Source organism: Akebia trifoliata, chromosome 8 (assembly GCF_017979445.1).
Source record: "Akebia trifoliata isolate Shusen 1 chromosome 8, ASM1797944v1, whole genome shotgun sequence".
In the NCBI taxonomy this organism is placed as follows: domain Eukaryota; kingdom Viridiplantae; phylum Streptophyta; class Magnoliopsida; order Ranunculales; family Lardizabalaceae; genus Akebia; species Akebia trifoliata.
In genome coordinates, this window is record NC_141382.1 from 51,998,026 (window position 1) to 52,050,144 (window position 52,119).

The window sequence follows — 52,119 nt, forward strand, 5'->3', positions numbered from 1 at the left end:
CATGAGCTGATGAAGATTGCTTTGGTAAACCAATCAAACCTCCCTTCTAACTAGAATTGTCCCACCTCACAATATTTTGGCCTAAAGTTGGGTTAAGCTTTAACTACCATTGGGTTTGAACTAAAGACTCTCATCATATGAAACGTGACTCTAATTGTTGAGTCAAGTAGGTCAAGTTGAGTAAAGTTAGAGAAAATAGACCTATAAGAGAAGAGAAAATGGCACAATCATAAAGAACATGACTACAACGCACCTGAATATTGAAATAAGACCTCCCCATTTTAAATTGATGAGTAATGAAAAATAATCTTAATTCCCTTCTGTCTTCAACCTCCAACCAAAAAATACCCCATCATCTTCAATTTATACAACCTTTATGTTATGGTACATTACTTATAATCTATTCAACCTTATCATCCATTGTTTTCAACCACTTCTTATTCCTTTTGTTTTCTACTCTCTACCAACAAGATGATGGCGTTGGTGACAGTGATGACGAATTTAGATTATGCTTAAGATAAAAACAAATGGGCCATTAGGGTTTGATACTCCTCAGTCCAGAGACAAATTCAGGGCTCTGTCAGTAGGCGGCCAAGTACAGTCATAAATAATTAAGAGGCTAACTAAAATTTCAAGCGCATGGGATAAACAGGATGGACCCAAACTTCTTCTCTGCCTGAGGGACACACAAACATGGATATTCCATGGAAGGTGGTTGAGAAAGAGCTAAATTCCACCCCCCGATTGACCACAAAAAGCTCAGTAGCTTGTCGCTATCCATGTGCCTGCTCAAATCTAGATTTTAGTTCAATCCACGTTGTTGGATGTTGTATCAAATCACAATAATAATAATAATCTGTAACAACGTGCCCACATGAGACTTTGGTCTAGTCCATAATTGAAGTAGGGCCCAAAAATCATATAAAAAAGAATGGGCTAATTCAGAAAAGCCCATATGCAGGCCCACAAAACTCAGACATTTTTTGAGTGAGGTCCCCCATAATACTTGGCTATGAATGAATGTATTTGAAGATTTGTTTACCAACAAAACCTAATAATCAATTCAAAGCAAGTCTGTCTCTCTTATCCTTTGTCCTTGCCCCTAAAGCCAAACTCACTCATTATACAAACATGATTGAATTAAAATTTAAAATTATTGAAGAAGAAGAATCTAAACTAAGGAAATTAAAATCAAACCTTCCTGCTTGCAACTGCACTAACAGTAGCTAGGCTCTGCCTGAAAATTTTAGAAACACTGGATCCTCTCTACAACCTCAAGAGGCCACTTTTTCTTTTTTTCTTTTTTGACTATCTTTCTGTCAATTATTTACCTTTCTAACCATTATATACGACAAGAAGCCTACACTTCAATAACTCCCAAATCAGCAAATTGTACCATAAATGATAAAATAAAACTCTGGTTCCTTTATGCGAAGTTTCAATATATAGATACTATTGAGGAAAGTATGGCAGAAGGCAGATATGAATGAGATAAGAACGTACCAGTCCATGAAAGGAGATTTTCTTCAACTTTCATTCATTTAATCATTTCTTTTTCGCTATACAAAGCAGCAGATTGGATTAAATTTGAACAAAAAAATAATAAAAAACCAGACCCAATTCTAGATTAAACTGATCTCTAATTAAGCTAAAAGACAGCTTTTGGCTGTGATTATTGGAATTTAATTTATTCTTTCTCCATCTCTGGTTTTCTCTTCTTTACCAAGTTGTTGCTTTGTTTTGATCTGATTTGTTCAACGAGCAAGAGTAGGGAAACAGCTTTCAGATCGAGAGAGCGAAGGACGACGAACATTGGATTCATTACTCAGAGGACTACTTGGAGTCGATCTATGTACTCTAGGAGAATCCAAGCTTCTTCTCAAGAGGTGTCTCATGGCGGAGATCAGATGTCCAGTTGGATTCGTTGGAGGACTCGAAGATCTGAAGTTCTTGCAGAAGTTGATGTGCTGATTTAAAGCTTCTTCGCTGCTGATTAGACTCTCAGATCTGAAAAGTTCGTCTTTGACAGCCTCAGCACAGAGGCCACAGATCCATTTTCCTTGATATCTCTCACGAATTCGTTCGATGTACGCTGGTGTGCACTCCTCAGTTAATCCACAGCAATCGCATTTTGCGAATTCGACTTCCATCTGCGCAGAAGTGATTTTAGTTGCTGTTGATTGAGATTCCGAATCAGAAATCACCATTGAATCGCTCATAACCGTAGACGACGTTGCTGAAGCGTTGGAAATCGAAAGAAATCCTAAACAAATTCGTTAAACTGGTCTTTAACAGAAAACCTAAACAAAATCTCCGTTTCTTATTTTAAACTAAAAATCTAAAACTTTTGATTTAGATGAAATAGCATGTTTTCAAAAAAAAAAAAAAACAAATTACCTCTTTTTACCGTATTTTTCGCAGAACGTCTCTAACGGTATCAAATTCCGAATCCCTAGAAGCACCCGAATCAATCAGATCTCTTTCCCCTTCTCTTTATCTCTCCTTCTCCCACTCTCCTTCAACTTTCTCCTCCTCAAGGAACTCAAGCTCGCAGATCAGAGACATTTCAGGTCCTCCGATTCAATCTTCTTTTCCTCTCTCTCTCTCTCTCTCTCTCTCTCTCTCTCTCTCTCTCTCTCTCTCTCTCTCTCTCTCTTGCTGCAAATCGATTCAATCAAATCCAACTGATAAAAATCCAAGAAATCTATATCTTCGGAGATGAACTCTCATCGATTTTTCTCATCTGAAACTCTGTAACTCTGTAAGAAAGATTTATTCCCTTTTTTTGTAACGTGGGGAGATGCCCCAATCATTGGCGGTTTGGAAGCATAGTAATTGAATCCACGTGGCCAGTCTGCGCTGGCATTCAGTGCTGGCAACGAACATGCCAGCTATTTCCATTATTATCATCTTTTGCGAGTCATCTAAGCCAACTACTTTGGGTATGATTCGCCGGTTATCACCCCGTTATGTTGCTCCCATTAACCAATAGATTCTCGCCACCTGTAATTCATTCAACGTGTACGGACCGTTTCTCCGTTTTTCCAGCGCCTCCATTAAATCAATTAAGGAAAGAACTAAACTTTTCTTACTAACTTAGTAAGATTTTAAGGATTACTAAGGGTGGTTTTGCTCAAATGAACTACGGCATTAGCAATCCAACAACACAGCCCTCTAGATTTCATGGAAAAACTCAGATTAAAAAAATATATTTTAACCTTGATCCAAGTTTTTTAAAATGATAGCCTCTGAAAATGGATGGCTATCGAACTTCCACTTTACTCCCAAATTTAAAATTGAAATTCAATGGTGAAATATATATATTTTTGGATTTTTTTTAAGATTCATAAAAAAAGAAAAAAAATTTCCTCTAAAACCTTTAAACAATAGATCATGACTTTGGATGCCACAAGTTGAGTCTAAGGACCCTTAGTAAGGGTGAAATCTTTACTAATAAGGCTAGTTAGACTCTCAAGATGATTTGGTGCATCTAGAAACACCTTAATATATTAAGTTTACTAATGTCTCAAGGAATTACATTGGATAAGCTTAAATGGGTGGAACCATGGTATTCTTGTAGTGGGGGAAAATTATACTTGCTCAATAAGGTTGAAGAACATGAAGATGAGTGGTTTTGTGGTGAAAATTATGATTTTTTTTATGTCATCGGTGGTGTGGGGGCAATTGCCAAATAAAAGAATTCTAATCAATCCAAAAACTTGAATGAGATAGGGGAAACTATCAAAAGTTTGTGGGGGCAAACTCAAAATATATTAACTTCTTAAGAGGATTGTAGATATGTAATTTTTAATTTAAAAGATCACCTCTACGTGGATTTAGAATCGTCACTATTCTTTTTGTAAAAAGATATGAATGGTCACCAAGAATGTATTTTTTAGAAAAAAGTTGTTGTTTTGGCAATGTATTGACTTTCATATTGATTAGGACATCAATCCACCTAAAATCTAAGAGTTCGTTTAGAGAGAGGGGAAGGTGTTAGACACCCCTTTCTCTCTATCAAAAGATGGTAATCTTTACAACATGGTCATTTAAAGAAAATTGGAAGAGCAACGATTTTATTTTCTTATAAGACTTTTGATGTCGGCTTGAATTAAAAAGGTCATCTCATTGAAAGAAAATATCCTATCATGTCTTGCCTTAAACTCACATAATTTTGAAAAAATATAGGCTTTGTGACATGGGCCCATTTTCATGGAATGAAAAGGGCCCAATTATCAATAACCTCGAAATGATTTTTTCATAGTGTGTGCAAATTATGGATGGAGATTAATAATGGTAAGATTTTATTTTTAAAAATGAATTTCAACCCCTACACTTTCGACCGAACCGAAGTCTAACCTACCAAAGATAAGGGAGGGTTGGCATTACATCTTAGAGGATTTTCTAAAAATGAAATTAAAGAAGTGATAGAGGGGGAGTAAAAAAGGGAAATGGAGATGAGAGATAATGAGAATTTACTTAAATTAAAATCCTATTATAAACCCACCTTAAGGTTTCAACTTTCTTTCTTCTTCTTCTCATTTTCCTTCTCCTTTCTTCTTTTTCTTAGGTTTTTATGTGCTTAATAAAATTATAAAAGTCTTTCTTAAAGGAAAAAAAAAAAGAGAGAGAGAATTAAGTAAAGCTTAAAGAGAGTTTTTTTTTTTTTAGAATTTCTTAGTCTTGAGAGTATTAGAAATCGAGATAAATGACTTAAGAAAGGAGATTCAAATATAGGTTTTTTGAGAAGGAGACAAGGTTTTATAGGTTTTGAGGAAAGCTTTAGGGGGTTAGAAATGTCAAAAATCAAAAATTAAAAATTAAAAGACAATAGCCTGAGGTGTAAGCATTGGAGGATCGTTATTTTAGGGTTGGGGAGGGGTATTTGTGGAAGGTGGTGGAAATGGTCATTCTTGACCTAAGGAGTTAGATCTTTCAACGGATATGAGTTGAGTGTTAGGTGAGGTTAAGGGGTATGATGTTTAGTTAAAAAAATGAGTTGTGTAAAATATTAGATGGTTCGATTTTGAAAGGGTTAAAGAGGTAGTGACAAGTATCCCAAGAGTGTGTGTTAGGTGAGTTGATCATGGAGAAGGGGTGTAGGTTGGTTACTTTTTTTATGGAATAATGGGGGTAAGTTATGATATGGGTGTAGGTTGAGGGGTGAATTTGTTAACTTTTTAAGGATGATGATGGGGTTGGTTAGAAGAATTTGAGAGGTGAAAAGTGGTGGTGACAAATGTCTCCCTTGATGATCAAGGGTTGCATGGATCTTGATTGGTATTGATTATAGGTATAGATATAGGTAAGGGTATGGACTGTAGGTTTGAGCTTGATTGGGTTGGATTTTTGACTTGATGAGGATTTAATTCTTAGGATTGGCTTAAGTTTAGGGTTTGGGTTAAAGTTGGGTTGCATGGGATTATGGTTAGGTTAATGCATTGTTTAAGGTTAGACTTATTTTAAAATGAGGTTAAAACGATTTTAAAGGGTTGAACATTGGCGGGCCTTAAGTGGGTTTAGGACGTTTTCGAGTTCGGGATTAGAAGGGTGAGAGGTGAAGAAGGTGAGGAAGGGCTTGTGAGGTTTTATTGTGAGTCCATGAGACCCTTAGGGTCTTAAGACCTTTTGATTTGATTGAAAAGTTGATTTTTGACAATATGGACATTTTAAGTCCGTTGGTGTATTTTATTAAAAAAATGATTTTTTTAGACCCTTTTGAGTGGAGGCCTGTTCAAATTGGGGTGCTTATAAGGATAATGTAACTTATTTAAAATTGTGGGGGCAAACTCATAACATATTAAATTCTCAAGAGGATAATGTAAATTTTTTTTTTTTTTTTTTTATGTGGAGGAAAGTGCCCCCACTATAAATCCTCTCATGCAGGCTTAAGACAATTTTGGTTGTTCTAAACTAGTAGTAAACAGGCGAGCTTTAACCAATCTTAAACCCTTACAAGGGGTTAAATCAAATAGTAGATTAAGCCCAAAGCCCTTCCCTGGCGGCTTCAAGATGATTTGACATTAAAAAAAATACATCTTTCAAAGTCATTTTGATATTCTTATATTTGAAAAAAGGTTTAGAATTTGATATTCTTTATTAAACTATACATTTAATATTAAATAATATATAGTAAATTTTATATAAGATGGAATTTGTTTTAGATCTTGGCCCTACACGTGGAAGTTTTCAAGCAAGATTGAAAAAGTAGAGGGAGTACATCCTAGCTTGACACAATATTGTGGTACCTGCGAAGATAGCCGACTCGGCACAACTACATCGACCTAGTAACCTGCTAGAATGTTGGATTAGATACTTAAGGAAAGTATTCTTCAAATTGAATTAGGAAAATATCCCAAGAATCTTGGAGTGATTGAGCATATCAAGCACGTTATAGCTTCCAACCTCACAAAAACTTTTCCTTATCAAACCCGAAGGTCCAAGAGAAGAAAAAGGAAAAGAAATAGAATCTCTTTCATTAAGCAAAGGAGTGACGTGTCCATATGCAGCGATTAAGAAAATGAGTTAGCCTATAAAAAAGGGGAAAAAAACCATGGAGAAAGGATTTTTGGGTGGTGGTTTGACTTTATAACCATGACTTCATGTTATTCTCGTACTAACTTAAGCATCGAAAGATATTTGACAAGCACCACATCGGTGCTTCAATTCGACAAAAAGAAGAGAATTCATCCTTGAAGTTAGTGTTGACGTGTTCAAGGTACATTAAAGAAAATACCTTTACAAATCTAAATAAGTTGGATGTTCTTAAGCCTTAGTCCGACCTGGATATAATGCACTAGAAAATTTTGAGTTTTATGATACCTTCATGGGCTCAAGATCAAGGCCTTAAACCTTAATTTTTCGGATGGATTGGACCAGAGTAGTTGGCCTTGAAGCATAATTGACTTTCTCAATGTTGTAGATCCATGAAAAGTTGAAAAACACTTTTCTTACTAAGATAGTAATGAATGTCTTCAGTCCGCACCACCTTATGGCATCAAAAAACATGATCGGTGTCACTCATTTATAAATTATATAAAAACTTTCAAAAAATATATTTTTTTAAAGATAACTCTCACTTTTAAATTTAAATCTGAGAGCTTGGTAGCCGTCCATTTTCAAGTAGGATCAGGTAAAAAAACTACTACTACTTTTCATTAAAATGAGTTTTTTCATGAAATCCAGAGGGATGTGATAATCCATATGGGACAAACGACTGAAATTTACTAAGTTAGTCAGAATAGCCTTACTCAATGAAATCCATGTTATTAATCATGGTATCTTGAGTGCGCAGGATGCGTAGTGCGCACGCCTCTATTCCAACGTGGAATATACTTGGTATAGGCTGACACGATAATGGAGCAGTCGCAATCGATTGGTGTTGCTGATCCACGTAAGGGAAATACAGTACGTCTGTTTGTCAAACAAACGTATTAATGACACCTAACAGAAGAGACAAAGACAAGTATTGGTGTACCATCCGCCACGTGCCTTTCCATTTGACCCAAGTACTCTCACGATTTAAAGCTGGATTGCTTTGTTACATAACAAAAACGTCCTTTTATTAAAGTTTGTATGGGACCCACATATAAGTTGTTTATGTGAAAAAAATAAATTAATTCACTTAAATGTGAATGCTCATCAAATTTAAAATTAGGCATGATTCACATGTCTGCAATTTTTCTAAAATTTGTAAAAAATAATTGACTTAAAATGACATATTCCAACCAATCGCTTTGTTGCATAAACATAATAATAATAAAAATAATGCGCTATCAAGCAGACAAACTCTATTATCTCTTTTTATGTTCGATTGAAAGATATTTTACTATCTATTTTTTCATAATCAAGTATCCTTGTAGATAACGAATCAAGCCTGTATATGGGCTTTGTCCAATTTATAGACCATAGTCTTATTCAAAGATTAGTCCCAAGGCGTGTAATGACCACACATCACACGCACCAGTTAAACAAGGGTGCATCATCAAGAGTGGCCCCTAAGTAATTAATGCTTATGCTGAAAGCTACTCTACAATCCATCCCCCTTATGTTAGAGATTGTTTCAATCGTCGTAAGTGACAATTGTACCATTTACACTACTAGAAATAACTAAAAAATTATATCACATAAATGACATTTGTTTTATCTAAAGATAATGAAGACTTTTAAGTGAGAAAATTCAAGAAAAGTTTATACATGAAAAAAAGGCTAAATTTTTTTGATAATATTCACTTAAAATCTGACAAGGATAAATATGACAAAATATGCAAATAGGAACATAAACAAATTAGATCATTCATTTTAGATTTGATATTGTATTATTTATATTATAAATTAAGTGCTCATTAATTTTTATAGGTACCCTATAGGCATGAGACCAATGTTATATACCATGCTCAAGTCTCAATGTCTGCTTCATATTTCACAATGTGTAAATAAAAGCACACCACCATGGTGGATGAATCCAATTTGAATCGTAACCGTAGGGGAGTCTTCACTTTTATTATGATAACTAGAGTTCAGCGTGCCTTTGGCACAAGCATCCCTTTTGAGGTAGAAGGGGTAAAGTCCAAAAAATAATAAAGACGGAGAGGTATTAAAGGGGTTTGGACATCATCTTTTAGATTAAAAAAGTTAAAAAAGAAATATAATAAAGTTATAAAAAGTACTATTGAAAAAGGAGTAAAAAGAAGAAAGATTGTAAAATTGGAGAGGTATTATTACAAAAGAGAACATAAGAAAAAAATGGAAGACAACAAAATTGAAATGATGAAAATAAAAGATAATAAAATAAGCAAGGTGTACCCTACAAAATTGTACTTAATGAGATTTTTATCCCTTCTAAAAAGATAAAATTATAATGAAATGAGCCTTACAGTTGTGTTTTATTATATAAATTGTTCCCATGACACGTTCCTTGAGATATCTATTATCTGGATGTGCTTCACTATAAATGAGAATTAACTCTTTGGTCCTGCTCTATTCTAACAATGGTCTTCTTCTCCAACGAAGTTGTTCCACTAGGATATAGAAGTGTTGTTTATCAATGGTACTCTAAGGGTCAAGTTAATTAAAAAAGAGGAAGGCAACATGAAGAAGAAAAGTTGCAGGGAAAAATTAACCTCAAGGTGAACCCTCTACATTTTGGAAATATTTCAAATACCCCTTATATTGTTAAATTTATGGCATGCCCTATGAACAATCATCTTTCATGTACCAAATAGAAATAACTTAGATGCTAGTCTTCAACTTGTATATTCAAACTCTTGATTTTTTTTTTTTTTTTTTTGTCATCAAAACTAATCATCTTCAATCTTATAAGTAGAAAATGATGGAATTTTAGATAGAAAATAAAAAAGATCTTCTACAATGGGTTAAGATGGGGTTAGAAAACGATGAACTAAACGTAGGGTTGAAAAAATTTACCACTAGAGTTTGGTGACGGCGGATTTTGGGAGAAAAATCAAGGATTTGACTATAGAGATTGACAATAAGAGTATTTGGGCATTTAACCTTAGCGTATATCTAAGACTAAGGTCAATGGGCATGTCATTACTTTGAAAACACGATTAAGTCTCAAATATTCAAAAAGGGTATGCCTAAATGACTTGTGTTTTAGAGAACTTCTATTGCCACACCAATTTTTTTATTACATAAAACACATTAACCACTAAAATTATATTATACAACAAATAAAACTAAAGAAACACCACAAACTTCTTATTTCATAGTCTTCTTTTTGGGTTTTTTTAGAAAATTATGTTAAATTTCTCATATAAAGAGAGGGAGAGAGAAAGAATGATGCTCCATCCTCTTCAACGACCTAGATTAAAAAAAATTCTCTCCAAAGATGGCATCATCAAACCTTTGTCACCCAAAATTCATGCTCACGTTAAATCCAAACTAAACAATTCTCCAAAATGGAGAATAAAGAGTATTAGAGAGATAGAGAGAGAGAGATAGAGAATTCAATCCTAGTATAACTCATTATATGAGAGTTCAATTTATTTTTCTATAACATAATTACAAAAAATTTGGTGAAAAACGAAGAATGTGATTGGATTTAATCTAGTGAAAGGAGAAGACATTTTATCTTCTATGAAGCACAAAGAAATGGGATTGTTGCCTACATTAATTCTAAACAAATTCTTTTAAGTTAAAAGTTTGGTATTTTATAAGTAAAAGTTTGTGAATTATTAGAAGTTTCTTACTTTTCACGCACACAAGCATATGAGATTTCTCCCTTCCCTTATAGTATGGAAAATGCTTAATTCAAGAGTCGAGATAATCAGACTATCCACGTGGCACACTCAATCGACTCTCGTAAAATAACAAGTTTATAACCATAAATCCATATGCCTTGAGATACACATTTGATGCGAAAATGCAGTCTACAGTTCCAAACATGTCACATCATGAGAGTCAATTGAGTGTGCCACGGGGTATTAAGATTATCACAATTCTAAATTGAATTCCTCCTACTCTGCTGATGTGGCATTATGCTAAGAGCCGTTAATTTTCTTCTTTGTATCCAGAAGGAAAAAAAACTATGGTTCTCTGTATATTGCCAGCTCGATGCAGTGTCGAGCTCAATGTCGAAGGAAGTCAATTTATAATGACTCGGTATAGTATTTCTCCTTCCCCGATTGTTTGGGAGTCAACATAGATTGGTGGGCCCGAGATAACAGATGCGCTGTGGTTTGGATGGCCTAGATCAGTCAAATATGATTGGTTAAGATCATCTATAAGAGTGAGATAGCCTTACCTCTCTCTAATAATTTCTGGCAGTGAACATATAGTTCGTTTGACTCTAACATGTATAATCAACCAAATGCTACTAACTTGGTCTTATCTCAAACTCTATATATGTTGCTAGCTTGGAGCCTTTTTGACTTCTGATTATTTTGTACTATTTAAAATAAATTAATCTACCAACTAAGACCTAATATGTTGTTTAGGACATTTGTAATTTTATTTGGAGGGTATTTTTTTTTTTTTTTATATCATTGTAATTTAAAGAGGCAATTCAAATCATTTTATTGCAGCCAATCACGTCTACCCATTAATCTTTTGCTTAAATCATTGTAAATTATTCCAAAGTCAAAAGAGTGGGATTAGATTGCAGAAATAAAGGATTTCTAATCATCCAAGGATGTGTTGATTAGTCCATTTGTCTATTAGGTATCTGGTTATATATATATATATTTGATATTTTTACTTAAATGAAAATATTTTTGATTTTGTAATAAAAAATAGACTAACTTGAAAAATCTCTTGTTGAAAACTTAAAAATCATACTTTTTAATGATAATAAAAATTTAAACTTAATAGTTACCACTATCACACTTTCTAATAAAAAGACGCATAAAATGTCAATTTGATAGTTTTTTTTTTTTGAGTTTAATACCATGATCTAGGTTCAAAACTTTGCATTCACCTACTAATTACTAATCACGTTTGTCTATAAGAAGAGTAGTTTCAATATGATTTGGTTGTTACGAGCACCGTTTTTATATTTTCATAATTTATATAAATTATACTTTTAAATATTTTATTTTTGTTTTTGTTTTTGTTTATGATAATTTTGTATCCCTATAGACAACGGATTGGCTCAATATTTGGGTTTTGCCCAATCCATAAATCATGGTCTCTTCCAAGGACTAATCCTAGGGTATGTGCAATGCGCACATTTTAGGTATCTCATGATACTTAAAATGATAAAGTGTTGCTTTATTTATCATATAAGAGTATTTTAATCATTTCATAAAAATTAATTAGTAAACATTATTTTATCACACAAGAATCTCAGTAGGGGTGTCAATGGTTTGGTTCCTAAGGAACTTAGAACTAGAACCACTATTTTTAATTCAATTTTGGGTCCAATTTCAAAATAAATAGAACTGAAACTAGAATCGGAACCACCAATAAATACGAGTATTCATTGATTCCAGTTATTAAGAATCAAATGAGAAAAAAATTATTGCAAATCATTATAAAATATTTATCTCTATAAAAATAATAATATATTAGCTTAGTTATAATTTATTATATTAAAGATACAAATTAATGATATATTTTTTTTAAATAAAAATTTATCTCAGTTAAAAGTATAATATTTTTAGAAGATATAGCTTATTTTAAGCTCTAATCGATAATTTATTTGAAAAATTGAAGAATTTTATATAAAATGCATTAATTTTGATATATAAAAGAATTCCTTAAATCATCTATAGTATGAAAAGAAATGGTAAAATAAATCGATTCCAAGTACTCGCAAGTACCCATTGAATAAAACCTAACGATTCTGATTCTTATTAGTTCAATTCCATTTTAGAAAAACTCTAACGGGTTCCAATAAAAAGGGAATAGTAATCGAGGTTTTCATTTTTAGTTTTGATTCCGATTCGGTTTCAGTTAAATGAGTACTCATTGACACCCCTAAATCTCAATTTCTTCATGCAAAATAATATTTCTCTAGTTTAGTTACCAAACGAAAATTAATTTACATATATTTCCTAACTTTTTTGTTCCAAGGATTATGTTTCTCATATTTTCACACAAAAGTTTGCATTGGTAATATTACCAAACAGGTTAAGCCAAACACTTGTTACAATTCCTCTAGTGGGTTAGGCACACGTTACGGGTTCAATTCCCCTCTTGGGTTTTTCTCATGATTTAACTGGGGGATCATGGCAATGGGTTGTTGTGGTAATCCTCCCTGAGATTAGTCGTGGTGCACGCAAGCTGCCCGGACACTCAGTTAGCTAAAAAAAAAAAAAGAGGCACAAAATTTGGTGTTCCATATTAATTTCCAAGGTATATGTCATATATGTAACAAATGTCCGTAGGTTCAGAGGAGAATCCTGCACTGGGCCTTGATGATGGTCCAGATAGAGAGAGTGCTTATTATGCCACGTGTAGAGCAAACAATAAGTACAACATGTTGATAATCTCCAGAAAGTGTCCCGATACGGACACTCTTAACAAGTTTTCCGCATCTTATAGAAATCCCTACTTATCAGCCTTTAAGATGGTATTTTCGTAAATATTAGAAAATATAAGGGTATTTAAATAGTTAATCAATAAATAATGTTGATGGGTTAGAGAGAGGAGAGAGAGATTTCATATGGAGCCTCTTTTTGTGGTGGTGGTCGCGAAGAGGGTTTCGAAGCAAAGCCAGAAAAGCTGAAGAAGAAGAAGAAGGGACGAGTCTCAGACCACGAAGAACAACTGTAATAACGTCTCCCTTAGTTTCTCTATCTCTTTCAAATCTCTCTCCTCTCTTTGTTTCTATCCATCTTTCAATCTATTTCTCTCGCTTAATTGATGGATCCATTCGATTCTATTTCTCCTCTCATCGAGCTTCGAAAAGGTATAATTAGATCTTTCTCTGTTCAGATCTTTGAGTTTTCTTTTAAAAAAATGGTTTTTTGTTTAGATTTTCTCGATTTTTGGCTAGAGATCTTTGGAATCCGACTGCTTGATGCACAAATCTAGAAGTTTTGACTTGTATTTTTTATTTATTTCTATTATAGATTTAACTATTTGTTGGTTTGTGGATGTGAATGGTTTTGTATCTGATGTTGAATTTAAGGATAAGAATTCGGGAGATTAGGTTTGTGGATGAGATTTCGTTTTGATTTGTTTATTATCTTTGTGAAAATCGGTGGATTTCTTTAGATATGTTTGTTTTTATATAATTCTAAGGTTTTAAAGTTTCAACCTTTTTTACTTTCTTGTATTTGTTCAGTAATTCTATTGTTCTTTAGGCTCTTTTACTTCCTGACATAGTTCAATTCCCCTCTTTGTTTCATTCTAAGAGTGCCCTTGTCAGATTTTATCTATTTCTATCTTTAATTAGATTATGTTTTTGTGACTGGATCGTTCCATCTTCCTTGGTTTCTTGATTTTTCTCTGAAACCTAACAGTTATTTCTTTTTTAATTTCTGTTGTAAATTCAGCAGACACTTGATTGCATGCACACGACGAGTATATAAAAATGAATTGCTGTTTAGTTTTCCTTTAGTCCGATTCTTCTTCCATTTCAATCTATTGTTTCCTTGCAGGTTTGGGATAATACTTGCTGGAATTCTGTTTTTTCCTCTGTGGGAAAGCTTTTGTATTTACGCTAGTGTCATTTTATTTTTATTATCCATATAATGATGAACTTGTCTAAAAAGAGTATCTCGAACAATATCACGGCGTTGGATATCTCGAACAAGACAACAACTTTGAATCCAAATGCAGCAGAGTTCATTCCTCATGCTCTTAGATCTTCGTCTGGAAGCACCAGCACAGGAGATGTGTCAGCAAAGCTTGATGCATCTATGACATTTGGGAAAACAGTTTTAGATCGATCAGAGTCCAATGTTTCAAACAATTCAGATGAGGAGGCTCAACAATATTGGCGCCACCAGCTTCCCGATGACATCACACCCGACTTCAAGTTCATGGGAGAAGATGAGTCACAAGGACCCGGGAGTCTCTCATTTGCAAGTTTGTCCATTAATGATGGGAGTGAAAACTCGGGGTTCTCTGCATCTACGGGAAATGGCCACATATTGAGCAAACGACAGGAATTATCTTCTCATGTCAGTGATGATAACAGCGTGGTTGAAAAGATGAGATATTCTGTGTCATCGTTTGGGGAAGATCAGTCGTCAGTTGGTTTTGGGAATTTTCCAACTAATCCTTGGGACAAACGGTATGTCAGTGGTGATCAACCTGTCAACAATGGAAGGGATGGTTTTCAATATAATGGGAACTCGGGTGTGGGATTTCTAAATGATATGTTAAGCGAGAATGCGGTTTTGGATGATTCTGAGATTAATCCTGTGGAGTTTTTGGCTTCACAATTCCCTGGTTTTGCTGCTGAAAGCCTTGCAGAGGTTTACTATGCCAATGGATGTGATTTGAACTTAACCATCGAAATGCTCACTCAACTTGAGGTATGCTTCATTCTTTCTAACTAGCCTACCTTTGTTACGACAAATAGGCATGTTTCTACTCTGGATCTTGTCAAGTATTTGGGGTTAGATTCAAAGGAACAGAAAGAGGGCTGTCAATGGGTAGGCTCTGTTTTGGCTTGGCCGAACCCAACCCTAAATGAGTGGATTGCGGACTAGACTGGCATCTAAACTCTACCTGGCCTGAATTGGCCACCCTAGCCCAGCCCACCCGAGGCTTAGACTGAGCTTGGGCTTTGTTTAAGGATTGATAAAAGTCATCAACACTTCCCTGATAACCTGTAGGAGCATTGTTTTAAAACCAAAACACAGTTTTAAGTATCTGAACACTGTTTGCATTAGGCTTGGCTGGACCACAGTTTGAAACATATATGTGAGATAAGTGTTCCAACCACAATATGGTTTTGATTCAACTTGAATCCACTGCAGATTTTTCGTTTTAAGTCCAGATGTGTACCTATATTAAAATGACCAACAAGTAATAGATGGTACACACTCGAATGATAAAGTGATTTTGCGTAAAGGCCCACATTATACCTCTGTTACATAGGTTCAAAGGCATAAAGGCTCACATTTTGATGAATTAGTTGTTATTTATCAAAAGATTGCTAATCGATTTGAAGTTCAAATATGTTTTAGTTTAGTTGAATTAATCATTTTAAATTCAGATGACAACATTGTTCGAGATACTTGTGACGGTCTTAGTCAAACATCCAACATTCAAGGGAATGACTAGAATCACTGAAATCAACCCTCTTTCAGAATTTCTGTTCCCTTTTGAGTTTTGGAGCCTTACCAATATCCAAATTAAACAATAATAAATATAAAGAATCAATCATTATAAAGAAAGAACCAAGTATGGACTTGAGAACTTGGTTTTGACTCGTCCAAGTCAATGAATCAGCTCTAGAACCCAACTTCAAGATATGCACACTCAATTGGTGCTATGTGCCTGGCCTAGATTAAGTATAATTCATACTGCAATATAATATGCAGAGGATTCTTCTTTCAATCGCATAACTAGAGATCTCCAATTCAGTCAACTGAGTTTTCGTCTTCTCCCGACTTTGAGCACTGGTTTTTTACCTACCAAAAAACCTTTGACACTTAAAATTAGATTTTAGTTTGTCCTTGCTCCCAATATCATCATCCCTTAAAAGCAGATGCCAATGAACCCATTTTGTAGATTTAATTCCCACCTATTTTTTACGAAGTTTCCTATTCAATTCCTTTTACAATTCTGGCAGCATCGCTTCCCTTAAAATTTGGTGATAACAGTTATCCATTACCCCAAATCTTGCCTTCAGTTGCTCGTTGTTCAATACTCCGACTATAATCTCTGTTTTCCCAGTGGGATTCTTTTGACTAAATTGAGATGGTTTCCTTAACAGGTTCATATCCAAGCTTGTTATCTGCAAAGTACCACTTTTTATCCCTTTAAAGCCCTCGAGGTTCGAAAGCATTCGACCTCTCTGCCTTTGCTCAGTGTGAATCTCGAGGTGACAATTTGGGATGTCTTCCAATTTTTACCCATACCATGATAAGAAATGGGAAAAGTTTATGCCGTGACTATCCGTGCAATATCCAGTACTGTTGTTATGTCATGTTGACAATCGATTCATGTAAAGTTAAGCTTTTCGAAGTATCTGAGTGTTGCTGAGAGTAGATCCATTTCTTTCCCAAACCGATTTTATCATCTTTATTTTCATTGATACCTTGGGATACTCTTTGAATTCATGCTTTCACAAAGCCACCTGGTTTACTATTGCAGCTTCAAGTTGATGGTGGTTTCAGTCAGAACCTGAACTCGAAGGCCTTGTCAAATGCATTGGATTTCCCTGCACTTATTGAACCAGATAATCAAAATACCAGTCCTTATGGATCTGCTGACAAGGACAATATTCTTTTATTCAATTCCAGCTCGTCTGCTCCATCTAGAGGTGCTATAGATTTTGCTTCAGCTGTCAGAAAATTGGCATCTCAGGATTCTGGTCAGTGGAAGTATGAGAGAAATGGTTCTCCAAATGCCAGTGTTGGCTCAAGTAGAAGTTCTCATATTTTGGCCAGTTCATACAGTGGTGGTCATGGTAGGCCCACATATGGTGATAGGTTGCAAAATTATGGTTCAGCTCGGGGACCTCCTGTTTGGCTCGAGACTGGAGAAGTCGTGGGTAATGTTCCTGAGTTGACATCTTTATACATAATTCAGTATGGTCATATGCGTTAGGAGTCATTTTTTGCCATCTGCATTTATTATTTGCCTTAACAATGTTGAGATGGCAGCAAATATGTATTCAGAGCTGAGGGAAGAAGCTCGTGATCATGCACGCCTTCGTAATGCATACTTTGAACAGGTATCGGAATCTCACTTTTCTTCTCCTCTTCACGCACAATTACTTCTCTTCTCCTCATCACTCTTTCTGTTTCTCTGTGTTAAATGAACTAATAGACACGCATACATTGGGTGTGATTCACTAAAAGAACAATTGGAAGAAATTCTCAGCTCTGTCATATGTTGGTCCTGTATGGAAACTTGTTTGTAAGGGTCGTGAGCTCCAAGCTCCAAGCTTCAACTTTAACTTAAATGTATGCATATGGTGAAACCAACTTAATAAATTTCTCTAAATCTAATATGTAGGCCCCGTATGGAAGGTGAACATATTTCTTTAAAACAAGTTTTTATTGGTTTGGGAATACCAAAATGGTAGAAATTTACTTTTAAGGAATGCCTTTCCAAAATTGGTTTGGAATTGTTTCATATGTTACAAAAGTATTTAAATTGATCAAGGAATAGTTTTCAGATCCTTGGCCTACTTATACATTTGTTATATGTAAGGTTATTCCATGGTTTTAAGAGTCAAGACTCTGGGTCCATTTCTTCTGGTGCCTAGATCGAGCAACTCCAATGACCTGGGTTCATCCAAGCCTGAAGAACAGAAAAGGCCAAGCTAATGCCCTGTCAAGATTGATTCAAAATAAAATATGGATCAATGGCTGAGAGATGATTCAAAGCGGAGATCGGACACGTTAGGCCTATCTGCTGAGTCTGAATCATGGGTGTTATGACCTGGCCCAGGTGATCTTGGGTTAACTTGGGCAGATCTAAGCCAGATTGTCTGAGACTTGAAACCATGCACTATTATTCTCAGTTGTTACCCCTTCTCATAACCCAGGTTTAGGAAAAATAAATTTTTTTCCCGCTCTTTAACTTGCCCAAGTCAATTGAACTCTGCGGGTAGTTTCATCCCTTGGCCTGGCCCCTTGATTCTAAGCCATCTTTCTCAAAATCTGAGTTTTGGATCAGCCTGGAACATTAGTCTCAGCTGACCAATCAAGTTTTTGAGTAGTGAAGAATGAATGTCTGGTCATGGGGTGCCTTAGTGCTGTGCTTAGCCCCCTAATGACCATGCATTGGTTGGAAATGTGCCTCCTGAGGCGTGTTTTCAATCAACCAGTGATGTTAGGCGAACTGCATACACTTGTGCAATACCCAGTACCACCTTCCAAGTGAGTTAGCAACTACCAAATTACATCATGGAGGCACCAAGTTATGTTTGTCGATGATGTATTTTTTAACAGGCACGGCAGGCATATCTCATTGGCAACAAGGCTTTAGCAAAGGAATTAAGTGTGAAAGGGCAGCTGCACAATATGCATATGAAGGCAGCTCATGGGAAGGCTCAAGAATCCATTTACCGACAGAGGTTTGTTTTACCCAGATTATCACAATATTGGACTACACGTGAGGTTCATGTATTATTGTTTTTCACAATTGTGTTTATGAATTTTGTTACAAGTTTAATCATGTTTATGATGCATGCAAGGGATCATGAATTATTTTTCATATTTGTACTAATGTATTATGATGAGTTCTGACATGTTTATATACCGTGGAAACATTACTGATAGTGGTCTGATGGATCCCGTGAAAACTTCTTCTTGTTTTTTCTTAGTTTAGGGGGGGGGGGGGGGGGGTTGTAATTTATGGAACATTTATAGCTTGATTTGTTCTTCTGGAGCTTTAACTAGGTGGAGGTCTGTTCTACTATGTAGGAACCCGATTCCTCCAGAGGTGCATGCTTATGGGAGGGGACAGGAGCGGATGATAGATTTGCATGGGCTACACGTGAATGAGGCCATTCACAGGCTGAGAAACGAGCTGTCTGTGTTGAGGAGTGCAGCAAGGTCTGCTGATCAGCGTCTGCAGGTTTATATTTGTGTTGGTACGGGACACCACACCAAGGGACCCCACACCCCGGCAAAGCTGCCTGTTGCTGTAGAACAATACCTGCTTATAGAAGAGGGCCTTGAGTACACTGAAATGCAGCCTGGACTGCTGCGGGTTGTGATATATTGATTCAGAGAAAAAAGACTGTAAGGTATAGGAGGAATTTTCAACACACAATCGGAATCCACCGGTCTATCACGACCGTTATTCTTGTATGTGTATATGGAAGAGGAATCAAATCATGGCTAAAAAAAAAAAAAAAGATGTATCATTACTAAATTAACAGGGTGACAGAAGCGTCACATTTTGGAAGTTTTCAGGCAGGCTTGAGTGGCCTCCCTGTCTCAACTGTTCTTTTCTGTACCTTACCTTTGTTTATATTTGGTTAATTTTTTTTTTATATGTTCTACCTTGTTCTCAGCTGTAACACAGAACTGATATACATGACAGTTCAATTTACTAGCATGAATTCTCTCTTCTCAAGCAAGTTCCTAATCTGGGATTCAGAGGCATGATCGGAAAAATCTGATTGAGCCAGCCAGTTGACTTGCTCTGCCTTGGGGGGAATTTTATTTGTCCTGTATCATGTGTTTAGCCAGTCATGGCTGGCTGTCAGTGGTAATGAAGTTTTACAGGTTTTTTTTTTCGACCTTGTACTATTACACTTAACGTTAAGTGTGTTTGGCTGCAAGGATTAGTAGGGTAAACTCTTTAGGTTGTGTCTGTACCTGTATTTTGGGTGAATTGTGTTCTCAAATGGTTCACATTTAAAAAAAAAATTAGGCCTGAGACATTTGGAAACATTTATCCATCCATTAGTAGCACCAGAAGATTGTAGTAGGAGTAGCCCTGAACCTGATCGGCAATAAACTCCCAAGTTGACTAAGATGATTTGGATATGGCCAACAAATGCAGATCATACAGTATCAGTGTGGAAAAATATCGAGTTGAGGGTTTTAAAAGATCATGAGAAAGACTCGAAAGAATGTGGATGTGGATGTGGATGGGATAAAGATGGTGAAATAGAGGAAGAGGATCCTTTTAGTGGATCCATCAAATCGTTGGCCAAAGGATCTTTTGTTTGTTTGGAGCACGGGTTGTTCGTGTGGCAGCCAGCCAAACAGCGTATCCCCATAAAATTTCAAGTTCTAATGCTTACTACATTCATCAATTTCAAGTGGGTAAAAAATAAATCCAGCAAGCTTACCAACCGATCTCTTTGTTTGTATTTCCCCGACATAATTTACATAAACTAGGAATTCAAAATCATACACTGCATTCCATTATCCTCCATCTTTGAAGAACAAAACAAAAATAGCAGAAATGATCAAAATTTGCATCTCTACTTGCTATCAATATTCATTGCATTTTATCTTTTCCTAGAGTGGAATGTCTCAATAAAAATACCTTCAAACAATCACTTCCATTATCTCTTAATTCTATTATCAACCATGACAGAAAGAGTAAAAATACGATGCTTCTTCCTACTTAATTGAAGCAGATTGATTAATGTGTGGGTATGATTTCTGGAGTGCTATGCAACTCAAGTAATTCTCTTCTTTGTTAATTTACCATTTTCAGATTCCTTATTTCCATATAATAGTTTATCATAAATTTCATAACATACTAAAATTGGGTTTGGGTTTGGGTTTGACACTAGGCTCATTTTTTGCTCCTATCCAGCACTCTCACTACAATAGTTCTAGTCCCTGCTACGTGTTATCCAATGTGAAATAATTTATATTGCAGAGCCGTTTGTCATTCTTGTGGATTTAAATGGAAATTCAGATTGAGTTTTTTATGAACTACATTAACAGTGACGATTCCCATGAAAAAGCTATGACAAAATAGGGCCTGGTCTCAGGCAAGCTAGTTTAAGAACAGGTTTAGTAGCATTGACTATTGATATTTAAAAAAAAAAAAAATAACATATCTGAAATTAAATCCAGAAGAGAACAGTCTCAGTCGCGTTCACTTATTGCCGTCAAGTGTTCATCAATCTCCTCTGTTGACAACACTTTGAAGACCGGATTTTCTTTCCTCACAACTCCCACCTACCAAACTCCAAATGATCAAAATTGTAACCAAGTAATATTAATACAATAATCACCAGAGAATGAGAAACTGAAAGAGAATGGGAAAATCCATCATTCCTGCCTCGACTAAAAACAATATACACAAAAAGGGGTTTGGTCCAACCAAGGATTTATCATTTATTATAGACTAAAGTCGGTCCTTCTGTACGAAAGTAACCATTGTCTCTAGTCCCCCCCCCCCCCCCCCCCAAAAAAAAACCAATTGTGTTCTATTTTTCCCAAGTCTAAGAACAAAATAAATAAGACAATCAGGAATATCTATTTAGGTTGATTCCAGATCCAATTTTCCCTTAAAAAATATGAAAGTTTAAGATAGAGGAGTACTTGTTTCAATTCAATACAAACAACTTCACTCCCGTCATGAGTAAGTTTCTTACACAAATGCCAACTAATTGTCAAACAGATTGAAGGAAACGCCAACATACCTCGATTTCAGTGGCCTTGAAATCCTCCTGTAGAACTGATTGCAGAGCTGATATTGCAGTCTACACAATATGACGGCATTAAAACTTCAAAAAACTTTAAGCCTAAACTTATCTATTGCTATAAAAGTAAGCAAAAAATAAAAAATCAGATGACAATGAACAATCACACTTTCTAGAAAGAAACCCAATCCTAAATCTCTTAGCCAACAGCATATTCCTTTAAGAAAGATGTTTGTACGTTTGTTATCAAATTTATTGAATTAATCCAACAAATTAAGTATCTAGATGAGTAGACCTAAAACTCAATATAATCAATTTCCAGTTTATCAACGACTTGAATGGATGGGCTATGTGATTAAATAAAGTTTTCATGTACTATTTTCTTTTCCTAAGAAATTGGATTGAACTCTGATTTTTATTCTCTACTATTTTTGTACGAATTTTAAGAAGTTGGCGCGCCAAAGTCCTATTCAAACCTTGACACTTAGCAACCGTGCCACATGTCTAGGTAACACTGATGGTAGCTTACATTGGAAAAATTTTCCTTAAAAAGAAAACTCTAGTTTTCTGAAATTTTTTGGAAAATTCCAACACAATAGAAACTCCTTTTCAAGGAAATATTTTGAAATGACAAATTTTGTAAGCTTCATTTAGGGCCTTATATATAAATAATTTCATTGAAAGTATTTAAAATATAATGCAAGTTTCACGAATCATATTTTGGGGTTGGTTGAAATACCTGTATAGGAATTTGACACCCATAACTTATATTCAAGCAACATAGCAAAAACAGAAAAACGATTGAAAAGTCATATACAGGGAATTTGCTGACTAAAACTTCATACAAAAGTTTTTGGGAGATTTGCAGATGTCCAAATATATGAACAAAAATATAACAAAACAAGAGCAAGATCCAAAAAGCCTTTTTTCTTCAATAACCTGGAGGACTAAGACATGCCAAAATCAACTAGAAGACAGATTTACCTGTACTGTCTCCTCATAGGAGAATGCAGGATCATTCTTCATTTTCTTCTCCAAGAAATTGATTGCTTCTTGTTCCTTTAAGCCGGCACTCGTAGCCTGTGGCAAGGAAGTAGATAATTAGAACAGTGCTTCAAAGCTGAAGCTCTTTAGTATCATGAAAACAAGTAAAAATCAAGAAAAGAGTCCAAGTTCTTCCAATAACAATCAATCTACAGTGTTGACTTTATGAACCAAACCTCGAGCTGAACAGGTTTACAGACAACAGGTATAGATTTAGACACTTTGTAACAACAGTATGGCACTTTTAGGATTTTGTCCATGTCGAACATGTATTGACACACCCAAACACGAAAGGTAGTGTCAACCTTCATTTTAATGTTTTTCTATAAAAGACTTCTGAAATTTATTAATTTGTTAAACACAGCTATGGGTTGATACTGATATAATAAACTTTTATTAAGCAACAGTGTATATTTCTTTCCTTGGTTTTATTTGGGGGAAAAAAAATTCAGAGTGAAGTACAGCTTAACAAATATATGATAACAAGCGTACGGATGTGTGGGCGTTTCAGATTTTTCAAAGATGTCATGTCAGACCTTGTACTAGTGTTGAACGCTAACACGGGTCCGTTTCCTTGATACATAGCTTAGAGACAAATGGAATAGAAACCTCAAAGGCAAGAAGAACAACTTGCCAAATAAACAGGTAATAATACAATTAACCAATGGACGGATCATACAGCCAATACACATTGGGATAGGTTGACACACAGTGATGACAAGAGTGGGGCCCCAATGGACATGAACCCAGGGCTAATAGTAGGTGAGGTCCCATTTTCAACAAAAATCAGCCCATTTTGACATTTCTACCATTATACATGTGGGTTCCATCAGTGAGTTTCACAAAGTTTCAGCCCAATACCAAGAACCAAATGTACCAGAGAAATAAATTTGAAATATCACCTTGTGACCGAAAAAGTGGCCAGCTGGATCACACTTGAAGAGCTGAGGCCCATTTTCTTCATCGATGCCCAAAACCATAGCAGCTTCACAATGCAATAAAAACAAATGATCCAGGAAAAAGAAGCATCAGTGAGAAATCCAATGCAAAATATAGAGGAAAAAGACTCTTATACATCGTTCTGTTGCATAAAGACTAACAATAAGAGAGAAATCTTTCACAAATGGAGTAAATACCAGAAACAGACCTACTCCAAGAGGCCTCATATAGGCATGCTGGGTATAAACCTGTGATTTGTCTGCAATCCTGTATATATGTCGATTGTTGAGGAATGTCAGTATAAATTGATTACATGAGATTGCCTTGAAAGTATGTCAAAAAAATGAAGTCAAATAACTGATCAAAAGATATAACAATAAACCAATAAAAAAAAGTGAAATTCGCCCTTTGTATTGTGTTTCTTTTCTTTTCTTTTTTTTTCTTTTTTTTCATTTTCCAAGATGAATATTTTTTATTGAATAGGAGATGACCAAAATTTCAAGCACTTGTTATGAAGTCTGTAATGGGTTTAGGAATTCTTAATGATCCAAATTCAAAATGCCCACTTGGCCAAACAGCTTACAATATGATCATACCGAAATCAATTACATGAGAAAAAATCACCATACCACTTGGCCAATACATCTACAGGCATTTCATATCCCCATTTGAAACGGAACTCAGCTGCTTGATTTCTTGCTTGTTGAACCAAAGACCTTGCATCAGCTAGAAAATGCCAAATTACCGAAATTTCAGCCCAAGGAACAAAAAGCATCCATTACAAAGATCTCTTTTTGAGATATTTGAAGATATTAAACAATCATGAACTTTGGACAAAAGAAGATTTGTGTGTTAATAGAAAAAGAAAGAATAAAGAGACGAGGTAACCTGAAATAAATAATTGTTCTGAGCCATGAATTACTTTATATTTGTTATTTATTTATTATTTTTATTATCAAATCAAATGAAAGTGGGGAGGGTGGTGCAAAAGATAACACCCATCAAAGTGACAAAATACCAGCATCAAACACAAAATGTAATGCTTTAAACTTTTTCAAATACATTCCAAGATTAGTATTAATTTAACGCATAGTATACGCGTTAAGCACAAGCCAAAAAAGATTAGGAGAAAGAAAATAAGGTCCTTGATTAGTCTAACCTTCTCACTTGATACACAATCACTATGTAGCTCACATAGTATTAGATGCCATCATGTTTCTATGTACAACTTGTCAAGCATAGACTGGACACACTGTCATTGATGGGGACATCAAAACTTAAATGGTAGATTTTAAGTTTAGTTAGTTTTCTGTTTTGGAATTTTAAGGTTCTATCCTTTTTTATCCCTTCTTTTTTCTCTTCTAATCTTATTTCCCTTTCTTGATTGTCTTGAACTTCTGACCCTTAATCCTCAACTTACAAACCTTAACCTTTACCATATTAACGTAAATCCTTAACCATAATTATAAAATGCTATAATTGCAAATCTTTAACCCAAATCCCAAACCAGATTCCCCAACTAAATCCTCATTTTCATTTTCTTTCCTCACTTTCCACCATCAGTCATCCAATTTCATCATCCATTTTTTATTTAAAATGTTGTAAACTAACATGAAATTAAGATTAGAAAAATTAAACTACTTAATCTAAATTTGAAGAGTATAATACTAGTAAGATTAACATATACCTAATTCTTCAAATCAATTACTTTTCTCCATGATCCAAACGAATTACATAAGAAAAAATCGTAATGAAGGAAACCTGTCATGCCGGTCGCTAACAATCCAAGGTGCTTCGTAATAGGGAAAAGATGAGTGATGCTCGTCTGATCCAAAAGCTTGTCCTGCATTAGATTTTACGAACCAAATTATGAGACGAAAACTTCAAATAGGAGATCAAATGCAATCCTACAAAATCATCCAAAAGACACTCACCGGGACCTTCTTCTGTGTGACGACACACACCGAATCCTTTCCTCGTACTCCAATCGAGGTTATCCCCGAAGCCTTCACGGCCTTAAACGCATACTCTGTTTAATTCGAGTACTTTTTAATAGAAATCTTAGAAAAATCTAATGAGTTTCGATCTAAAGTGATGATTAGAGATACAATAAGTTCATCAGTGAGATCTAATCTTCAAAATCCATAATTTCTACACCATTTTCTGAGCTTGAAAAGATTGAGAGTAACTATGGAGATGGACGAGAATGCTTACCGACTTGGTACAGTCGACCCTCGGGAGAGAAGATCGTGATGTGGCGATCGTAACCAGCTCCAGTTCCACGGCTCATGGTTGAGTTTGTCTGTTTCTCGTTAGGGGTTTAATTGCTCTGTAGTGTGCGAGAGATCTGCAGAGAAAATGAAGCAAAGTAGCCCAAGAATTGCTTAACAAGAAAAGACGTAAAATGACGAAAATGTCCTCATTATTATTTATTTATTTTATAAAGTTAACAAGTGATTTCTCAAATCGGATTTTCCTGAAAATTTATCTCTGTGCAAATGGTGACCTAAACACAGGTATTTTGTTTTAATAAAAAGGGTGACTTAGACATTCTCCTCCAAGTTTTTGGTGAATATTTGGCCGTCATCTTCAATTTCTAGTATTAAAAGTTGGAATTTTCTTCCCAAATCCGTGGCCATTAATCTTTAGATTTTATCTCTTCAAACTCAAGAATAAGATCAATTTTTTTGGAAAAGTAGAATATAGTGGAATTTTGGATAAAAAAACATAAAATATTTTCTACAAGAGATTAATACGAGGTTGAAAATGATTGATTGAAGATGAGATGGAACAAATTAAAAATAATTGTCAAATAGGTTGTAGAACTTGAAGATGTCAAATTTTTAGAAGAAAAATCAAGGATTTTTTTTATTTTTTATTTTTGACTAAACGATTAAAGACAATGGCACTTTTTAAGTTATTTTTTTGACTAAACGACATAGATGTCTCAAATATTTCCCTAAATGGTGAGGGTTGGTCTAAATCAACCCAAATATAAAAAATTTTACTTTCAATTTAGAGATCATCGTTTTAAGAATCAGATTTTATTTTGGGGATCACATCCAGTTTGACAGATGCACAGTCAAACCTTTTTGTTTTGCTGACAGAAAGAATAATAAAATGCCTTCGTCTTCAACTTTTATGCAAAATTCTTTGATTTTTGTTCCAACATGGATTAATAGATACTACTATTATGAAATCTCAATTCATATGCATGACTAGTATTTATGTTAAAATTTAAAAAAAGAGTTTATGCATTTATAAAAGCAGCACCAAAATATATCGACTAATAAGTGGATGTTTTGAAATGGACCAAAGTTTTTCAGAATCAGCCAATTTGCCTCAGGTCCTGAGACAGGTTGGAGAACTTGTCAATGTTCTCTGAATCCATCATCCCACCTCACTCAAGTCAAATAAAACTCGGTCTAGTTTGAAAATTATGAGATAAGAAAGAAGATCCAATGATGCAATTTGCATTTTTTTTTTCTCCCATCAATCTAATGAACACATGTTGTACGATGTCAATGTAGCACAGCTCTGAAGAAAAAAAATGTGATGGTTCAAATAATTAAGAATCAGTTAATGGGTTCATTTATAGTTAAATACCAATGCAAAAGGGGCAATGAGTGTAGTCACCTTTGCCATGACAAAAAGAAACCAGGCAAACAACACCCATATGATCCTACTGCAACCTTCTTCTCTTTCCTACATCTCTCTGTACTTTTGTAGGTAAACTCTTGTTCGATGTCGATGAAAGATCTGATCGACCCTCTTTTCCTTTTCTATCAACGAATTCAGAGAATGATGGGATCATGGGAAGTTCTATGCCCTGAGGAGTTCTCATTTGTGGTGCATTTAAAGAAGTCTCTGAGCCAACATTTATATTGATTTCTTCTTTGCCCACTTCTGCAGGACCTCGACCCTCATCTTGAGGATCCTCTGAACGCATAGATGTCGCTGGAAGAGAATCTGGCTTACAAGTACCATTGTCCTGACTGGTACTGGTGCCAAGACGATCAATTATCTCCTCGAAACTCGAGGTTGATAGCCACCTCACCGTACTTGCCACTTGTGAATTGTAGAATGTCTTCCCAGTCTTTCCGTACTTCTTGTAGCACTCATTTTCAAGAAAGGTGGCAGATGCCTCAGTTTCAATCCTGCAGAAAGAACAATGGTCAATATATTGGTAGTTTAAAACTGGATCATTCATGAGAAGATTACATTGTCAACAGCCCCCCAACGCACAAATTGCACTCCCATTTTCCTTACCATTTTAATTCACAAATGGAAAAAACTAAGCTGCAAGAACCCAGAAGGGGTGCAGGGAGGCTATAGTTGCACTCTACTCCAATTGAATGATGTTAAGAAGCGGGATTGTGAGAGAGATTCAAGAACGGATGGTTAGGATTGAGTAAAAAAATCAGCTTGACAAAATGATATGGGAATGTATTATATCTTCTTAGCTTATATCCGAATCATTTTCTATATTCCTTTCTGACCCTCTAAAAACATATAAAAAATCAGGTGGTTTCGATTTTCTGATAAATTTAATCTTATATTTAGGAGATTTCTAGGATGGACAAATTAAACAAAGGGTCTCACCTCTTCTTTTCATGTGTAAAATATGAATAAGTCTATGGGAATTTCCCCTTCTTGAGAATAGCCAAAGCCTTCCTTTGAGGACTCGAAGAAGGATTAGATTAAGAAAGATTATTTGATCAATCAATAAAGTGAGAAGTAAGAGGAAACATGTACTTACTTTAGATTGGAAAGCCGCTGCTGGGTTTGCCTTAGAGCATTTAATAACCTTTGTTTGCTTGCTTCTCTAAGTGCTTCGGATATGGCCTTCTTGTCAATGCCACTGTTCTGCTTCCCAAGTGAAAGCTTAGTAATGATACAGGAAAGATAAGTTCACCACATGCATACTGGTCAATGGATAATAAAAGTCCACATCTCTCTCCTTTAGTGTTATACAGGCATCTTGATGTGCACTCTTGATTTTATTAAATTTATTTTATCAGTGTGTGTATGTGGTCAGGGTGGGTGGGGGCAGACAAGAAAAATTGAGCACAGTAGGAGCTATAGACTACTGGAGTATGTAAACCCACTCGGACATTTGGCCATATATGACATCCTCATGGGAACGTGGATGGTGGCATGTTCTGACATTTGGAAGGTGAGAAGGTTACTGATGTGCCAATTACTAAACGACTGTGTTATGCTGTAGATGTATTGTGCTTTGAACTTCTCCGGCATTTGCAAGAAACAACACCACCATTCCCTCATCTAGAAACCAGCCTACCAATTTTCACTACTTCCAACCAAGGAGAATGTTGTGCTACATGCAGCAATTATGATGAATAATACGAAAGAGAAAAACACACAGATTTAACGTGGTTCAGCGGTGTGCCTACATCCACAAGAGCAAGAAGCTGAATTTTCACTATATCTCAAATTAGGGTAACATCATATGAATTTATAGTAAACCCTAACTGTCCCCAACAATCCCAAAAATAGATGCTGCTCGGAATGAACACTCCACTCCACCATCTGCTTGCTTTTCTATATACGTGTTCCACTCAATATGAGCTACAAACTACAACAGAGAACCTGTAGACCAAACACAATTCCTATGGGATGATCCGAAATTCCTAACTAAGCAATCTGCCATTCTATTTTCCTGAACCATTAGGCAATTTTTTTTGCTGATCATCCGAAATGATCCAACAGAGCCAGATATTATGATCATCAAGTCTGGTCATTCTTGGCCCACGTGAACAACACCCCCCCAACCCCCCCCCCCCCACCTAATTCTTCCCCAGGTCATGTGAGCCATGCTTGCTATTAATTTTTATTGTTAGACTGTCATTACATTTTATCCGATGGTACCGTGGATACCTGTGGAATTATGTAGTTAACAGTTCAGTTGACTTCACTAATAAATTATTGGCAATAAAGTTGTTAGATTTGACTGGTGTGGTATCTTTGAAACTATTTGAAGAGAGATTGTATATAGGATCCATCTTGCAAAAACTATACAGAGAGAATGTCACCATCCCAAAGTTGTTTAGTGTAGTACCTTTTACATTATTCCCTATAAGGATATAACTACTAAGCTGCTGTAATTGTTCAAACCTATAAATAGTTGTTTATAATTTGTAAGACTAGGTGCCAACTCAGTGAGCTAGTAAAGTTTGAAAGTACTACCACAGACAGACTGGGATCCAAACCCTATTTACCTGAACCAAACTTTACTAAAAAAATGGACCTCTAGTGTTGTCTGATCGACCACCAAAATGATTCTTCTACCCTCTTAATTACTAAATAAATTTAACAACTGCTAATTCAACTGTCCTCTACAATATAGAAATTGTGGACAGAAAGGATGTAGAAAGAACCTGTTTGGTAGGGACCTTTTTCTGATAATAATTCTCTTCTGCCCGCTGCAAAAATTCAATTTTCTCATTTAGTCCTGATTTTGATGAAAATTTTGACCTCGCTAAGTTGTTCATTTCCTCCGCACCATCTGCAATTTCAAATATAACTTATGAATATTCATAAACACGGGAGGACATAATGGAAAAATAAAACCTTACAGTAACGAAATAATTTATCTTCAAATTTTTAACTTTCAGTCTGCTAGTTGAATAAGCTATGGATCATGGCCTAGTGTTTGTGCTGCTAAGTAGAGGCAACCAGAAAACCAAGTAAAGAATAGCTAAAACAGGATCATATGTACAGGAACTCTTATTCCAGAGTGCAATATTATATGGAATCTCGAGCACATCAGATGACATACCATCAGAATCAGAGATATCTTCCTCAGAATTACTTGATTCTCGATTCCAGAACTCGGTGAATTGATCTTCAGCAACCATATTTGAGGAGCTGAAACACATTATTTTGAATCAGGAAGTAGGTATCTAACAAAATCATTAAACATGGTAATCAAATAGACTTCTTTAAGAGAATGAGAAACCAAATATAGAACTTCAAGAAAAATTTAAGACAACAGGAATAAAAACAGAAGCATGCATTTATCCAGAGTCATCAACAGAACCATTAACCCTAGATAGGGTTGAGCAATATGGTCCCGAATCTGATCTGCCAATTAATTCATATTGATCTGTTCAAGAGGTTCACTGCATCTATAACACAGTGCTAAGCCCAATGAAATACCATGTCTGAGGAAGATGAACAAGTAAGGCATAGAATTGAACCCCTTGACAGTCCTATTTGAATTTTGATGTGAAGTGAACTAATAAACCAGCCAATACACAAGAGTTTCAGCTTTGAAAAATTGTGCCCAAAAACCAATAAAGGAAGTAGTATTCTTTCCCCCCACAAATTACTTAAAAACATTTTTCTTTAAACATGATCTCAAATTTATACTGCAATGTCAATTTTTATCTTCAAGATCTTTAGGGGTCCTTTTCCAACACGTGAAGCTGCGATAACAAAACAAACTAAGGTCCTGCTTGGTACACTACAAATGTTTTGCAATGCAAATGGTTTGCGATGAATGATTTACTATTGCTTGGTAACCATTGGGAAATCTCTTGCGAATCGTTTTTTGTGATTGGTTGATCTTTGCAATAAAAAATTTCATTGTGATTTTGCAAATGATTTGCGATACTTTTTGTGCCTCAAATCATTTGCCGAAATTCCTTAAGAACAAGGTTGTTAAAAGCGCTAGGCGGGGCCTTAGTAGTGGACCCCTTTACAGCCTAAGTGACAAATCAAATTTAATGTTTCAATTTTTTATAAGTATTAAAGGTCATGTGAAAATACTAAGTTACCAACAATTAAGCAAACTTGTAAATCAACACAACTAGTAATACGAAAATGAAAACAAAAAAACTGCAAATATTGAAGTTATTTGATGCCCCTCACAAATTTTTATTGTTATAATAAGATAAGGTGGAAGACCAATCAAAAAAATAAGATAAGGTGGAATAAGTGTTTGTTGACGCCAAAATTTGGAAGACCAAAAATGCCCCTCCTTTACAAAGCAAAGCCATCCTAGTCAGAATGAATAAATTACAATCCCACGACCCTATAACCACATTAGTTAGTTTTTAGTTTCCTAAAATAACAAAAATATCCTTTTATTAGTTAATATTTTAAATTATAAAAAGACCTTTACAATATATTAAATGATAAAATTATGAAAATATAAGATTATCCATTTAAAATTTGTTTTTGAAGTAATTTTAATCATGCATAAATCCTAAATTTTGTAATGCATGTGCGTTTGCACATGCCACATACTGTTTTTTTTTAATCTTAGACACACCTCACGAGTTTAGCTAAATATTTGAGACAACCCTTATGTTCTAAAATTGATCAAATACCCATTAAAATATAATTTATACAAAATTATTTTATAAAAGTATCATTTGAACCCCAGTTTTTGAAATCCTGCTTAAAGCAAGTAAAACCTAGGCGGGAAAAGCGCCGGGGGGGGGGGGGGGGGTCCAGGCGGGGCTATTGACAACAGAACTTAAGAATTTAGGTGATCCACGCAAATCATTTGATTGCAAAAAATTTGCATTATGTAACCAAGCACCAGTAAAATTGATTTCAGAAAATTATTTGCATTTGCAAATGATTTGCAGCATACCAAGCAGGGCCTAAAAGTTAAAAAAAGAAGAATTGATTCAACAAGAGCATAAAGTACCTGCTGATAAAGATACAGGAGTTTGCATTCTTCTGTCGAATACTAGATGCACTAGTAAGTTCTTCCAGATACTTAGCAACCAGATTTGGATGCTTGCAGGCATCACATGATTTTCTACATAATGATACAGGTACCTATTGAAAATGATAAATGAATACTTCACTAAAGGTGTGCACAAAGACATTGAGGACTCTTATGTAGGTGCAAAAACGCAGATAATCAAAGCTTTCAATACCTGTTCTCCAAAACTCTCAAGAATTTTCTTCCTACGACAACCAGAACCTTCACTGTACTCAACCATCTGCAGCAGAATGCACCGACTCTCCAATGTTAGGACAATTGTTAAGGGGTTCCTTCTAAATTTTATTAAAATACTTGAGCAGTGGACCTGATTGAAATCTGCGAGGGACTTCTTTGACGAACCATCAGAGGAGCCTGGAGATTGTAGCTTCTTGTTCCCAGCATTACGAAGAATAAATTCCTGCCACAAGTTGCCTAAATGATTAAAAAGTCCAAAGAAAACCTTAGAATTATGAGGAAATATAAAAAATTAGACAGCAAGATAACCATTCTTTTGCGATCATCCATGCCATAGTACAACAAACTTCTTGAAGGCATCTGATCACGTCCAGCTCTTCCAGACTCTTGATAGAAGGCTTCCATTGACTTGGGTATATTGAAATGGCAAACAATCCGGACATCCTTTCTATCTATACCCTGCAATTTGGTCCATAAGACATTATCTCATTATGATCTTTGACAAAAATTGTGGGAATATATGTTGTAAGAGAACCTTGTACTAAATCTTTGGAGGACATTGTATTCAGTGGCATACCATCCTGAAGCAAAGCCAACTATCACTCAATGACCATGTATGCACCAGAGGGGCTCCAACCAAATTCCAGCAAAATAATCAATACATATACCAAAATCTCAAGTCAATCACAAGTTGAAGTGAAAAATAAAACTCAAGCTTGGTTAATAAAATAAAATGTCGTATTTCTTATGAATAGAAAACAAATGAGCAATGGTTACTTATTTTCATCATGCAACACGCCCATTGGCCTAAGAAAAAAAAAGTTTCAAGCTCATGATAAAAAAAAATGCTCAAATCCAATCTATAGCATTCACCAATCCCTCGTTGTTTTGCTATACCTTCACTTGTATCCTCCAATGAGCAACTTGAGGAATGTCAGACACTCACCCAGTAGGGAGAGTGAGAATGTCATTTTTGAGATTAGTGAGCTAAGGGTCCATCTTCACTTAGTAAAAACCTTGCACTGATCCACTATTACCATCACACTACCGGTTATATAATTACCCAGGTTTTATTATATGTTGGACTGCAACCTATTAAGTATAAGATAGATCTATTGAGTGTCCTATACTGCATACATTAACACATTCTACATTGTCAAATACAACAAACAAGTAGGTATTCCTAGGGTATATGCTACATTTTGTGTACAACACCTCTTGAAATGAGAAGGATCCTCATTGCAAATATATGTTCATTCACTTGTCTTAATTGTGATTGTAAAAATGAAGTGTATATACAATTGAGTATATGCAGATCTTCTAGCATATTCTATCACAATCTTTTCAAAGATTCAGAAGGGAAATCAAAAGTGTTCTCTCTCTATATTTGGTAAACTATCCTGGATGAACTACTTATAATATACCTTTGAATGTTATAAAACTAACTTAATGGACATGTAGTGATGCTGCATTGTTCACGATGATCATGTTCAAGTGCCCAATCTAAGATTAATTCGTCTGTCTGTAACTTAGAAATAAAAAATTACAATGCATAACAGATGATCAAAAAACATGTACCTATTTATAATTAAGCTTTACCTATTTATACTTTAGATTATAGAACAAATATAGTATCCAAACAATGGAGCAATTTTTAAGCTAATCATGTACTTCTTTCATTAGATATGGACGGATGCATATATTGAGAAGATGGTAACATTTTACTCAGCCTTCTAAGAAAAAGGTATACACCACAGTAAGAAGTTTTCATCACAAGTTCCATGTGTCAGAAGAATAATGCAGGTAAAAAACAGCTACTAGAAGCAAGTGTATATAGTAAGATTTCAAAAGAAACCAGTACCCAAAAGCCACTGTAGCTGCAACGACTTGTATTCTGGAAGAAAGCCAGTCATCTAAAACAGAGCTTCGCAGTTTACTATTCAACCCTGCATGGTAAGCTAGAAAGAACACATAATAGAATGCTTATTCAAGACTATCAAAGAGTTAAGAGTTAACAATAAACTTTTTATTTGATTACCAGCACAAGAAATGCCATCCTGTAATAGATGAACACACAAATGATCACAAGTTGTACGTTTAAGACAGTAAACAATTGCACATGCATCTCCACTAGATTTGAGTTGATTAGACAAATCAGCATACGCATCTTCCATAAGATCCTTGTAGCGAACTGTGTTGAATAGAAATCTAGTCAGATAGGTTCTATTGATCAAACAATTAAATTAAGGGTGGATTAAAGGGGGGGTATGGGGGCACATTGTTTACCCATCCATTTTTAAGTATCAGGATGACAATGAGGAAAATTTAAACATTAGAAGAGAGAGTGGCCACAATAGTACAAAGAAACAGAAACGCATGTAGTAAATTTTAAACCTTAGAAGTAGCACTCAAGGACTGTTTAAAAAAAAGGCAAAACGCTTATAAAGTCTATGGTCTAGTTCAGCAAGCACTTAGTGTCAATAATATTTCACTTTCAATTCACATCATCAATAATCAAATACAATAGAACAAAATAAGTGGGGTCCACACACAAATCATCAATACAGTACTTAATAGATTATGCACAGAACGATCAACCAATAGATTTCTGCTGGCTTTGATATGCATACATAGATGCACAAAACAAGATAATCAAATGACCAATCCACAAAACCTTATCCAAACTATTTGGGGTTGTCTATATGACTGTTGTTCTAGTTTAGCAGGAAAATAGATGGTGTTTGACCTTTCATAATATAAGAAGATCTCACCTTCGTAAAATATATTAGGACGGTTAAAGGATGACCTAAGGATTAAAGGGTGCTGCAAGCACAATGAGTCTATCACATCCTTCTGAACCCTGCAGTAAAAAAGGCAATCAGGTATTCTTGTACTTAGAGACCAGCACTTCAAATAAATGAATAATGAATTCCAGGGTAAAGGCAGTCTTCCCATAAACATAACGCCAACTTCACAAAATTACAAAACATCCTAGTGCATTTATATAACGTATAGTCTACAAATTTCAACATGGAATAAACCAACACCCTTTCTTTAGAGTGACATCGTTTTAGGGATATTGCAGTTTTGTTGAGTTAGTCAGAAATCAACTGAATCTTAAGACAAATAAACATTTACAGACAGATGTTCTTGATGAATATTTTCTGCAATCTTTCATTTCAGAAGCGGTCTTCGTCGATAGAAAATTGTCAAAAAGCAGACCAAAATACAATAGGATGCTAAGAAATGGCAAACATTAAATTCAACATCAACAGTGTCTACTTTATTCAGAAATTTGTAAACATTAATTTCCTTCAAATGTGGGTATGGGAACATCTCCCTATTTATGTGCCCCTTCATGCAAGCTTTGATATGCATACCAAGAGCTCATTGCTAACGCTAAACTTTTAAGGTCCAACAGTGGGTAGGTTTATCCCCCTCCACATTTGCCAAGATTGGTATTTATAGAGGGGACTCATCGCGTCTAAATGCTTTTCCTTTTTTGCTTCCAACATTTCCTTTTGTCAGCCCATAAGCGATCATATCCTCCTGATACGACACCATTGTGACTAAGTGTGCCCTCTCCTTTTCAGAGCATGCTCCATCCCCCAAACCAGTCGACCAACTGATCAGGTTGGTCAGCTAGCTAGGCCTGTCGACACCATATCTAGTCTGAGCGGCTTGATAATATAGTTTCTCATGGTGCCATTCACACGGTGCTTATCCACACCATCTGTCAAAGTGCCAAGTTTCGTCGTTGCACACCATATAGCATCCGTGCACGTGCCAGAGAACACCATCCATACTAAAAATTTTTGTGATTTTCAAACTTCTTTTTCTTGTCCACAACCTTTGTAAAGCGGGTTTTCTTAGGGTTAAGCCAAGTCTAGCAAGAACTATTTCAGCAACTTCTGACAATTACAATAATTTATATCTGCCTTTTTGCTTACCAATATAGGTATTGTAGTTTAGCTACTACTGATAAGCCCAATCATGCTTGATTGGCAAAGAAGATACTTCGATTCTTGCGACTTAGTGAAACACGTAGAAAATTGAAAATAGTATGCATTTCTAAGTGTACAACCTCAATTCACCCCATCAGGTACATTTCAGATTTGTCACAGTAATGTTAAAAGAACATGTTCAATTCTAACATGGGGACATTTTAACCTTTACTGGATGTAGACAACAATCTTGCATGTTTAGCAGCTTTGAGCATTCCAGCAAAGAGTACGATAGAAAACTCACTTAGGAACAGCTGTAGCTGTCAAAGCCAATATTGGCACATCTGGAAGGTGCTTTCTAAGAGATGAAAGTTTGCGGTAGCTGGGCCTACATCACACAGAAGATAAAGAAAAGATGGAATATATATATATATATATATATATATAAATAAGGAAATAAAAATTTGATCTTTTACCAATTTTTGGCACAACAAATGAAAACTAAAAACCAAAGGACATCTCAGTATTGTCAAACATGGTGATTCTACAAATCCAACTTCCAATACACCCCCGAAGTTATATAATGACAGTGAAATTTATTATTAGCTAAATATCAGTCAACAAGAGTAATATAAGCAACGAAGCAAGAACATATCTGATAGATAGAAGTTAGAAACAAGGTTTAAAGGGGATTCTTATCATAAAATTAAAGCTGAATTCAAGACTGTTATATATAATGACCATTATTCTTAAAAGATGCCAAAATAATGCAACTATTTTAGTTTAAAAACAGTTTCCAAATAAATAACCAAAAAAGAAGATAGAATAATGTCATTACGTAATGTTACAACAACTGTTATTTTACAGTTATCATATGGACTGCCTAACATCACCATCATAACTGCCATTACAGCCAAAGTTTAGACTATGGTTAGAAATACATTAAAATTCATATCATGTCAATGATAAATTAATATTTTTCCACATCATTTCAATGTGAGTATTTCATGGGTGCCCCACATGGCAATAAAAAAATGGGATGTCCTTGTTACATCACAATCATTGTTGCCTAATGGGTAGCAAGAGAGCATCATGTGTACAAACCTGAAGTCGTGGCCCCAAGTTGAAACACAATGTGCCTGAAAAATACAACCAAAGTACAGTATTTGATCAAATATGAAAATACCTGCTGGAACTATTAAAGCATCATTTTCTCGTATAGAACATATATATTCACACCTCATCTATAGCAATTAGGTTCAACAAGCCTCTAGTATAAAGCTTTGTTAGCTTTGTCATAAATCCGGGAGTCGCAATCAATTCTGGTGTAACATACAACAACCTTAAAGATGGCTTTCCAGAGGCAAGGTCTTCATGGATCTAAAAATTGAAACAAAAAAATGAAATATTAGAAAATTAGTTACAAATTTGGTACATATGGTATGCACTTTGTAAAGCACAACTGTAAGAGCAATGAAGAGCGCCTATTTTAGAATACTAGTACAATGAAGTCTGAACCTACTTCTAGAAAAGATTGATGAAAATCTGGACCTTAGTGAATAGACTGGCAACATATGGCATGAAGTTGCAATAAGTATTGAATCTAAAATTAAAATAGTCACCCAATAACACAAAGGCTATCGAGAAGTTTTGAGATTGACACTTTCTGACCATTCATTGATCTGTACATATTATATAAGGGATTATGGATATTCTAAAAAGATTTTTGGTGTGGTGAAACAAAAGGCCAAGAATTTTCCAACTTGGAATACACATTCCAAGGGGCAAGAAATTTCAGACTGGGCTGAATTTTTGTGAAGTTTCTGTCTATGATAAGATAGCCAGGCCAAGAACCATAGCATGGCACCATGTAGCCCAAAATAGCCATGTCAAAATATCCCGAACAAATAAATCCCACGACTTCATGGTTGCAGTTCAGTCTGCCAACCAAATGAAATATGGTCAATGACTGAAAATAAGATAGTAAAGTACTTTACTGTTGAGTGATAGGTCCTATGCTCAAATCTTTTTGCAACTTGAGCGTGATGTCAAGAAAAACAGGCTCGCCATAATTGTGCATCCTTTGAATCATTTTAATGAATAGATTAGAACCTCACTAACACACTCAGCTTTTGTCACCAAAGGTTATGCACCATTAAAAAATATCACTACTCCCATATTCACCTTTTCTCTAACGTGCGACATCTGGGCTGAAGAGAGACATTCTGCAGCGATCCCTTTGTGCTTTAGTGCCATTACCTGGTTTTCCTATTCAAAGACAAGACACCCAAACTCACAAAATCTGAAAGATAAAGTTTGGAAGAAGAAGAAGAAAATAAAAGTTTCACATAGTAAGGTATGGGAAGCATACCATCAACGCTGTGAGAAGAATTAGAGAAGCCAACAGAAACAGTCAGAACTTTGTTCAGCAAGCAAATCCCAGTAGTCCTTCACAGAATCTTAATTGAAGACGTAGGAAACAGAAAAGAGGAATATTGTTCACCTATTAAAGGACAAACAACAAGAACAATTCCAGTTTTTGCTAATGCAGGAATCTGGTAGCACATGGACTTGCCTCCTCCAGTTGGCATGAGACAAAAACAATCTCTTCCTACAAAAGAATCACATATCACACAACCCAAATACTTGATAAACAAAATTCCAGCCCATTGTGAGGAAGTTCCTGAGTTGTAAGTATTCTATACACAAATTTTCCTTCTTTAAAAATAAAACATATTAGACAACCCAACTTTTCAAAGATTCAGTGAAATTCACGTATTTTGGACCTGATCCATTTTGAGTTGTCTCCCTAGTACCCGGGCTTTCAAGATTGACAACCTAGTTTTTGGTAGTGAAGGACCAGAGATTGGTGTCAAACTATACAATTATTATTCAGGAACTATGCTCTAGTCGGAAAGGTAGGATAGCAGAAGACCATCCATTTTATCCTGATTATTTAAATATATAAAAATAAAAATAAAAACAAGTTCAAAGACCATGACTCAAGGGGTTCCAACTGGGAGGGTTGGTAGTTCATAGGCCAAAATATAACCAAATTGCTCTTTGACAATTTTCCTTTTTTATTATTTAATTTTAAACTTTGGTTAACTTTGGATTGAACCAACAAAATCATTGAGGAAGATACCACAATCGAATTAAGCTACAAAGCCAACCAAGAGTTTAGTAGCATCAAGCCATCAATTGAAATTCCATAAATAAATAAAAAAAGAAGACTAAACAAAACCTGACAAAACAGCTTTGATGGCTTGTAGCTGTTTCCCCCTGAATTCAGAATGCCCGAAGTGCCGTTTTAAAAGTTTCACTAGATCTTCCTTTCCACTCAACTTCTTCTCAGTACCAGCTACATTTTGCATGGGCAACAGTGTTTTCTTCATTTTTTTCACTGCCCAACCAAAGTTAAACAAATAAAACAAATAAAACAAAACAAGCTCTATCACAGAAATTTAATCAAAACCAATGAGCAACAAAAACATGCTTCAATATGAGCTCAAAATATCAATACATGGATCCAACAACTAAGAAGGAAAGTAACTTAAAAAGAGTTCTTAAGTGTTCATAATTCCCCCAACCATCATTAAAAGGGTAAAGTTTGACAACATTGAATCTATGAAACTTATAATTTGGGTCAAAATTCAAGAAACAAAACAAGTTATTCCTTTTCCAATTTTTTTTTTCTTTGGGAAAGAATCAATAGGCACAGTGCATCAAAACAGATCCTACTACGTCCATATCTATACATTTTTCTTTGCATTTTGAATTATATAATTCTACCAAACTAGGGTTAAGACCTAAAATTAAACTGAAATTAGAGAATCAATGCTGATGTTCGAATTACAGTATCGTAAATTCTACAAGGATTGAAGGAGGAAAAAATTGCAGATAAATAACTATACAGAGGGAAAATCGAATCGAATTGATGAACGCAGGTTTCAGATACATAAAAAACGATTATTTTTAAATTCCATTAAAAAGATATCAAATAAGAAAAACGAAATCGAAAGAGAACCTGAAATTGACACACACACAAAAAAAAAGTTGCAGAGATGAAGTGGAGAGCGGGAAAGCTGAAATCTTGTTCCAACTTCCATCACTCTCTACAACATTTCCCGGGTGAACGAAGATACTGTACTCTTGGGAGTTGGCTCGTAACTCAACTCTACGTCTCGTTTTGATGCCACGTGGAATTGACTTTCAATCCTTCTAATGTTTGATAATTGTGGGTGCATAGTCAAAAATAAAAAATAAAAATAAAAAAACTAGTTTAAAACGCATTTTGAAAATCCAACTATTTGAACAATAAAAAATCAGAAAGTGTTCTTGCATTCTAAACACGTGTTTTTTTAAACAATAAAATTTTATTTTTAATTGTAAGAGTATGACTTATTTTTATAACTATTGTAGTAGTTAGTGATTTGATTCATAAATATTGTTCAATATGAGATTTAATGATAATGTGTTGATGATATAAATTTGTTATTTTATTTTTTAGTAAAGCCTGATTCTACTCAAAAGATTTGTTGATGGTTAATTATTTTTTTTAGCTTTAAAGAACATATGATTATGTATGAAAACATGTTATCATGCATAGATATTCAATAATATTTTTTTCTCAAAAATATATTAACAATTTAAAATAAATAAATAAATATTTAATGTATTATATATATCAGCGTCAGGACTGGAGACACTCGGCTCTCCCCCTCCACACAGAGATGGAGATACTAACCCTACCCATCCTTGAGGTCATCCGCTCTAATACCATGTTAAAACCCATGAGCCAAACTCATCCTCAGCGCCATGACTGGAGACACTCGGCTAGTTAATTGGAACCAGAGTAAGTGTGCTTCCTATTCTTACTCCTAATTTATATTTAACTTGTACGCCCATATGATCCAATCATACAATCTTTTTTTTATACATTGCAGATTCATTTGAATTGTTATGTAAATTGTCTATTTTGTAATATTAGAGTGGACTGGGCTACTGTATAGGAGTTGTTAGCCTTTATGTTGGAAAGGGTGATAGAGTCGAATTAAGATCAATGTGTGACCAGTGAGCCATTCGCATTCGCATTCAATCAAGAATATGGAGCACAGTGAGCCATTCACTGCAAATGTTTAGGAGGAACGTTGTTACAAATTTGGATTAAATCCAGCACTTTTTTGTTGGTAAAACTTAAATTCCGTGAAAAAAAAAAAAAAAAAACTTAATATTAATGAAATAAAATGTTAATGGCTATGTTTAAGCTAAGTTCACTGATGATAGCTACATTATAGTGAACCACCTATCTACAATTCAATCATGAGAGAGAGGGTTTGATATGATATGGTTGACTGCATAATAACTCATTTTGAAGATTTTAAGGAACCTAACAAATGATTTATAAATTCCCTTTAATAAAAGAATTCACGTGATGTTACGAAACTGGTTTTGTTGTAGCATCCTTTATGTTCGTTATTCAATAAGTAACATAAAATGTCCCGAGACTTACAAAAGTTGAAGCAAGTTAACATGTCATACCAAGAACAAAAATGTTTGAAGGGGAATTCAAGTGATAACTTATTTCTATGAATTAGTAGAGGTTTTTCAGATTTAAAAAAAAAAAAAGTAAAAAATTTATCAAAAAGTCAATCCACCATCAAATAATTGTATTATTTCACCATTGCCATTGCCTAACCCCAAAAATACATTTGGGGTCAACCGAACAAATCTTGTTACTCCATTAACGTATTGAAGACAATTTTTGAAGCGAAGCATAATCAAGGTTTGACTTGTTCTCATCTCTGCAGATGGATAATGCAATGTGATTCAAAACACTAAAACCTACATGGTTGACGTGGCAAGTGTAAAGGAATCATAGATCTTTTTCTTTATGATACACAAGGAAAAAAGATCTACAGTTCTATGCACTGACCACGTAGGTTTTAACACATCGATTTATCATTAGACAATGCAAAATATGACATTGTGAACAAAAACAATGATTTAGGGATTTTCTTTGACTAGGAGCCTCGTGGGTAAGGTTGCAACTCGAATGGGTTGAGGATCAATCTGCACCTAACCCAGACTTGACAAACACTAACCCACACCCTTGCCCAACCCAACCTCGAGTTTTAAATGCTCAAGCCGAACCCCATCCAAGTGAGGTTGGTTAGATTAATGCATTCATCATTGATATTATGTAATTTAGTACTTGTAAGGTTTACATAAAGATAAATGGCGTGTAAAAGAACTCAAAATTTACAATTATTTTTCCTAAAAAAAAAAAATTTTAATTTATATACATAAAATTATAAGAAAATTTAAAGAAAGAAGAAAAATAATAAGATTAACTAAAATATTTACTTTTATTAATAATCATAATTTTCAAGAAAATAAAAATATTTAAAATTGAAATATAATCATTGTATGACAATATATAATTACACTCAAAACAAATCATTAATAACAAAGGTTGATTATTTATCTAAAGAAAATAATCACACATAAGTTTTGATACATAGATAAGCAAAAGCATACGTATCGAAATATGAATTATGAGTGTGAAAGAAATCAAAATAAAAAATATTTTTAAATTATAATCATATTAAGTTCGGGTTTAGGCATAGGGTAAATCGGGTTGGCTGATGCCTATGCCTGCACACAACCCAATTTGAGTTGGGCATTTTTTATTTTTTATTTTGCTCAACCCCAAGCAAACTATGCCCAGGCATGACCCAAGGTCGGGTTCAACCCAGCAGGTTCGGGTTTTGCCTGCCCAAGTTGTATCCCTACTGGTGGGCGGGCTTAAGGCATTGATATCTCATGCTTCAATAAAAAGCATAAATGAGGTGATAAGTTCTGCAGTAAAATGGGTCGAAGTGATTTGTGTAACAATTATTCGAAAGAAAACAATAATGGATCACCTGCGTGAAACCTTGTGTATGGTCTCCAGGGTTCAAACACCATGGCCCCTGCAATCTACAATGTTGGCAAAAGCAACCATAACCCTATAAGTAAAAAAATATGTCTCCATGTTGGAATTTAAATGGGCAAACCCTGTGAAATATAAGTCATAAGGTTCATTCTGGGACCTCTAGGAATGCCTTAACAAGGAAATCTAGTCAAACAATACTAAAATATCCAATAGCAAGTTATAATTTAGTTCAATATAACCTCAAATATCCAACAATTTTTTTTGTAAAAATTAAGAAAAGATTAAAATATCCAACAAATATTTTTCCTAGCTAGTGAAGTTCAAAATTCTGGAGTAAAATAAGAAATATCCTGACCAAAACAGCTTCTATGGATCTTCAACCCATAGACCTACCAAGCAAGATAATAGATGGAGGACCAAACTTAAGATTTTTTTACCATATTTAGAACTACTCGGTCATCATTTGAAGCCTTTGGGGAGAACATCTCTGCAAACCAAAACCATTCATTCAAGCTCATTTCTTTGGCAGGATTAATGGTAATGGTCCTTAATAACTTAGCATGATTCAAGACAAAATCTACAAAGTCCACTTCGGCTTGGACCCCTGTGAAGTTGTTTAAGTTAACCCATTTTAAGTAGTTGAAACAGCCACATGCATCTGCATCTGTTAAACCACCATAGTATCTTTTGGGAAAGTCTTCATTGATCTGTTGGACAAAGTGGGAGAGAAGAAAGGATGTCTCAGTATCTATGCATTACTTAATAACTGGTCACTAAGGATAATACTAGAGGGAAAAAAATAAATGAAGTTAAGAAGTAAACTTATTACAATTACTCAATCAATCCACATAGAAAGCGAAATTTCATTACTTGCATAGCAATAACCTGAACCAAATGTCCATAGAATTGCTTACTCTGTAATACATGCAACCTACAACATACCATCTTAACGACAACAACTTGGTGAATTGGTAATGTCTGTGATTGGTAACCCCACTCAAACCAACTGACCAAAACAATAAACATGCGAGCACGCAAGCACACTCCTTTTCTTTCTTTTTATATAATGTTATGGAAAGAGAGAACAATTTGGTAATTTACATAAAACATTTTTTGGCTCTTCAACACAGTTGAAAACCCTTAAAATGATTTAACCCAATAGCTTGCAAGATTGTGAAACTCCCCTTGAAATTAGAGATGGTCACTCATCATAGTGTCCCTATAACTTCTCTTATATGTCTATTTCTTCTGGTTTTGTATATACTATTAACCGTGCAGTTCTAATACATTTCTAGTTTTTCATATATTTTAATTTTCTAATGTATTTCTATTTCCATCACAGTGGCTGTTTAATTGTTTATTATATTAGAAGACAATTGCACCAAGAGTAGCTGGATTCTCTAGGGATATTATACCAATACAGGGTGTCGATGCAGCAATATACAGAAAATAAGTTCATTTATATATAAATTTCTCCTGGTTTCATCTATATTATAACTGTGCAGTCCTACTAAATTTTGATTTCTTCATTAATTATCTTCCTCCTTTACAAATAAGTTAATTTTCTTATATATTTCTGTTTCCATCACAGTGGCTTGTCCGGGGAGATTATACTGAGCACGGGATGTAGATGCAAGTGCAACTACATACAGAAAATTAAGTTAAATTATATTTATATTCTAGCCTTGACTCTCCAAAACCAACATGATTTTGACTGACCTGCTTGGACACAATTTTAAACCTCTAAACCTAAATAGAAATATCTGCATACATTTCAAATTGGAATAGAAGTGATGAAAATAGTGCAATGCAGTTGTCATTATCATTGCAAACATGAGGTGAAGCATGATTTAAGATCATATAAAACTCACCCAAACAACTAATTCCTCCAAAACCTTAGAAGTTCTAAGAAAACAAGTGAGTCCTTGAAGCTCCCTTATGTCTGAGAAACACATCTCCACCTCCAACTTCACTAGTCCTAAATATTCTGACCGCAGAGAATATGGCACATCACCTGCAGCAAAACACTGATTGCATCTAAAATTAAAAACTATAAGTCCAATAAGAATTAAATGAAGGATGATGGAGAGGCACAAAAGAGAAAATCTTACCCTAAAAGACCATCCAGTAAGGGTAAGAGACTGCACATGAACCAACTTCTCCAGTATGTCTGTCTCCATATTGTGAAATTCATAAATGCAATGAAGACCAGATTCTCCCCTGATAATTACAACCTCAGCCAAATTTGAAACATCTTTAAAGGAAAATTTTGCCCTTTCCCCACGGTAGTATAAAGTCTCAAGATTCGGAGCATCTATCTCAATATGGTCATGGCAGTCTTCCAGTGTCAGGGACTTGATTCCATTATTCTGATCTGAAATTTTTATGTTTTCCTCCTCAAAACCTTCACAATTTTTAAGGGTTAAACTTCGAAGGTGTCCACATTGGGACAGAATGGAGCATAATATATCATCAGGGAGGCTCATATCCCCCAATATAAGTGTTTCCAGACAGCTTAACCCTGTGAATCCATCAGGAAGTTTGAGAACACAGGATTGCAATTTCAACACCCTTAAAGTTTTCAAACTGAAAAGAGAAGATGGAAGCTTGGCAAGCTTCGGTGGACAATGGATGAACTGGAGCTCAAGCTCTTCAATATCATTTTTCATAAGGAGGCCAAACCAATAATCAATATCAAAGTTGCATGCACGAGGACAGATCGAGAGCCGGAAACTCTTGATTGGACCATTACGATGTTCCAAGAATTTGTTAACAATCTTTACCAATTCCCATCTCTTTGCATCAGTTTTCAATCGTAAATCATGATCTGCAGTCTCTTTGAAATCAAGATGGGGAATTGATTTCCACAGATGTAGCAATTTTTTGGATAAAATGCATGTTCCAAGAGCTTCTTTCATTGGCAAAAGCGTAAAAAATTTAATCAGAATATTATCAGGAAGCTTGCTGAAGAGATCATCACCCATATTGTCTTCGGTTCTTCTACGCTTGCCCATTGCCTTTTCCAATCATATCACAAACTTAATCTGGTCATTTGTATATACAATCACAAGGACTTTAGTTTACCTTACTTAATTGATAAAGTAGTATAAAATCAAGTAAAAAAAACTAGAAAACTTTACTACCAATGTTACAAACTCGGTTATGTATGCATCATTCAGATATAATTAAATAGGCCTTTAAGTGCATTGAACCTACCAACTCTCCCAGTCCAACTCATCATAGTTGCTTGTGTGGTGTAAAGTACTTCAAACCCAACAACCAACACTTAAATAGACTAAGATGCTCAAAACATGTTCAAGTGTCGAAGATAAAATAGCACCGAATGCTTGCCTCACAGTGTACTTGAGATTTTTAGTTGATCTTTTCGTGGCACAGGTACATCCAAACCTACCAAAATTTTGGACTTTATGCTCGATATTCAATCCTTGTCACTTGGGCACATCCAAAGCCATTAAGATTATGGATTTAGTGCATATTCACGAATTATTTGGCATTACAAACAAACCAAATTTTTAGGTATTGTGATCTATAGTCAAAACCCCTTAATCGGATCTATAGCCAATTCCATACACAGTTTGAACAATATCAAAAGCCATTAAATTCCCAAGTTTAGAGCAGTATAGTTGAAGTTTATAATGTTCATGATGGAATTAAATGGTGGACTAGATTCATATTGTCAACCCAGTAATCGGTATAAGGTCTCAATTCATGTTTACCCTAATATGGATAAGGTGTAGACGACAATAATGATGGTAACCTGGTTTACATCTAAGCTTGTCATTCTTTCTTTTTTCCTTTCTCCTTGTATGATCTTTCTACCTCCCCTGTGTGTATGTTTTTTCTTCTGAATTTTGTAATTATCAAAAAAAGAAGAAATGGTTTTACATGTTTCAAGAACTATCAAAATTCAGAAGTCACCCACCAAATTTTCTTTCTACCTGCCCTGTGTGTGTTTTTTTCTTCTGAATTTTGCAATTATCACAACAACAACAAAAAATGGTTTTACATGTTTCAAGATCTATCAGAAGTCAGAAGCCACCAAATTTTCTAGCTTGCTTCAGAATCAAACAATAGCAAAATAAATGAATAAATAAATAATTTGATCATACATATAAATCTCAAAATTCATCACTAGTAGTAGGAATTGGCCTTATCAATAAACATATCAATTTCCAACATTTCATGCAGAAATTTAATTATCATATTTCTTCCATCAAGGTTCTGTATTTCCTTAAAAATGAAAATTCAAATCTTTCTGATACTTTCCATTTAGAATCTTTCTGATGCAAAGTTAATTGCAATACAGATTTACCCACTTATATATATCTTCCATCATACATTGAGAAATTAAACATGCAAAATCAAATAAGACCACTCATGTCTGTTTGATTCTCCCAAACAAATTAAGAAGATAGTTTTTCACAAAAGTTCCTAAAAATACATTCTTTAAGCAGAAAATGGTAATCCAAACAGACCCTAATATTTCAACAGAGAATCGCAAAGCTACAGAACCCTAGAAATTGAGGAATCAAGCATGATCTTTATCTTAACCAAATAATTTAAATTAATATGCAGAAATATCAGAAAAAAATATATATATTGAGAAAAAAAAGAAGAAGGGTTTAATAATAAAAAATCTGTAATTAAATTTTGTTTCAGAAGGTGGATTGGGGAAAGAAAATTACCAACGAAGAGAGGGAGAGAGATGACAGGAACTGGACTCCATGGAACCTTCAATCTTGGAGGATAGTAGAAATATAGAAAAGAAAAGGTTGATGTTGGCATGGTTTAAGTGGCTACGATAGTCCTTTGGCCCTGACCGTCCGATCATATGAAATCATCATTTGTACTATGGCCCAGAAGATTCTATCCAATAGAAATACGACACGTCATAAAACATAGGAGTTATCGTCAAGGATATATTACAGTATAATCGCTCATGGAAATTGGTGAATCCAACTTTGAAGCGGAGAGCTTGCTTCAAAACTTGAAGAACTCTCCTCGTTGTCAGACAAGTGGCGTTTTAAATTTTTTCACACGCCTGCATTTATGCAAAATGTGAAATACATCTTGGAAATGCCACGTGTAAACTAACGAAGTGGGTTTCTTCAAAATTTTGAAGCGGGCTTCTCACTTTAAAGTTTTTGGGAAAATGGTGGGCACAGAGAGAATCAAAGAAATGATGGGTGACAGCTGTTCTGGCAAGTAGACTCACCACGTGGCATATAAATTGAGATACACATGAATTCAAGATACTAGGGGTGCATCTTGATTCGGTTTTTGTTGAAATTTTGACCCAACGCAGAGAGGCCGGATCCACCAAATAATAATAATCAAAATCTAACCAAATTTCATTGGAACCAAATTAATTCAAATTGAACTGAAGTCGATTTGATTCGATTCAGTTCTACTGATTGCTAATATTCTATAAATTGTAAATAATAATTTTTAATGAAAAAATAATCATAAAATTTCATACAATAATCACTAATATTTTCATAAAAAATTATTAGTTTATCCATAAAAATCACTAATATGCATCGTAACTCCTAAAATAATTCATAATAATTATTATAAACATATATATTCATTTATTGCATAGAGGTTCAGTTCTCGATTTGATTTGATTTATACAAACTTAATCCAAGAACCGAACCAAATTGATTAATTTTCCATTTTCATAATCCGAAATCAAACCACAACTTAACCAAACCACCCCCAAAGCTATGGATTTGGTTTAGTCCTCAAATTGAATCAAAGCAAGTTGCATCCTTACAAGAAACAACTCTTAGGTGTCAAGTCCAATATGTTACTTAATTCACGCTTTCCTAACCAAGAGATGCCATATGGAATATTGATGTGTGTAGGCCCTGTAGGAGCCACTAAGATTAATAAATCTAAAATCATGACATCAGATATTCAAACCCTTCACCGTAGAATATGAAAGAGTGCTTATTTTCTAATTAGAAAGTCTTCACTCGGTTAATACTCGGCTGACGTGGCATGGATACGAAACCATAGATTTTTCTCGGGATATCCAGCTGCACATCCCCATAAAGCATGTGCAATTGGTATCCCAAGAAAAAAGATCTATGGTTTTGTATTCATGTATCATCAGTTGAGAATTGACGGGGTGAAGAATTTCTTGTTAGAAAACCATTATTCAATATAAAAATGCCACACTTGCTAAAGGCAGGTATTCACCCCGTCATACAAGGATCATGATGAATGCAAATGGTAAGTCATACGCAATCTATACGCGTTTGACAAGGGCATAGAACCATAGATCACTTTCTTCAAGTACACAAGGAAAAGAGTTGCGGTTATGTTCCCTTGCCACGACACAGATCGTGCATATGTTACAGTGTGCAACCATCATTGTTCCGTCATGAATTCACAATTTATTTTTTGACCTCGGTCTTCTTTAATGAACTGATGAAAAATGATGTTGCCCTCGTCTTCAACTTGTAACCAAAACCAAAAGCCCTTGATTTTTCTTTCCAAAATTAGATATCTTTGACTTCGTGCATAAAAATATTTACTTTACCTTTTGACCTTAAGATTTCAAACTACTTCAATCTTCTTTGAGGAATTTTTTTTTACTATGTCTAGTTCAAATGTCAAATACAATATATGATTTTTGAAGTATAAAATGATAGAATTTCAGACAGAAAAGTCAAGTATTTCTATTAAGGAGATATAGAAAACTATCGGTTGAAGATGGGGTTCAGTAGTTAAAGAGTTTAAAATGAATGATTTTAACAAGAAAAGTAGGATTTTTATTAATATGTTGAATATGAGAGTATTTAGGTCATTTTCATTAGTTTATAAGGTATCCCTATTATTAAGGTGAAGGGGGCATGTCTTTAATTTAAAAACACGTGGAGTGTATATCAAATATTTCACCAAAACGTGAAGGTATATGTTTAAGAGAAAATTCTCGAAAATGTCCCAAATCTGTAGAATGTTCATTTTAAATAAGAGTTGTGATAGCTTGACTTACCCACAGGGCATACTCAATCAACACCCTGACGTGATAGGCTCAAGAACCATGGATCTGCTCTCCTCAAGATACAAAACTGCACATTCTTTATGGGAAAGTGCATTTTTGTATTACAAGGAGAGTAAATCTACAGTTCCTGAGCCTATCACATCAGAGGTGTCGATTGGGTATGCCACATGGGTAAGTGAGATTATCACGATTCTTTGAATTAACCTTCACATTCTACCATTCATAATTAAACATGGATAACTTTTGCTCTATGTTTGAATTACCCTTCTTATTTTAATGTTTATAAGAAAAAGAAAAATTATAAGGATTTTTTTACTGAAAAATCCAGTAACATTTGTTAAGATATATTGAGTTTTATAAATAAAACATAATTTACTTCACTAGTTTCATTAACAGCCTGATAAATTTTGGTTGCTAAGATATAAAAGACGCATTATGAAATTTTTTACACAAAAAAAATTAAATTTAAAATTAAAATTTCCCAATGTTGTCACATTCTTCTTTCAATGGGGCCTAAATATTTTTGGGTGATTTAGATATACCACTCCGCATTTAGGGGGCTTTAGGTCGGATAGCAAGTCCAAGTCCAGTGTGCATGTTTTCTGGCCTATTTTGGATTGGCTCAAGTCAAAACTAATGTTAAAAAATTTGAACTTGAGACCTTTTGAGGACTAATCCGGTCTTCAAACCACCCTACCAAACGACTGTTTGCCATGGTTTTAAACCTCGTTTTTACGTCTCGTCTTGTCCATGAACAAGACAGAGTCGTCTCCAATGAGTTTTCCAATAAATTTAAGTCATCTCGTTCATCGATGAGATAAATGAACCGTGGATTTAAATCTCGTCTGATACATTTGACTTGTCTATTTGTCTCGTTGGTGGACAATACTGAGATGTATCAGACGAGATTTAAAATCATGCTATCTGCTGACATTACGAGTAAATTTATGATTATATTGCTGGAGTGACTTCGGATTGACCTCATTTCACATTTTTTTTCTGGCTTAAAAGTATATAGAAATCAAGCAACCATAGATGCTAGAGTATGAAAAGTGTGAAATGAGGTCACTCCCACACCACTCTTTATATAGTTAGAGCTAGAAGGTGGCACGTGCAAATGCACATGTATCAAGATAGCGTATTTGTAATTTAAAATATTGATTAAGGGATTTTTTTTTTAAGAATATATATTAAAATAAAGATATTTTGTAATTTTGAAAACTAATCAATATAAAGTCGTGGGTTGCAATTTTATTGGTTTTTGCCTAAAACGACTAATTATATTAAATATAAATATAAAGATGGGGCATTTATGACATCCAAATTTTTGTGTCGAACCACTTTTATTCTGCCTTATCTCATTGTAGATGTAATTAAATTTTTTTATTTATAAATAAGTATACGGGCCTGGTAAAATTATAATGGACCTAATTCTCAAACCGAAACTCGACTCTAAACCCGAGGCCTCGTCCGACCCATTAAAAATGGGTCAAATCTCTTTACTGAAACCCAATCCATATTGGGCCGGTCCAGGTTATATTCGGCCAAATCTCGGCCCATTGATAGCCA

General features: G+C 34.7%; 5 protein-coding genes across 12 annotated transcripts; 1 reads left to right on the forward strand and 4 right to left on the reverse strand.

The window, feature by feature from the left end:
• Positions 1–1,506: 1,506 nt before the first annotated feature.
• On the reverse strand, positions 1,507–2,778 carry LOC147397709 (uncharacterized). 6 transcript variants are annotated; one of them, XM_086449593.1, is made up of 2 exons: positions 2,408–2,778; positions 1,507–2,150 (listed from the first exon to the last, which is right to left on the reverse strand). In XM_086449593.1, the coding sequence occupies exon 2, from the start codon at positions 2,148–2,150 to the stop codon at positions 1,755–1,757; it is 396 nt and encodes a 131-aa protein (XP_086305719.1). In that variant the 5' UTR covers positions 2,408–2,778; the 3' UTR covers positions 1,507–1,754. The 6 variants fall into 6 exon arrangements, with proteins under 6 accessions (XP_086305719.1, XP_086305717.1, XP_086305716.1 ...); XM_086449591.1 differs by having other exon boundaries at positions 1,507–2,236; XM_086449590.1 differs by having other exon boundaries at positions 1,507–2,263; positions 2,408–2,777.
• Positions 2,779–13,107: 10,329 nt separating this feature from the next.
• On the forward strand, positions 13,108–19,677 carry LOC147397710 (polyadenylate-binding protein-interacting protein 7-like). Its single transcript, XM_086449594.1, has 6 exons — positions 13,108–13,372; positions 14,067–14,948; positions 16,738–17,137; positions 17,250–17,320; positions 18,546–18,670; positions 19,020–19,677. The coding sequence occupies exons 2-6, from the start codon at positions 14,160–14,162 to the stop codon at positions 19,321–19,323; spliced, it is 1,689 nt and encodes a 562-aa protein (XP_086305720.1). The 5' UTR covers positions 13,108–13,372; positions 14,067–14,159; the 3' UTR covers positions 19,324–19,677.
• Positions 19,678–21,102: 1,425 nt separating this feature from the next.
• Positions 21,103–27,476, reverse strand: LOC147397711 (proteasome subunit alpha type-6-like). The gene is made up of 10 exons (XM_086449598.1): positions 27,335–27,476; positions 25,913–26,045; positions 25,633–25,727; positions 25,460–25,541; positions 24,328–24,424; positions 23,907–23,965; positions 23,662–23,744; positions 22,700–22,795; positions 21,716–21,775; positions 21,103–21,248 (listed from the first exon to the last, which is right to left on the reverse strand). Exons 2-10 carry the CDS (start codon positions 25,986–25,988, stop codon positions 21,156–21,158), a joined length of 741 nt encoding a protein of 246 aa, XP_086305724.1. The 5' UTR covers positions 25,989–26,045; positions 27,335–27,476; the 3' UTR covers positions 21,103–21,155.
• RECQL3 (DEAD/DEAH box RNA helicase family protein) lies at positions 27,237–40,762 on the reverse strand. The gene is made up of 20 exons (XM_086449599.1): positions 40,608–40,762; positions 39,825–39,983; positions 39,084–39,191; positions 38,952–38,959; positions 38,765–38,848; positions 37,820–37,960; positions 37,685–37,719; positions 36,885–36,968; positions 35,408–35,496; positions 34,675–34,827; positions 34,498–34,594; positions 33,214–33,217; positions 32,946–33,095; positions 32,767–32,859; positions 32,614–32,679; positions 32,379–32,512; positions 30,498–30,586; positions 30,097–30,224; positions 28,458–28,564; positions 27,237–27,855 (listed from the first exon to the last, which is right to left on the reverse strand). The coding sequence occupies exons 1-20, from the start codon at positions 40,687–40,689 to the stop codon at positions 27,381–27,383; spliced, it is 2,286 nt and encodes a 761-aa protein (XP_086305725.1). The 5' UTR covers positions 40,690–40,762; the 3' UTR covers positions 27,237–27,380.
• A 2,939-nt stretch (positions 40,763–43,701) lies between these two features.
• On the reverse strand, positions 43,702–48,359 carry LOC147397713 (F-box/FBD/LRR-repeat protein At1g13570-like). 3 transcript variants are annotated; one of them, XM_086449595.1, is made up of 4 exons: positions 48,224–48,359; positions 45,629–46,561; positions 45,389–45,544; positions 43,702–44,224 (listed from the first exon to the last, which is right to left on the reverse strand). In XM_086449595.1, the coding sequence occupies exons 2-4, from the start codon at positions 46,529–46,531 to the stop codon at positions 43,940–43,942; spliced, it is 1,344 nt and encodes a 447-aa protein (XP_086305721.1). In that variant the 5' UTR covers positions 46,532–46,561; positions 48,224–48,359; the 3' UTR covers positions 43,702–43,939. The 3 variants fall into 3 exon arrangements, with proteins under 3 accessions (XP_086305721.1, XP_086305723.1, XP_086305722.1); XM_086449597.1 differs by lacking the exon at positions 48,224–48,359 and adding an exon at positions 46,734–48,130; XM_086449596.1 differs by lacking the exon at positions 48,224–48,359 and having other exon boundaries at positions 45,629–46,699.
• Between the last annotated feature and the right edge of the window lie 3,760 nt (positions 48,360–52,119).

Excerpts from the sequence above, each read along its gene's own strand:
- LOC147397710 (XM_086449594.1), top strand. The coding sequence starts at position 14,160 with ATGATGAACTTGTCTAAAAAGAGTATCTCGAACAATATCACGGCGTTG. Across the intron at positions 17,321-18,545 it reads GTAATGCATACTTTGAACAG|GCACGGCAGGCATATCTCAT; the intron begins GTATCGGAATCT and ends ATTTTTTAACAG. Across the intron at positions 18,671-19,019 it reads GAATCCATTTACCGACAGAG|GAACCCGATTCCTCCAGAGG; the intron begins GTTTGTTTTACC and ends TCTACTATGTAG.
- LOC147397711 (XM_086449598.1), bottom strand. The coding sequence starts at position 25,988 with ATGAGCCGTGGAACTGGAGCTGGTTACGATCGCCACATCACGATCTTC. Across the intron at positions 25,542-25,632 it reads TCACACAGAAGAAGGTCCCG|GACAAGCTTTTGGATCAGAC; the intron begins GTGAGTGTCTTT and ends AATCTAATGCAG. Across the intron at positions 23,745-23,906 it reads TATGAGGCCTCTTGGAGTAG|CTGCTATGGTTTTGGGCATC; the intron begins GTCTGTTTCTGG and ends TGCATTGTGAAG.
- LOC147397709 (XM_086449591.1), bottom strand. The coding sequence starts at position 2,219 with ATGAGCGATTCAATGGTGATTTCTGATTCGGAATCTCAATCAACAGCA.
- RECQL3 (XM_086449599.1), bottom strand. The coding sequence starts at position 40,689 with ATGGAAGTTGGAACAAGATTTCAGCTTTCCCGCTCTCCACTTCATCTC. Across the intron at positions 39,984-40,607 it reads TGTGTGTGTGTCAATTTCAG|TGAAAAAAATGAAGAAAACA; the intron begins GTTCTCTTTCGA and ends TTGGTTGGGCAG. Across the intron at positions 37,961-38,764 it reads TGTCGCACGTTAGAGAAAAG|ATCCATGAAGACCTTGCCTC; the intron begins GTGAATATGGGA and ends TTCAATTTTTAG.
- LOC147397713 (XM_086449595.1), bottom strand. The coding sequence starts at position 46,531 with ATGGGCAAGCGTAGAAGAACCGAAGACAATATGGGTGATGATCTCTTC. Across the intron at positions 45,545-45,628 it reads TTACTGGATGGTCTTTTAGG|TGTTTTGCTGCAGGTGATGT; the intron begins GTAAGATTTTCT and ends AGATGCAATCAG. Across the intron at positions 44,225-45,388 it reads TGGAGGAATTAGTTGTTTGG|ATCAATGAAGACTTTCCCAA; the intron begins GTGAGTTTTATA and ends TTTGTCCAACAG.